Consider the following 72,089-nt stretch of genomic DNA (forward strand, 5'->3'; position numbering starts at 1 on the left):
GGGGAATGGCACAGAGTAGGCATCTCATAAATATTAATGGATGGATGATTAACAAAATTGTTACTAGAAAATTCCAGAAATTCTGCAACTCTTGCTTAATTTCACTTTTATAAGACTATAAGATATAGTTGTCACTGTATTAGTTAAGAATGGAGATTGGCTGCGAATTGTTGAGACCTAATTATAGTGTAACAGTAAAAGCTTATTTTTATCACTTAATGTAATGAGTCCACATCTCACTGGCCATAGTTTGGTGGTTCATTGTTTAGAACCAAGGTCTTTATAATTCCTTCTGCTTTTCCTTGTGGTCTTAAGGTGGTTGCTTCAGTTCCAGCTACCATATCCTTCTTATAAATGGGGAAGGAAAAAGAACAAAAGAGCATGTTTTCCTACCTGGGGCAGCACCCTTTAAAGAGTTTCCTTGAAAAGCTTTTCTTTAAAGACTTCAACTCTCACACCCTGTTGGGTATCCTTACTTGCAAATGAAGAAGATAGAGGGTTTCTCTTCCTCATCTTCCTCTTCTTCTTCTCCAACCTCCTCCTCTTTCTCCATTTCTTCTTCCTTCTTCTTACCTGGGTACATTGTTGCCCCCACCCACCAAAAGCAAGGTTCTGTTATTAAGAAAGAAAGTGGGAGTGTTTTTAAGGGAGGTGTTAGCAGTCTCTGTCATCTTTTCCACTTTGTAGACACAGGAAACTGAGGGCTCAGCCCTGTAGATTGGTTTTACTGTGGCATTTGAGGATTTTGTTTATCACATCACAGTGTCCCCTTTGGAGGACTCTCAGGACAAGGCCCTCACGACAAAACCATCTTGATAGTGATTCTCCAACCAGTTGGGAACTTGTGAAAGCTGTAGATTGTGCAAATAGTTTTGTGTCCCTCTTTACTTATACCTACTGCTAAGAAGCCCCAGAAAGTGGAGAAGTCTGTATGACAACCACTGGGGAATATTCTACTATGGCTTCATTTTTCTTTTCTAGAGGTTTTTGCTATACTACATGGATTTATCCAAGGTACTTGAAACTATTACAAAAACAAGATGGGAATAAATTAACAATAACAAACAAGACATGCACACAGTCAGATACACACACAAATCCCCACAAATATATAAGCTCATGAAATAGAGGCTCTGAGAGTTTATGTAATTACTTATATCATGTTAGAGATAAGTCAATAGTCCACCCCATCTCCCTGACTCCCAAACCAGTCCTTTTTTCTCTTTAGCAGGGCTTCTCAACCCTGGCTGTACCTCACAGTCAGCCAGGAGCCATCAAAAATTTCATGCTAAAGTCAAACTCAGACAAATTATAAATCAAAATCTCTGGGGGTTAAACACAAGAATCAGTATTTTAAAAAATCTCCCCAGATGATTCTAATGTGTATCCAAGGTTGAGGACCACTACTCTTCAGCTTCTCTAAGGAAAAGAAATGAAGCGTGGAGTTCTACAAAGGCAGTACTTTTAAAAAATTATTTTAACCTATTCCAATGGTTTTCTCACCTGCTTTATTTTCTCCTAGTGGAACCACAAATATGCAAAACAGATGAAAGCAGAGCTTTCTTCCTTGTAGATGGGTATTGGGGGGTGTGGTTCTGGATTCCTCATCCCCTGGGCACTCCATTCCTTGCAGATGTTCCCTGAGGTCCCCTGTATAGGACAATGACCAACCTACTTTAATACATCCCATGGAATAGATGTTTTAACAATCCAACAGACATCCTGACCATCAGAGTAACAGGTGCGATTGGGATAAGCCGCAGTCCTATGGGTGACTATGGTGTTGTTTTCTCTTCTTCTGCATATAAGCCTCAAATTTAGATCCCTCAACCTGTGGTTATTCAGAAGACAAGATGCTAAAAAGAGCTACAGGATCAATAACACAAATATATAAATATTGTCAAGGTTATGCTTTTTCTCAGCTCATGGCCTTATACGTGTGTATTTTATCCTCACACCCCCAGGGACGTAGCTAAATATGTGCACCTATAATGCAGAGTGTTCAAACTCAAATGATTACAGAGGCCAGGCAGAAAAGCTAGTATGTGAAGCTACCCTGTTTTAGTGTATCCTATGGACAACTGGAGTGCCTATGTTCTTCTTCAAAGCATTTATATTAAAAAAACATTCTAAGCTCTGTGTTGACAAACAAATAGACAGACACATACACACATATTTTCAGGGCATATGATATTTAAGTGAAGTGCCTAGTGAGGTGGAATTTATGTTATTTTACTTTATATTTTAGCTATATTTCAGAAGCCATCAGTTGTTTTGTTAGGTGGACTCAGATGGTGAATTTAGAACATCATTCTATTTTCAGGGAAGATTTATTCAGTTTTGTGGTTGCAAGATGAGTGTGCACGTATGAATGTGGAACTGAACATTTTGAGCCCTGATCCAAGCTGCCCCCACAGTAGCCACTTGGAAGGCAGAGTTGATCAGATAAGTGTAGGGACAGGCAAATTTGCGTAGATGCCAAGGTGTCTCCTTGAAGACCAGGATGCAACTGGAATCTCCTTGATGGATTGAGATGGTCCCAACTGACTGATAGGCATGAACCCAGAAATCCCCCAAAGGATCAAATTTTCCATAAGGGAAGAGGATGGATGAGTGACAGGGATCATTGCAGCCCAGATGCTCCAGTGTGATCACTGGCTAGACCTTCTATTTCTCCTCTTGCTGCCAGTTGGAGGCAGAACTGGTCCCTTTGGGTGAATTTATCCCTCTGAACTGAACACTGTGGTAGAGGAGAACCCAGACTTACTGCCAACATAGGCATAGGGATATTTCAGAGTTAATTAGGATTGAGATTGTATTTGCACCTCGAAGTTGGAGCATTGCAATAAAGACTCTAAATGATGTGAAGACATACATTCCCAAGGTACTCCCTCTTGTCAGGTTGGATGCCTGGCATTCCAAAAGGTATCACAGGGACTGCAGGGAAGACTATGTTCCAGTTCCTGCAAGGCTCCAAGTTCAGTAGTGTGCAGGAGGGGATGAAGTTGGAGGACAAAGGTGTAGTGATGTGAGGGTAAAGTTTAGCTGGACAGTTCAAACAAACACTCAAATAACCGTAACTCAAAGCAGAATGAAAACTGCCTCCGAGCCACATTTGTGACATGCCATTGACTCTCTCTGGAAGAAGAGAGCCCATGTGGTTGGTTGCAGCTTCCTGGCATCTGGAATGGCCTAAAAGAATTTCATACCAGCAGCATGATGGGGAAGGTTGCAGAGCTAAGGAAACAAAAAGAGATGTGGAGCAGCAATGCTAGTAGTGGACAGTGCAGAAGAAAATCAGCAAGGAGTGACTCTCTGAGTGGCTAATAAATAACACCCAATATTTTCCTTCCTGAGTTTGGAGACAACTGAGTTCACGTAGTGGTTACACAAGTGGGGAGCAAAGAATCAGCTTCATTACTAACAAAGCTGATTGAAGCTGCAGCATGGGTGTCTGTGCCTCAACTGAGTTCCCTAAAACTTGCTTTTCCTGAATTAAATGTCTCCACAGAGTTGAAGGCACAGGTGTCAGTTCCTATCCCTCAGTCGCCATCCTACTCTGCCTCCTCAGGACCAGGTTTCTCACGGAGTGGCAGAGGTGCGTTTTGAAGAAAGACGGTTCCGAAAACCAGAGGATGGACAGGGTTTAAGTCGCACTTGCGTAGTTTCTTTATAGAGTTTTATCAATCCCATGTCTCTCCTTCTTCAGGAGAAGCCATAAGAACAAAGGATAGAGGCCAGCATTTTTACTCTAATTGAAATTTTTTTTCATGGAAATAGAAGGATCAGAGAATAGAGCTTCTCTTCTAATCCTTTACAAACTTCTCACCCCAAAACAAAGGACCAACATTAGTCCTTACTTACTTAATTGTGCTCAAAGAGGTCTGACTCTCTGTCTCTCCTTCTTTATCTGATTTTTACTAATGTAGGCCTTTGCCATTTATCCATGGCCGACCATGGCATCTTCAAAAATCTCCATTGTTTCTTCAATGACAATATTTGAACAGGTGACTTGTTTTCTCTTAAATCACAAGCCTGTTGGTGTTTCTTTGTGTTTAGAAGCACAAAGCAGGTTATCTGCCTTTTTCATCACACACTAAAGTTTTATCTCTCACTTGAGGATCATTTCTCTCAAAGAAACAAAGGTTTTATCACTCGCTAGAGTAACTGTGCACACAAGATGAATAGAGAACAACAAACCCATGTTGAGATGCTGATGTTGGGCAGTTAGCTAGACACTCGATCTGGGAAATACAAATTTGTGTAAGAAGGGCCTTCAGCTATGTGAAACTTCAGTTCAGTCTGTGAATTCCTTGGGATACATGCCATAGCATTTATCTCCCTCTATTATAAATGTGTTCATGTCTCTTGCTCCTAAACCATTCTTGAGTCCCATGTCTGTTTTAAAAAAAAAAAAAAATTAAATAAGTCTGAAATACAATGGCCCATAACAAACATTCAATAAGTATTTGTTGAGTGAATGACTCAAGAGCGATTTATCAGGTCAGCCTAGCATTCATTTTGAGCATGGCTCATACAGTAATTGTTGAACCAGGCCATTTTAAAGAAATATCCATGTGGCAGAGCACACCCTAACTCTAGGCAAGTGTATGTTTACTGCCTGCCTGTAGTACATGGAGTGGACACGTCTAGGAGTTTGTAGACAGTGACAATCCTGTCATCTGTGTTTTCCAGTATAAGTGAAGTTTGCTATGTTGTATTTACTGTCTGCCAACATGACTGGGCTATTGGATTTCTGTGGTGGTTCTGTCACTCAAGACCCCAAACCTCTGGAGTCCTGTGCTATTAATGTTATTATATAGAGAATTAGCAGGGGTTGTGATGGGGGAAAATATGTAATATTATGTTTCTTCTCAAGGTCTTAGTAAAAACTAAATGTGTTCTATTGAGACCTCCACCAAATCCTCTTACTTCGCATCATCAATCTGGCTAGAACTGGGCTCTGAGGCCTAGGGCAGAGGAAGATTGTCTATGACTGAGAGATGCCAGAACCTGAGTAAATAAAACAGGGGTCTGCATTAATTTCTTAGGGTTGCCATAACAGGTTACCATAAACTGAGTGTTTAAAACTACAGGAATTTATTCTTTCATAGTCCTAAATGCCAGAGGTCTGAAAACAAGGTGTTTGCAGGCTTTGTTTCCCTCTGGAGACTCTGAGGGAGAATCTGTTACATGCCTCTCTCCTTGATTTTGCTGGTTGCTGGCAATCTTGGCATTTCTTTGCTTGTAGACACTTCACTCCAATCTTTGTGTGTACCATGACATGGAGGTTCTCCCTGAATTGTCCAAATTTCCCTCTTTTTGTAAGGACACCGGTCATTGGATTAGAGTACACCCTATTCTGGTATGATCTCACCTTTATTTGATTACATCTGCAAAGTTGTATTGCCGAGAAAGGTCACATTCTGAATTCTGGGTAGACACGAATTTTTGGAAGACACTACTCAATCCAGTACAGAGTCTAAAAGAAGTTAGAAGGGAAATTCAACAGAGCCATTGAGTCCAGGGTCAGGGTACTAGACCTGGACAAAGAACCAAAATACCAAAGCCAAGGAGAAGAGAAGAAATACAAGCATCTGCATATTAAGGGGTGGGTAGGAGCTGGGCATAGATCCTGTGATGAACATATTGGGCCCCCTCCACCCATTCTTACTGTGCCTTGCCTTGCTAGCATTGACACAGATGTAAAATTAAGCATATTTTTATTTCCCAGAAAAGTGCACGTACATAAAGTTAAGAGTGAGCAAGGTAGACTTCACTGAAGATGTCATAAAAGATGGCTTTATACCTTGTACCTCCAGTAAAACAATTTAAAATTCATGGCACATGTTTTATATTTTTTCCTTCTAAATTGTTGTCGCTGACAGTTTATTGTTCTTGCCATCTTCTTTTTTCATTCCAGTCTATCTGGAGTTCTCCCTCTGATATGCGTAAAAATTGAGTTCTCCTTCTGGCTCTTACTCAAGATTTGCACGTGCTTATTTATCCAAATGCTCTCTAGAACAAAAGGTCTGCTATTACCATTACTTACCTTTATCAGAAGGCACTCAAGATTAGTGAATGCAAATTCTTGTTTTCCATTGCAACTCTCAACTGGAGAGTTAGCTACTTTGATGGGGATGGCAATAGTTTTCATCATTGTGCCCTCTATAGCACCAAGCATGGTGCTTCCTGCATATTAGGCACTTAATAAATGTTGGTTAATAATGATACTGTTGATGTATACCTGTGTTTTCCTCTTTCCATTGAAAGTTTTTGGGCTGAAGAAACATCAAAAGTTTTCTTTTTGAAGTGCCCAATTTCTGAAGAAGTTGTTAAGTAGCTGGGAGATAATGTTTTAAAAGTCACTTATTCCTCCTCAGGAGCAAGTTTCTAAATATATTTGCATGTGTTCTAAGAGGGAGTCATTCAATCCAAAAATATTTATTAAATGACAACTTTGTGAACATTAGGAGACTCAAAGAACTATGAGCTATAGTTTCTATCTTGAACAGGCTTACATTCTAATTGAGATTATTTTCGTGCATGTGGGAGGAATATAAATCTTGTGGTTTGCTGTGATAGACCCAGTATTCAAATTCTTGCTCTACCACAAAATAATGACTCGACTCTGAACACATTTTAACAGGACTAAGACTGTTTCCTCCTTTATAAGATTGGGATAATAAGAGTACACAATAAGATTGTTGGAAGATAAAGTAAGACAATGTTTCCTATGCACCAACATAATGTGAACTTAAGGAGTGCTAGGTATTATTATGATTACTATTTTATATTAATGTTGATGATAATAGGTGCAGTGAGATTTCTGAAAGATTACATTTTTATCTGAAAAGATCAGGAAAGGTTGCACAGAAGATGGAGTTTTTGAGGTGGTCTTGTAAGAATGGATAGGATTTCCAAAGGCTGAAGTAAAATATTCTTGCAGAGATAATAGGATTATTGAAAAGATCTGGAGAAGACTTGAAGCGGGGTCAGACCAAACTGTGGGAAGAATAGAGTATTGGAGAAAAAGCAGCCATTCTAAAACGTTGAGAGCAAAGTTCTATGGTCACACAATTGCATCTCGCTTGGACTCTGTCTGCCAGGCCAGACTACAGGTGTTAGCGATGTGCTTTACATTCTACAGGTGTAATCACCCAGTAGACACGAGCTGTTAGGAATCAGGAGGCTCAAAACCAGTTGAACTCATCCAGTTAAATAGGCCTAGAGCTTGATATGTTTCCTGTGAGCTGTTGCAAGCACACATTTGACTCCCTTCTAAAAGTTCAGATTAAAAGGAAGCAAACTTCCAAAATTAGAATTGTAATTAAAATTTGACTTTGATCAGTAGCTGCTGAGAGGGTCATTAAGAGCCATGAATGTGCTGACACAGGGGGTTGTTGGGCGGATGAGGTGAGGAGGGAAGCGGGGAGATTGGAAACAAATAAAAAATTGTTAAGAAGCATTATCGAATTGCAAATATCAATTATTATGGGTCTATGGATGAGCGATTATTATATTAAAAACATTCTTGGCAGGCAGCCCATATGGGTGTAGAGAGCTGCGACTCCATCAGAGCTCGGCTTTAATTTGATTTTCGCAAACATGTTTTTAGTTTCTTTTCCTTTGATTGGTTTCAGAGAACACTGGACAACAGCTGGGAAGAAACGGAGTCTAACCCTCCGTGAAACTTGTCGAAAGATGATTTCTGCCTCCTGCGAAGCTTGGAGCACACTGTCACAGGGGGAGAGGCGTGAGGGGGAGGGGAGGGAAAGTGGATGGAGATGGAGGGTTCCCACGCTGGGTCCAGAAAAGACAAGGCTGAGTGCCGTGTTCTCCAGGCCCAAGGGGCAGATGATAAAGCTGAGGGCTTGCTTTTGTTTCCCTTGTAAAGAATAATTTCTCACTGGCATGAATGATGAGGGCCAATGTGGCAAAACAATGCAAGAAAGATAGTAGTTTTAGCTCTCTGTGAGCCAGCTGTGTGTTGTGGTTGCCAAAATGATGCATAAGACCATAGGGTGTAATTACAGAGGCTAGAAGAAAGGGATCACTCCCCTTTGTCTGCACACCTGGCACGACACATTTACTTTTAAGTGCGTGGAATGCCCCCTTGTCTGCCTGATGTGCCCCTATTCCTCTTTCCAAGCCAGCTCAAGGTCACCTCATACCACCTTTCCAGACTCCATGCCCAGCAGGCAGACTTCATCACTGTCATCTTGCGCTGGTCAATTTTACTAGTATATTCAGCATCACTTTTAATGGCCACATTGCTTATGTGGCCATCTGCCCTGGAGGGTAGGGTTGATGTCTGATTAGATTTTGTACCCACAGGGGCTGGCACTCAGTAGGTGCTCAGTGCATATTCATGGAATTAAGTCAAACAGACTAGCTGGGGCTTGTTTAGACATCAAGAAGAAAGGTGAAAGGACCTGCAATCATGTTGAAACCCATCTGGAACCAGGTCATACCACAGTTAGCAAGTTGACTAGTAGCCAGTGTCTTCCTACTGGTGGGGCAGGGCTTATTCCCTCATGGGAAGAGCAACAGGAAGGGTCTACAGAGTGACTGGGAAGAGACACTCCAAGGGAAGCCATGGTGACTCTCTACCTTATCCCAAAGGGAGAGAACAATTGTGTCATGCGAAGAAAGGAATTATGAGTTTTCTTCTTTCCTGGCAGAATATATTCCTATAGTTTCAAAGGACTTCAGGTGGCCAAACACATGATTGAATTTATGCCAGAAATGGAAGCACTTCTTGTGGATCTCAAAAAGTAATGCCAAAAACTGATGCTTCAAGGATGGTGGGGGCCAGAAATACCATATCATAGGCAACAGAAATTAAAGTATTAATGTAAGCCAAATTAGGAAGACTTGAGATTCCTCAGTCACCAAGAGGGAAGGAAAAAATGTGAAGAAGAGTTAAATTTTGTGACTGGGAGATTCCAGCTTCTGCTCACCATATGTCAACTCACTGGTTATTGTATATATTTTTACAGTTCTTTCTGCATAACCTTTACAAACCATTGTACAAAAGTGCTAGAATAAAAATTGAACAAGCATTTACTATCTTATATTTCAGATACAGTCATGCCTTGCTAAATGACAAGGATATGTTCTCTGAAAGGAATCATTAGGCAATTTTATCATTATGCGATTGTCATAGAATTAACTTACACAAACCTAGATGGTTTACTACACATCCAGGCTGTATGGTATAGCTATTGTTCCTAAATTACAAACCTGTACAGCATGTTACTGTACTCAATTTTATAGGCAGTAGTAACACAATGAGAATTATTTGTGTATCTAAACATGCATAAACATGGAGAAAGTACAGTAAAATAAATGGTACAGTAAAACAGTAAAACAATTATAATCTTATGGGGCCACCATCCTATATGCAGTAGGTAGTGGACTGAAACATCATACGGTGCATGACTACATTTTCAGAAACATCTTACAGTGAGGGAGGAAAAGAGGAATGAGTGAGGAAAAGGAACTTTCTGACAGTGGCAACTGTGAAAGGTGTGCTAGTCTCTTAAAAAGTCATATAAAAAAATGAAGAATAATTTTGAAGAAGAATGTGCTAAATTTCCATACATATGAAGGACTACAATAATAAAGGAGGAACATGTCTGTCTACATTTTCCCGGATGAATAAATATAAAATCTGTGGTGTATCAGATAGAACTTTTTGATTGCAATTACTGTAAATTGACTTTGCCTAATTTTAGGCAAAGATTGAGTTTATGACAGTGTTGGGTGCTCATAGATCTCGAAGTTAAAGACTCTGGTCTTTTGGGAAATAAGGATCTTCCAGATACTGCCATTGGGATAAATTTGTTCCAACTGTTTTTCTTTCTTACCTCCTTATACTCAGAATTGAAATCTCTTGGAGATAAATTTGGATCATCATAGCTTGGATCACGTGAGTGCTCCTTGGCTAACAGAGAAGGAGACACCTAGACTAATAGTCCCATTAAGATAGCATACAATGAATGGGGAAGTACAATTCCCCAAAGGAAAACCAAGGTGCCTCCTTCAGAAGAAAAAGGAATGCAATATGCAGAGTTAAAACATTAGTCATCTGCTGTAAATGAATAGACTGTTCCAGAAATTCCCTTTGACTCAAGGCACTCAGATGGGGGTTGAGTGACTATTTGTCAAGCATATTGTAGGGAAGATTCAATAATTGAGTGAGTAATTGGTCTACATAACCTTTTCTCTAACTCTGAAATGTTATGTCTCTGTGATTTTAGGAAAAGAATTCAATCACAGGACTCCCTCTAGGAGGAAAAATGAAACCATCTCTATTATTCCTATTCACAAGTTTATTTGCAAATATCCAGGATCAACCTGTATATACACAAACAAAAATTCACCGATATGCAATGCACAGTGCAAACAGCTTGTAATTAAAGAACCAGACTAATGCAACATTTTTCCACTTACAACTCTTCCCCACTGCTAGCATTCTTTAAGCCTTCTGTTATCAGGCAATTTAGTTATACAACAATAAATACATACACATGTGTGAAGAGATTTAAATACATTTTTCTAAATGTAAATTAAGGATCTTTATACAACTGCTCTGGTTTTGAGCCTAGTTTACATTGGCTAAAAATTTGCAGCTGAAAATAATTCCCTAGAAGGTTATTCCTTCTCATTTGAGAAGTACTAGAAAGGTTATAATAGGATTATTTTAATTTTGAGATATTTGGGTTCTGTTACCTGACAGATATTAATGACAGTTTCTATACTGATTGTGTTATAGAATTATAGAATTCTAAAGGTGGAAGACATGTCAAGATGTCCTCCAGAATGTGTCCTGGGACACTAATAAAATTACTTTAGATACACTGGAGAGACACATAAAATTTGAGGGCTTAGGCTCAGGGAAAGGTAGACAGCATATCAGGCAAATGATCTGACAGAGGTTTCTCTACCATTTCCAAATGTGAGGACCAGTCTTAGATATGTAGCGGGACTCTGAAATATTAGACCTTCACTGACTCAGCTACTGAAATGGTTCTCAACTTACCTGCAAAACTTACCTGAGGGATATTTCAAATGACCTTAGTGACAGCAATCTACTAAGGCAATGGTTCTCAAAGATGGGGAAGGGGAACACTTGGGGACATCAGAATCTTGGGACTGAAGGGGAGTGTGTCATATGTCCTAGGTGACCTCCATCTCTATGTCTTCATTATCTTCAAGTTGAGAGTAAATGGTTTAGGTGGAAAATGATGGATGTTTGAAATGGGGATGGTCCCTGAAACCTGTAAAGTATGGTGACTCTGAGTGTCCCAATGGCTTACTACTAGAGAGTAAAGATTTAATAAGACATCTTCTTCTTCTTTTCAAGTTTTCAGAGTTCGGAGAAATAAATGAGCTAACTTTATAATGTATGTAGCACAAAGACTAGAACACAGAATGCATATGATAAATTGTGTCATTCCTTTATACCCATCATCAACACTATTTCCTTAGGTAGATCTGAATGCATCTCATTGTCAAATGAATTTTGTTCATGTTTAAATTTGTACTTCACTATGATAACCAAGTATTTTAAGTTAAACCTGCATTTCTAATACTAAGATATTGACCATCTAGTCTATGCATTTGGAGCTCTTAGCCATAGAGTTCCATTGCTCTGATTTTCTGGAGAGTTGAAATCCTTTTTCTCTCTGTTGCCTTGATGACTCTAGCAATAGTTGGTTGCCACTTGAAGGAACTGACTGATTGGCTCAAGTATTTTCATGCATCATGACTGTGTGATGCATTTTCATGCATCATGACTGTGTGCTTCTGAAAGGAAAATGTTTTCCTGGAGTGTAGTATAAGTTTAGGAATATTAAAGGCAGTCTGATACTCAGCATAATTATAGTTTAGGTTTGTAGACCAGATATTCTAATCATCTACCCTTCATTGGAGGAGTGTCTGGTTGATTAAAAGATTTGAGGCAGCATCCTACATAAACATCCCAGAGAGCATGCCAGAGAGATCTGGTACTGGAAAACAACTCTCTGAAGCCATAAAGTCAACTCCATCCAAATAAACAGCACCAGAGAGGAAAAGAAGGTTCAGACTTGATACCCATGTCTATGGATGACATTTTGGGGGTCTTTTTTCCCCCACTTCATTACTTTGAGACAATAGCTGGATTTAGAACAGCATTTCCTTCTAGCACCTAAAAACACGTGAATGATGATGTTCAAAGCCCATGGCATTGGCAGGATTATTAAAACTCCTCAAACTGCTAACTGCAACTTCACACCTTTATATCCCACTCAAAAAAGCATATCTTTGTGCAAATGAGTAAGACTGGCATTTTCTATAGGGCAGGGTGCTATAAAGAGTGGGTTTAGGTAGTTCATAGACAGGAATCAAATCACACTGATGCACATAGTCACTTAATCCTATTTCAATTCTCTTTTAATTCTTCAGATTCTTCAAGGAGAAATACTTAGTTTGGTGCCAGTACTTTAAAACACCTCAGCTCTTACTGTCTCTCTTTCGAACAGAGCAAAGACCAACTCTGACTCAGAATTCTCAGCTAGCAATAATATCTAGCTACAATGTAACACCATTGTCTGGTAATATTTTCTTATTTTTAAAGTTATCTTCTATTTTGCCAAATGACACTGGCTTTCCATTTATAGTAGTCATAAAAAGTTTCCTTCTTAAACAAATTAAGTTAAGAATTGAGTTCACTTAAAGAAATAGATTTAATAAAATAATGGTGAAGATATGTCCCATAGTACATAATAATGCAGACATGGTACAGTAATAATACCGATAAAGAGAAAATTATGATAGTACTACTTCTACAATGAAATTTTAGGGAACACTGCTATAGGGATAATCTTGATTTGGTCCTAATTTTTCAAATAATAGATTATTTTCAACTGTCACTACTTTGATGATTATTTGCTTATGATGTATTTCACAAAGATATCATGTTTCACATATATTTCACAGAGTAGTATATTATTCTACTCTGGTTTACAAGTACCAACCTATCTATGTAAACTAATTACCCAGAAAACATATTGAATGTTGAATTATTTCTATTTTAATCTTTTGGAACATGTTGCACATTTATGATCTGTGCCTGTGCTCTTTTTTTTAAACAGTAGCAGCAAATGGTTCTCAAAGGCCTTTGTTGGGGCAATAGCTAATTTTCTACACAATGCTTTCATTGTCTTTTCTATTGTATCTCAGTTTTAGCTGGATATGTGGACGGTCAGTAAATTATACTTTTCATGTAGCGAAGTTGTTGCTCTTGGAATGTGAGCATGCTTCATCCCTTTCCCCATCTGGTCTCTGTTGGCTGGCAACTGGATATAGTAGAAACCCAATTTCAACCATGCATAAGATACAATATGCTTAAGGAAAGGTGGAACAGCAAGATGGTAGGAGCCTGAGTGTTTCAATGAATAAGATGAACAGAAGCAGCTCATGGACGCAGATTGCTTGCACTGTAACTGTTATGTGACAGAGAAATAAAGTCCTTTTCCCTTAAGCCTCCATATTGCTTTAAGTTCCTTTGTTATAGCAGCTTGGCTTTTACCCTAATATGATGCTACTCCAGCACCCAAACCACTCTCTGTTAATACTGAATGTAATTAGTTGATCTAATGAGAAAAGGTGGGAAAGACGGTGTGTCACCTTGTGCCTTTGTAAATAAATTACATTTTATTCCCTCCACGGCAGTACCCCACCCACCTACCACAGCCCCACCCCATGAGACTCAAAATGAGTTTGGGAACGGATTTTCGTGGAGCAACTATTTAAATACACATCATCACAAACTAAAAAATACCAAATCTGTTGCTTTAGTACTTAAGGTTAAGTCAAAAGACTGACTCTAGGCATGTTAAGAAAAAAAAAATAATTTATTAGAAGGATTTAGGAACTTTTATATAACCATGGGGAAAAATGGAAGACTCAGGTTTCACTAAAGAGTTGGACTGGAGCCTGTGGATAGAGTGGGTGTTAGGTCTAGATAGCAAGAACTGTTGGGAATATTTTCCCCAAACATTTGCTTTTTATTTGTGCCCCACTAAAGATTCAGATTCTTGGGAGAGAGAATCAATTTGACCAGTCTTAGTTTCTTATGATTACTCCTTTTCCAGATCAGGGTAGGACAGCTTCATTGTCAGGGCCACCATGCAATGGAGGATGGGTAGTTTTTGAAAGGAAATCGGAAGTTCTACTGCTCTGCACTCAATGGTACACTGGATCCAGCCTGCATTGGCTCACAGAGCTGATGGGAACAACTCTTTTCAATTCTGTATTCTGTGACATCTTCTCCCCGGGCACTTGAATGCAGCCATGTTGGGAGTATTTACACCATGGAAGTGGGCAAATGATAGAAACGAGGCCCTTTTCTTCTATCAGCTGGTTGTTAAACATTTATTAGCACGCCACTGCCTGCACCCCCTTTCCTTGTTTTCAGCTGGTATTTTTCTGTACTACCTCTTATGAATAGGCTGGCTTTGAATCAGACTTAAGGGAAATGGGAGTTTTCCATTGACTTAGGAAAACCTCTGATGAAAGTAAAAATTTTATTTTATAAACATGCCTCCAAACCAACATATTATATTAATTGATTTAAATACTGAATTTCATTCATGTAGAACATGTGTCTAATTAAAATGAGGTTCTTGAGTACTATTTCAGCTTATACAAATCTGAGAAAGAGGTTGCAAAAGGCTTTCTGTTTTGATTGGGGAAAAAAACAGCTCTGCTTTTGTATCTGAGTAGTTCTCATCATACATTCTCTCATCATATGTAGAAGTATTGCCTCAGAGATACCTAGGACTCAGTAGATAATAAGTACAGGTAGAATAAATAACAGAACTACAAGCATTTAAGGGGAAATATAGTATATTATACTTCTCTTGTTTTCTTTCACAGAGTTTAGCACAGTACTGAGAACATGATCTAATAAATATATGGTTGATTTTTAGCTTGAATTAGAGAGTATTTCTCAGGTAGTTTAATAAACTATTATAAAATGAAACAGACAATTTGTTAATTTTAATTTTGATACTATAATGATAAAAAATTTATTTTTTTGACACGATATTCATTTGATTTATATAATAAGTTTGTATTGAGCACCTACAAGTTGCTGTTTTCCAACGGTGTATTGAGACTAGAGGAAATAAGGATATGTTAATATTTCTAATAAAAAATGTGAGGATATGGAGATTTTTTGAGAGTTTAATTCCAATTTCTAATTAGTAAGGACTTAGATTTTTTTATATCCCTCAAATAGAAGAAAACATTCAACTTGCGTCATGTGATCAGTTCAGACTGAAGGTATCTTTCTAAATGCAGAGCCATTGTTTCAATATAATTATTTAATTATTGGGAAAACACATATATGTCACTTACTGTGCTAAACATTGCTCTAAGACGTTTACAAAAGTTACCTCAATTCTATTATCCTGATTTTATAGACATGAAATAAAAGGCACAGAAACAGTAAGTAATTTGTTAAAGATCACACAGATAGGGATGGAGGAGTCCAAGACTGAAACCCAGTGGTGTTGTTTGAGAACTTATGCTCCTAACCCCATGCTGAAATGGCTATAGGAGCCATAACTGGGGAGAAGGAACTGATTGGAGGAGGTGAGAGGTGAGGTGGTAAGGACCATGGCACCTCAACTGAGTGTGAAAAGTGGCCAGCGATGTCTTCAAAACGCGTTCATAAGAATGGTTAAAACGACATTATTCACAATAATCCCAAATTAAAAAAAAATAACTATCAAGGTAAAATGAATTTTAAAAAATGACAGTGGAGTACTATTCAACAATGAAAATGAACTGGCCACTGCTGTCCACAACCAAATAAAAAAGCATCACAAACCTAATATTGAGCAAAAAAACTGAGACATTGATTTTTCTCAATATTAGGTTTGTAACACTGTATATTCCATATGTATAAAGATAAAAAAAAACTACTGTATGAGTTTGGAAGTCATGGGTATGGGTTACCTTTGAGGAAGAAGAAGAGATTAATGACTGGGAAAGGCTAAGGGGAGATTCCTATGAGCTGACAATCTTCTATTTCTTCATCTGAGTCGTAGTCACATGGGTGTGCCCACTTAAATGATGATTCCTCGAGCTCTACAGTAATGATTTTTGTCTCTTTTCTATGTGCACTTTACTTCAATACTAAAGGTAAGAAATATTGACTAGAAGAACAATGGGAAAAATGGTCTATTCAAGGCCAGAAAGTGACATAGGCTGACAAACAAGAGAGCTAGATTTAAGGAAAAAAAACTATTGATGCATGATATGCTTATGAAAACAATCAATTAGTCTTGATTGATTGATTTAGCTATTGAGAGTTGGCAGATTTTTCCAAAACGGACCAGATATAATAAATATTTTAGGCTTTGCAGGCCACATATGGTCTCTGTCACATATTCTTGTTAATATTTTAAAACAACTCTTTAAAAATGTAAAAACCATTCTGAGCTTTCTGGCTATATAAACAGGCCACACAGGCCAAATTTGGCCCAGGGGCAGTGGTTTGTTTGCCCCTCAGCCAGCTTCTGATGATGACAAAATAATTAAAATACAGTCTTTACCCTCCACATGCCATATTTTCATTCATCCAACTTATCTTTGCTGAGTACGTCCTAAGTGCTTTAAGTGGATGAGACAGCTGTAGGAAGCTGTAGGTTACAGAGCAATGTGAGGAGTACCCTAACCAAGGTACCAAAGTGCTAGAGAAAAAAAGAAGAACATGGGACTTTCTCCTTTTGATGTCAAATTTCAATTATTCTTAAAAGTAGTATGGATTTATCAGGTAGAGAAGAAGAAGGGATAGGCTTTCTGTATAAAGGATGTAACATGAGTAAATCTACGCAAGCATGAAAAGACATCATAGTAAGTTATGCATATGTTAAGTGTATTATAGTATGCAACTTTGTGTGACCGGAACATCACATGTGTTCATGTGATGCAAAGCTAGAGCAGCAGCGTTTCTGAGACCTTTTCACATCATGGCACGCATAGAAAATGAAAATACCACATTTATTTGGAGCACTAGGTTAAACAGATAAAGCTACTTGTGAGCAGAAGCCATAGGCCCAGAAACTCGTGCTTCCCTAATCCCTACTAGGTTTCCCTGAGATCTGAGGGCACCACTCTGCTCATGTAAACCCCTTGGAAATCCAATTGAGAAGTTCTGGAGCAACAAGGGAAGCACTGCAGGTACGAGACAGATCAGGAGGAAGTTTTGTGCTGTCCAGAGCTTAGGCTCAAGTCCTGGTTTTGTCACTTACTTGTTGGACGAATTAAGCAAATTAATTTGAAATCCTTTTGCTTCCATGTTCTCCTTTATGTAAAATGCTGATGGTACCTGCAAGGGATCTTGTGAGGCTTAAAATTAATGATATACTCTATATAAAGCTTTTGCTGCAGAGTCAACACTCACTGGACAAATTATTTTTTTCTTCTTCACATCCTCCCTAACTGTACTTAAAAAAAAAAATTCCTTGACAAGAAAACTCACACTCTTTCCAGTCTCTACACCCACTGCCTGAGGATGGTGGTAGGGCTTTTCCAGCATGGAGAGAAGAATGATAAGTGAAAAGAAACCATAACCGTAAAATAATAAGTAAATCTTTTGCTTTAGTGCTGTTACTTCAAATGATGACTTTTTTTTTTTGTTTCAGCATATTATGGGGGTACAGATTTTAAGGTTTCAATAAATGCCCTTTCTCCCCCTCCCCTCACAAGTCTGAGTTTTTTATTTAGAAAGAGAAAGGTCATCAACTCTTGGAACACTTAGATATGGGTTGTATTCTTGGTGTTAGGAGATCTCTCCCTCTCTCTCTTTCTTTTCCTTCTTTCTTTATAAGCCAAGGGTGCAGGGGCTGAGTGGGCTATGCCCCGAGGTGAACCAAGGACTCTGGTTAAACATGGCTATAAAGGAAACTTATCACCTGACTTCAACAGGAACATCTGTGAGTTCATATTGGCCGAGTCCCTAGAGATTCTTTCATTGCTGAACGTGCTACTTCCCAACTGTTCAAGATAGTGGCTCAGAGCTGTGCACATATTTTCAGATGCATTCTGCTGATTGGATTATTTTTAAAGTCTATTTCTTATTTAAAGTATTCCCCTTAATTGCTTCTTTTTGGCCTGATGCTAGGTCTCAGTGAGGTTGTTCCAAGTCTAGGATCATAGAATGCTACCCTCCAAAATCAGAAGTAGCCATACCATCACTGCCCAAATGAGGAAACTGAGGCCCAGGGGAGTGAAAAATTGCTCAAGTCAACAGTTATCTTGTTCTTTCTTTCTACTCTTCCTTCCTCTCTTTTCCCCTTCCTTCTTTCCTTGTTTGTTTAATATTTCTCAGATGCCATACACCGTTTTCAGTGCTAACAATAAAAGAGACGCATGCCCCAGACTGCTGAACTCCTAGTCTAATGCAGCAGCAGTGATGCAACTGATTATGACTCTAGGCATGATAAGTGATTGCATAGAAGGGCACACAGGGTTCCAGGAGAATCCAGAAGGAAGATAACAAAATCAGAATAGAGAGTGAGGGAAATTGACTTAAGTGGTATCTCAAAGGATCCATAGGGTATAAATGGAAGGTGAAGGCAGTGAGGTGTTAGAATAGAGATGAGAGATATGGTCTTCCAGACAGATGGAAGAATACAGTACGTACAATAGCATCAGATGCACATTTCATTTTCCTGAATTCGTGTATTTATAGAGAGAGACAGAGAGTGGGAGAGAGAGGATGAGACAGAAAATCAGAGAGAAAGGGAATACAATCTAAGATCAAGGGTGATTCTGCCTGCTCTGCCAGCTTATGCCTGTATGCTGTGTCTATCTCTCCAGCCCAAGAGAGTCACAGTCTCACACTCATGGAGTGAGAGGGGCAGCCTCACAGTCACCAAGGCCTCTCACAGGCACGTGCAAGCCTCTCACCAAGCCAGAGTGGTCCAGAGGTGCTTTGATGAGATGTGATTTTATAGGCTAAGCATAGAAATGAAACCTCTCTAAGATGCTCTTCTACTTAGACAGGCGCTCTTGCTGCATACTTATTCATAGGGGTTTTTGTGAAGGAGAACTGGTTTCTGGAGTTGGCTTTAGGAAATGCAATCCTTTCTATAGATTCAATGAAGATAAATTTTATGGCTGCCTTGCACCATCATTTCTGATCTTTTTTATTGGAGGTGGTGGTGGTGCTCAAAGAGCAGTGGAGTCAATGAACAAAGTTAACTAAGTGCACAACTTTAACTTTCCTAGCGCTGTGTGGGAGCCCAGAGCCAGTGTGATTCAGAGATACGGCCTCCCCGTAGGTCATGCCCAGGGCTTGCATTATCTTTAAGCAGCACATCCTCCAGAACATCTTATTGATGATATTTAATTACATTGAAATGAACAATATTTTTCCTCTGATCCTGGGCTGATTTTACAGCTGGGAGATATGCTAGGGCAGCTTTGGCTTTTCTGTCTTTCCATTTCTGTGGTCTAGTGCACCCTTTTATCTCTGTTAACGCTGCCTTTCCCAGGTGACTATTTTTTTCCACCTGCCTGTACTCTGAATAGCCCCCTCCCCTTTTCAGCAATAATTAGCTGCCCCAAGCCACAAAATTGATCCATTTTCATATGAGTGTTTCTGATGATGCAGACAGTGCAGGTTTTTCTCCACAGAGTTTCATTTACTGATACCCTGGCCATAACTTCATTAGGTTCTGGAACACAGAGATTGTCAAATGAGCACTATCTGATAGCTCAAACAATACAATAGTTTTAGCAGACTCTAATCTCATCATGGTATACTTGAGTGCTCTGGGTTTTGCTGATGAAAATCTTTGCAGAAGTGAAATGGAGTATTCAATTCTCAGGTTCAGGAATTGTTATTATTTCCCAATGAAAATAATGGGGATTGTAGATAGGATTTACCAAACTTGAACTGTATTGATGGGTTTTTGTTTTGTTTGAGCAGAAACAGGTGTTTGGGGGAATTAAACATTTCTGTTGTGAACTGTAATACAATAGCATGGAGAATGAAATGTTTAAAAACTGAGTATAGGGCATGATGATGAAACTGAATTGGATTGTGGAAATTCTTTCAGAGGTCAAAGTCTTATGCTATTTAAAGTATTCTAAGAGTAAATTGGAAGTATACTCTTTTGGATTTTTTTGTTCTTGGGAAATCGTAACGAAATGCATTCCTCGAATAATACTTCATTGTATTGACAACCCAACTATTGATTTATTAGAGCAGAAAGTAGAAGCATTACATCAAATAATTTCCCTATTTCTTTCTTTCTCTCTTTATCAAGCCAGAGAGGAGATTACTCTCTGGCTTCCTAGGGGAAAAAAAAACTCCCCAAAACAATCAAAATATGTCAAAATAATAGTAACAACTACAACAATAGCAACAAATAAAATATCTCATTGGATCATTTCAGGCAAGTTTCAACATATTGGACAATTAAAAATTCCATAATTATCTCTATATATGATCCCATGATACACATCTTTTTTTCCCTCTATACTCTCTTGGCTCATTTATTCACTCATTGAATATGTATTTATAGACATCCTAGATACCAGATATTATTATGATAGGGACTGGGGAAATAATGGCAGGCCAACCCTGCCAGTCTACCCTATGGATAGATACTATAATCCACTGGAGGCTGACAATTTATACATCACACAAATAGAAGTATAAAATTATAATCATGACAAGGGTGAAGAAGGAGAAGTATATGATGCCAGGAGAGCTTATAGAAGTGAGGTTTGACTTAACTTGGAGACTAGAAAAGGTTTTTCTGAAGAAGCCACTATGGAGCTGAGATCTCAAGGAACCGTAGGTATTTGTATTTAAGGCCAAGAGAAGATAGTGAAAATAAGTGTTTCCCAAATGGAAGATACCACATGTGCAATCATCCACAGTGGGAAAGGAAATGGCATGACAGTGCAACCCAGCACTTTTAGGAGACAGACTCACCTTCTTTGGACAAGAGTTTGGGTTTCTGTGGTTATTTCTTCTTTCTTTTGAAAGTGGTGACACTCTTTGTACTTCAAAGTTTTAAAGGTGAAATTTTTTACCCAGAGAGCTCCATCACTAAAGGAGAAGAAGAAAAGTCCAGGAAATCTTTCCTGATGCCCACCCTCTGGTTGCCCTTTAATAGCCTACTCAGCATGGATGAAGGGGCAGTAGGCTAAAAAGGTCCTGCCTGAAGGTGAGTTATGAGATGGTGAGTGAGAGGCTTATGTGCCCAGTTGCAATTTGCTAGTTGGCAGTAACGGCAGCAGAAACAGTCTTAGGCTTACACTCAAAAGAGTGGGCTTTGTAGGGCGAGACTCTTAACTTCTCTGAGTCTCAATTTTCTTTATGGAAAATGGCTGTGAGGTTCAAATGAGATAACAATGACAGGCAATAATTTTATTTAAATATATAAAGAACCATTTTGTTGTTATTCCTCCTTCAGAAGTTCTTGGCAGGTTCAGCTCACTTTTCAAATAGCATCTCAGAAGCAAAATTGGTATCAGTGAGTAGAATACATTTTTTAATGTATGTTTTAAAATAGTTTAATGACACACTATCTCCTTGAGGTTGGCATCAATCACTTGTGCTAGAGTACATCACACTTCTGTATTTAATAGTGAAACAGATCATTTGAGTGGTTCTACTCACCAGCTTGATTCTATTTAAAGTCTTAGTTCAATTCAGTCAGCCACATGTGGACACAGCTGGTTTTCACCAAAACAAAGTTGGATCACTCACTGAGATGATTCAGGTCCTCAAAGTATTTCATCTGAAATATCAGACACATGAAGCAAAGGGTAATTTATGCTTTCAATAAAAAATTAGTGAGGATTCCAAAAAAAAACAAAAACAAAAAAACCCTGAATTCTCATCCTGACTCTGTTATTTATTGGCCAGATGAACTTAGGCAAATCACCTAGATTCTTTAAGTCTATTCTCTCTTTTGTATCAATAAAAATAGGCATAGTATTTACCTTGCAGGGTTTCCATGAAGATAAATGGACATACACGTGAAATATATTTGTGAGAATCTCTCTTACATATTAAGCACTAAATAATTGTTAATGCCTTTTGTTTTTATTTCGTTTTCACTTAAGTTCATATAAGTATATTTGGTCTATATGAGATTTTGTACTTCAACTGTCCTCATCTAACTGACTTCTTAAGTGGAATGAAGAACCACCAAATTCTGCACTGTTCAAAGCCAATAACCATTCATAACATATAAAATGCTTGAATTTCCTCAACACTCTGCGAGTGAAATATATCTCCATTACTTGCAATTATTTCACTTGTAATAATTAGGTATCAATCTTATGACTCATGATATTGCCTTATATTGAATTATAAGGAAGAAAAATGCTTAGGAAGGTGAGGGGAAAATGAGTGTGAGATATTAAAAAGTTCCCTATTCATTTCTGAAATAAATTTAGTGTGCTTGTTTTTGAAAGAATCACTGCTTCAGGGGAGAATAGAGAAAATCTATTAAAGGGGAAAAAAGTTTCTAAAGAAGTTGAGAGGTTCTTTTTATTTTCTTAAACAAATTCTTACTGCCAAGCATTGGGTCTTGAAAAACACGGTTAGCCAGCTATAAAGTTGTAATGGAAAATAGTAAAAGCAATGAAATGTACAATTAAGGATCACACACCTCAGATATCTTCTAGTTCATTAGTCATCCTCCTATCTCGGCCCAGGGGATTTCTCAATCTCTGCACTTTACACCTAGGTGAAAATACAGTGAAACTGATGATAAGGTTCACTCTTTTTTATAGTGTTTCTTTGCACAAAGCAATGATCTCTTAAAGATGAAGTTTAATGCTCCCTCAGGAAATGTTGTCCACTTTAGACTGGTTTTTTTCCTCTTTGGTAGCACTCTCTTTTTCTCAGTGAATGTTGTTATCTACGTCAGTAGTCATGGGGATTTTACTGGATTCACCAGCAGAGGGAGTACAAACCAAGTTGTGTGAAATTTTGAAGAAGAGATTGTTCTAGAATTTTTGAGGATGCTATACACATCACCGGCTGAATTCAGGGAATTGAGGGAATTGGTGACCAAATGTAGATGGAAACATTCCTCGATCCTTACAATGTATACTTACTGGGAAGGCCAAAATAGAGTAAGAGAAAAATCTGTTCTTCTCTCAAAGAGTTTATAGCTTTTAAAGAGGATCTATGTAAACACATTAACTATAACGCCCTGTTCTTGGTATAATTACAGGGATATGGACGAAATGTGGGGACTATTAACCTGTCCACAATGGTCGGGAAGGTCAAGTGTTCAATGTGGGTCCCAGAGTGATGAGAAGTCACCCTTCTTTCCACAGGGTTCCTGGAAAGCCCCAAAAGTGGGATCATGAATTCCATAAACTAGGAGTAGAATATTTGGCAGAGACCCTAGGGATTTCTAACCACCAAATGGCTCTGTGACCTTAACCAGCCACTTAATTACTAAAGCCTTCAATTATTCCACTATAAAGGAAATGAAATTGGTGGCTAGTAGTCTAAGTTCCCTTCCATGAGGGATGCGTGGAAACATAGCAAGGAGAGATGAGGATAAAGGGCCATGAGATTCTGGCTTGTAATTTAACTGGTGGAGTTACCTCCACCATGTCCTTTGGTTTCCTCCCCCAGTCACTTCCAGCATAGTGATCCTCTGGAACCAATATCTGCCTTATCGATGGCTTTAGGTGTTAAGACTCTTCTTTTTAAATCTATTATAAATTAAAAATTTCCATTCAAATGCTAATAATCCCAGTTGGGACAGATTCATTCTGGTTTAGGGGATCTCCCTTTGTGTTTTCACAGTTACCTACATTTACCTCTAGTGTGTGTGTGTAATATATGTGAGTGTGTGTGTCTGTGTGTGTAAAAAACTGTGTATATTGCGATGGGTTAGTTGTCTAATCAACTTTTTGAAGAGAGGAGGGAATCTTAATTTCTTTACTCCCAGAACTTAACATAGAACTAGGCACATATTATAGTAAATGCTTAATAAATGTTTGTTGGATGAGTGAATCAATCAATGAGTGAATGAATTCACATTTTGTTGAAAGTTTGATGGCTATAGACAATCTCCAGTTTCACCCAGGTTATGATAATATTAAAAGTAAGCATGCTGGGAAAGTTAAAGTTCAGGCATACTTGTGATTTTTATTTCAAGTGCAAATAGCCCTCATTTTGTAGAATTCTGTAGAAAAATTTAGTATCTGAAAGCCTTCCTCCTGAAATTGATTTGTCCTCCAAATCTGTATCTGTGTCAAAATGCCACAAAAGAAGTTCAGCAGAAAAGGCAGTGGAAATTAGCCAAGGTGGACAAGGAGAAAGAATCAAAGCAAGTATTTCAGAATGACTAGAATATTTTAGGTCTAATGACCTTATAAATTCCTTGTAAGATTAGATTAATTGATTCTTAGTTGGAGAGGCAAATCTTACCATTTTCATTAAGATCCTTTCTCCTTGCCTATCTTGAATAATTTTCAATGCTTTTTTCCACTTCTAATCCTTTCTAACTTGCACCATATTTTAAGACTAGGGGCCCATGGTTATTGACTTGCAGCAAAATTCACTCTGGCTGTTGTATCTGTGCTTATACAAATAACTTTAGCATTAATGATAAAGATAACTGATATGTTTTAGTGCTTGGCTAAGTGATTTCACTTATGTTATCACATTGAAATTCTGCATTCTTTCAAAGAAGATATTATTGCTCCTATTTATTAAAGATTAAAACAATAGAGGGTGGTTACCTTGCTCAAGTTTTTGCAGTTGGTGTCAGTTAGAATTCATATCAAGATCTGAATAGGTTTAATAGCTGTATACTTTTACTTATTTCATGTAGTCTCGTGATATTAAGCTCTTGATAGATAGAATAGTTTTGATCTAATAATCAGAAAATCCAATGAAGTAAAAAGACGATTGTAAATGGTCAGTACATAGAAAAATCAATTAGTTGCTTGTATTTTGGGCTTCTGAAAATCTTGTGAGGTACATATTATGATCTCCAGATGCTAGGCTTTCCCATAAGAAAATTAGAGATTCAAAGAATTTAGGAATTTGTTTATTCAGAAAATATTTATTGAGTACCTACTGTGAGCCAACTTTTTAGAGCTTGGGGACATAACAGAACAAAACAAAATCCTTACTTAAAAGGACCTTGGGATATTTTGGTAAACAGCACAGACAAAAATCCATGTCTTCAGGGAACTATCATTCCCAGTATTATCTCAATTACAAGTTAGGTGGAAGCAAATTTTCCCAAATGACATGGATAATTGCCTCCATACTCCATTTCATTGCTCCTGTGGACTTGACCGCCTTAAACACCCATTGGGACCCCATGTAAACATTCCTTTGAAAAAAGAATTAAAGTTGGAGAATTGAGTACAAAGAAGAATATTTTAAATTATTTTTTTGGTCTCTGCTCTGTTTCTCAATGGAATGTACATAGAAAAAAATAGAATTTCTGCTTTGGCGAAATGGTAATGAGCTTTTATGCTCCAGAATTATAGGAGAATTAATTTATTGACAAAAATTGTGCCTCAACAATTTGTGAATTATTTAGTGAACTGAAGATGTATATTTGCTTCATTAACTTACCCAAACTGCACAGGTGTGAACAATGCCACCAGAGATCATCCATGTGCACAATCTGAGCCCCTGTGGACATGGTAGATCAGTAACTCACCAAGATACTCCATGACTTCCTTGATTAGGGAAACAGCTTTTTTCAAAGAAAATCAGCCACCTACATATCCTATATTTATGAGCTAATTGCTTCTTCTCCTTTATATGCGTCTAGGTGCCAGCGGATGAATTATTCCAAGGAAGAGTGCAATTTTTTATTTTTATCTCTGAACCTAAGAATGGCCTCCATTATCACGCAGCTTCCTTTGGTAGACAGGATTGTTGAATAGCCCTAGTTACTGGGACTGACAGCATATTTTAGGCATATAACACATTAGCTGCAATGCAACCTTTGTGATTCCTGGGACTTTGACATTTGCGGTGAGGTCTTGGACACTCTGACATGTAGTAATAGCTCATTTTTTTCAGGTGTGAATTCAAATCAGCTGTCACTGGAGGCAAATGTGTAGGGTAATTGAAGCATTTATGGCTGCGCTTCACAGATCCAGTGCAAACACATCATCAAAGGACCTTACTAAAATCCACATTCCAACTCAGGGAGGGGCCTGAGATTGCATATTTTCCCTGGGTGTGCTGGTGATGTTGGTCCTTAAAGCCCACTTTAGGTGGTGAGGATTAGTATGCGAGCGAGCCTCCTGGACCAGCCATTAATCACGGCTGGAGGCAGCTTTGTTGTTTTCCTTTTATTGTTTGCACGCCCAGTAATTTTAATTAAGGTTTTAAAGAAGCAACTTAAAATTTATAGTTGTAATTGAATGCATTTTATGAAGAAAATATATGCTACAGTGGTGTTCACAATTTGGGATTAAGAAGCTTCCACTTGAGATATGAACCTCATAGATGTCGGGGGGTTATTGTGTACATTTGGGGAACTCCTTCACATGCATTATCTTACTTGGACCTAAACACCTCTGCGAGGCAAGACTGCCCAATATTGCTAACACACTTTTACAGATAATTAAAGTGAGAATATAGCAGAAAGTAACTCTCCCACCAACACCGTCACCAAGCTCGAGGTCATATGCAGAGCATTGCAACAAAGCAGGGGTCTGAACCCAAGAAGCCTAGCTCTTAATGTGGTTGCAGATCCGTCAAACAAAATGATTTTCGCTGTATCCTTTTCTAAAACCCTGGAGATTCATCACTTTGCTTCACCTAATCTATGTTCAACCCCAAATCATTATGTAGGCTTACAATACACTTAGTATTGTCAATGCCATTACCATGATCACTCACAACAAGCAATGGCAGTGCTTCTCAGAAGCACTTATTAAGTTTTAGCAATATTTTGTGTTTGTACACTGGGTATACACAGAAATATAGAGATCAAGGCCTGCCCCCAAAATACCACTCAAATGATTTTGGTAACAACATAAGAGAGGAGATTTGAAATATCAGATATAAATACCAAGTTAAAAGAATTAATGCAGTTCTGTTACATGCTTAGTACCTGATAAACACTCAGAAAATGCTACTATCAGACAAACATCTTCACAGATGCTCTAGAACATTGAAGCATATAGTGGTCAAGAAAAGCTCAACAAATAATCAGAATTTTGAATGGCCCTTGGGAAGGAGTAAGATCACAGATGTAGGCTCTGGAATCTGGCTGCCTGGATTGGAAATATAGCCCAATCACTTTCATGCTACGTAAATGTGGGTTAAGGCTCACTTAACTCTGAGCCTTACTCAGACAAGTAACTCTGAGCCTTAGTTTTCTCATCAGCAAACTGGGGAGAATGTAATTGGTTTTATCTTAGGTATTGTTGAGAGAACCAAATAAAACATAAAACACTTACTATACTTTCTAATATATGGTAAGTACTCTGGAACTAAAGCTAATTTTATTGAGTGTTTACTATGTTCTATGCACTACTTACATGTGTCAATTGATTTTTTCTTCATGGCAACCCTATGAGGTAGTACAACATTATTCCCATTTGAAAGATGAAACTATTGAGGTGCAAGGAGGTTAGAAAACTTGCCTTACCTTCGCACAATTTGGAATTGTGAAAGCTGCATTAAAACCCAGGCATCTGGCTCCAAATCTATATTCTTTAATAAACTAAATCAACTGTAAAAAGTCAGTACCGTACTAGTACTAGTACTAGTACTAGTACTAGTTTTTGTCATTGTTATTGTTATTATTATTACATGCCATTAAAACTTTAGGAAAGCTGACAAAGGGGGTGCATTCTAACATAAGGAAAGACAGAAAGGAGGAAATCCATCTGGCCTGGTGGACAGCCCGTGGGCCAGTTTGATCAAAGTAAAGGGCTTGTGAGTGATGGGGTAAGTTAGGAAACCCAGTTGGAAGGCAAGGTTGAGGGTAGATCATAGAAAATCCCTAATATCACATTAATAAGATAGGGCTGTGTTCTCAGGAAAGTGAGGGGACTTCAAATATTTTTGTTAAAGAGAATAATCAACTTGCATCACTCTTTAAAATAAAGTAGGAGCAGGGAGAGTCAAGAGGAGCAGTTAAATGTAGATATGTGAAAGTTGGTACATTCATTTATTCATTAATTTAATAATCACCCAGCCATGTGTCCCACCAACTATCATACACATGAAAAGCACAGATAAGAAGGTTCTCTTCTGTCTTCAGGACAACAGATACGATGGCATAGCCACAAACACATAATCTGTACACTAAGATATATACACAAACATAAAATGTGGCTTTAAAGTAATGAGGCTAATTGCACAAGCCTCTTGAGTAATCTATCTTATTACTTTATAGCCTTAGTTCATATATAAGAAATCTATCACAAAATAAAAGCTGAGGAATCAATCACATTCTTTAAAAGTTGTTCTTCTATGTGACTTAGTGGGTATGTGATGGAAGGAACTTTTATAGTGGGGAAATTCCTATCAGTCACAGCTTTTATAATGGCCTATTGATGATATACATCGCCCCATAATTGCAGAGCTAAAACTGGCTTTTACTTCCTTAAACCATCATTGTATTGAACCATGTAACCAGAAAAGCACAATGTGGTGATCTTTCTCTACACTAATCCTCCCCTGAGCGCTTAATGACTTGTCTGTTCATCTTGGAGATAATAAACCTAGCATTGAAGCAATAGCTGTCTTGGTGACTTTGCATAAATCATTATTTGTAAAAGTGAAGGAAAACCTATAGATAGGAGCCGAAGACTGGGATTGCTCATCTTTCAAGAATTAGCTCTGATAATTGCTGTGACTGCATTAGAAATGAACTGAACAAATAGATGCAAACCAAAAAGTAAATATTACCTTTCAAAGTGATCAATATAACAACTTCCAACACAGGAAGGGCAATTATTAAATATCCTAGCAAAGTTTGTCTAAGCAAGACAACATTATAATGAAGTGCTTGCTGGGAGGAGAATGGGAAACAGGCAAAGACCTAAAGAGACATGGAGAGTTTACTCTTCCACAGCTAGAAATCAAGGTGATGTGTTGGAAGAAAGTGTACATGGCAAATGGTTATTAATATTGTACAATATACAATTTTAAATATAGTTATTTCCAATAATTTAAAAAGATGGCTTCAATTAAAATAATTTTCTCAAGGCAGAAAACCTGTTGGTTTCCCAAATGATATCTGTACTACCCTGTTTTTTCAGCTTCTTCCTTTCCACCTTAAGTCACTGTTGAATCACTCTAGTTCTCAGCATCCTCCTGAGCTAAGAGAACACAAGCATTTTATTGAAGTGCACAGCAATAGAATTTCTCCCCAAACGCAGATTCACAGGAAAACAAGGCAAAGAGAAATTGAAGAGAGAAGTAGGACATGACACTATATTTAGTCCAGTTGCCTGATTTCCATTAGCCTTATCCTAATTTCTTTTAGGCTCTTGTCCCAGGGGCTGATTTTATTGTTCAAAAAGCAGACAGGCCTACAGGTTGGTAGCTCAGCAGCAGAAAATACTCTCAGATTAACCAAAAGGAAGCCAGGTTAGTAACTACTAACTCCAGAAAAAGAAGAGTGAACACATAGCTGAGTTTGAAGCAGATAGAGTTCCATATTGATGGGTTAGCAAATGGTTCAGATTCTGAACAGGGAGTTCTTTTTCTTTCTTTTTCATGCCATCATGTCTCCTCTTTATACCCTGTTATATATTCTTCTTCATGTCTTCTCCCCTACTTTGCTTCCTTTCTCTCTCTTTTCCTTTATTCTTTCTTCATCCTTCCTTTTATTCCTCCTACCTGGATTGTCACAGTGGCCTTCTAACTGATTTTCCTGATCCCACACTGACCCCTATGATCTGTTCACAGTGCTGTAGCCAGAGAGATCTTTCTATAACACAGCTTGGGTCACCTCCCTCCTCTGTTCAACACCCTTCCCTGGCTTCTCATTTCATCAATATCAAAGCTAAAGCCCTTCCCAAGGTCTACAACATCCTACATGATCCATCCCTTTATTCAGTTGCCATGCTCATCTTTTCCTACTCTCACCTGGACGAGACAGGCTTACTCCTCAGTATCTGAATGACTGACCTTCACCTCCTACAAGTCTTTGCTTAAGTAGTGCCTTATCCATGACCACTGACCACCCTGTTTAATAATGAAATCAACCTGCTCTTCTTTTCTTGACCTTGGCATTCTTGATTTCCTTTACCCTGTTATTTCTAACATATTACATGATTTACTTAATTATTATGTTTATTTTTGTCTTTTCCTACTAGAATGTAAGGTCCATTGGAAGTAGGCCTTTTCTTTTTCTGTGATTTAGTCCACGAGCCTAGAACAGAACCTGAAAAAAGCTGGCATCTAATATATGCATTTGTCAAGTAAATGAAAGTAAGCTATTTTCTAAGACGGAAATGGGCAAAGTGATAGAACATAATACAACTGGTAAGTATGATGATGGAGGTCAATGAAAGTTACCCTAAATCAATAGTTCCATTCTCTATCGGCAGGGGATAGGGGCAAACTTGAGAGAACATTCAGAGAAAAGCTAACATAAGTATAAAATTTGGAAGCATGGTTAGAACTTGAATAGACAGGTAGACTAGAATATAAGGAAGAGAAAGCGAATTCCAAGTAGAGAACTGATATTTAAGAGAATGAGCCGCTGTGTGCATATGTTGGGGAACGAAGTCCAAGCAAGTTGCTTAGCTGTGCTCCAGGGAATCTACAGGAGAAAGGTTGGAAGTGAAGTCATGTGGATAGAGCGAGAGAGGAGCCACATGACGGTGGACCTTACTTGAAAATCTGAAGAGATTAGCCATTTCTGGTAGATAATAATAATTCACTGAGGGACTTTAAGCAGGGGAAGAATGATCGGATGTGGATTTCCTAATATAGTGATGGCCTTGGATGGTTATGGGAGATGGGTGCCTCCAGAGGTTAAAGACCCATGTGCAAGACACTGATGGAAACCAGTATCCAATTAAGGCAGTGGAATCAGAGAGAAGAAGGGACATGTCTGAGAAAGACTTATAGATTTCACACAACTCAGTGCCTGATAACATGTGGAGTACAGGAAAGAGGGACACATCTAAGATAATTTTGACATTTTTAGTCTGAGGGTCCAGTTGGGTTGTGGTACTCTTCACTGCAAACAGAAGGTTCAAAGATAAGCAGGCTTGAGGCAATAATGCTTTATAAAGAAATGTTGAATCTGTGCTATTACAGAACTTTCAAGAGACATTATGAGGTACTTAAAAATAAATAAATTATGTGGGTGGAACTTAAGATAGAGGTTTAGGAGACCAGTGATTGAGATTTAGGCAGTGATAGTTAAACCAAGTAATTGTTAGTGTCATGGTCCAGCCAGAATTTGCAGAGTGATAAGAGAGCCAAGGTTGGTGCCCTGGGAAAAGTTACTATTTCATTATCTGACAGAGAAAATACTGCCTATGAATAGGATGTTGAATAAATGGTCAAAGATTCAGAAGGATAGTAGTGGATGGAAGGAGTGGCCACAATGATTAGGCACTGTAAAGTGGTCATGGGAGGTAAAAAAGGGGCACCCAATGATTTGCCCAATTAACTAAGACAAATTTTAGAGGAGCAGTACAGATAGAAGCCAAGCTAAAGTGTACTTAGATGTCTTAGGAATGGAATGGGTAGAAGATTGTAGTTACAGATGAGTCTTCAAGAAACCATCTGTGAAAGAAATCATAGAAATAAGGCAGTGATTGAAATTGAACATAAGGTGAAGAAAAGGTTATTTGTCACATAAGAGAGATTTGTTCAGCAGATAGATTCAGTATTAAGGAAGAATTTGAAATTATACAATAGAGAGGATAAATGTAACAGGGAATGATAAGTGTTGGGATGCAGATGATTGGTAGAAGCATTAGCCTCCAAGAAGGAAAAGAATACTTGTTCTTTGTAATTTAGAAGAGGATGGTGGTGTTCACAAATAAATGCGTAGGGAAGACTGGGGTTTTAAAAAATCATTAAGTAACTTTTCCTCTCTTATTCCTGAGTTCAGAATCATAAGAAGAATAACACAATGAAGCAAAGAGATGAAATGCAAAATGATAGCTTTGTAACTGATGACTGGAGAATGTAGCTATGAGGTATGAGCAAATAGACTTGCTAACACTCTAGCCCAGAGTTGGGCAGACATATAGAGACTGGACTGCTGGGCACCTCCCCCCATAGCATGGGCCCCTTCCTGCAGGGCCAAGAACTGAAGTCAATGTGCACCCTCTCCAGACAGAAAGATCTCAAAGACAGAAGTGCACATTCCCAGATTTTCAATCATACTATCCAATCAGATAGCTAGCTTCTGGAAATATGCATCCAGTGATACAAGAAACATACTACTAAGTGAAGTATCCCAAGAATGGAAAAACACCACATATACTCACCAGCAAACTGGTAGTAACTGAGTAGCACCTAAGTGGACACATAAGTACTACAGTAATATGGTATTGAGCAGGTAGGAGGGGGAGAGGGTGGGTATATACATACATAATGAGTGAGATGTGCACCATCTGGGGGATGTCATACATAACGTCTGGGGTATATACATACATAATGAGTGAGATGTGCACCATCTGGGGGATGGTCATGCTGGAGACTCAGACTTGTGGGGGGATGGGAGGAAAAGGCATTTATTGAATCCTTAAAATTGTACCCCCATAATACGCTGAAAAAAAAAAAACATAATACCAAACAAAAAAAAAAAAGAAATTCCTTTTCCAACAGGAAAGTTGGTAAGATTGAGAAAATTCCACTTCTATTTATTATTTGAAGTGAAAAGTAAAGTTCCTTTTATATTTGAAGGAGTTTTGAAAAAGGGTAAGAGTGCTGGGATGCATAGTAAATATCTGTAATGGCCACCGTGAGGAAGAATTATTGAAAGGAATTGAAGTTCTGCTGAGGACAGAGAACATACACTTACGGTTGTGTGGTTTTCTCCAGAAGGACACAGCAAGTATTGTGATGAAAGAATGGTGGAAATAATACATCATGAGGTCTAGACTTTTGTTTCAGTTATCTATTGCTACATAACAAAAAACCCTTAAACTTACTGCCTTAAGGCCACAATGATTTGTTGTTTCTCATGGCTGGGAATTCAGGCGAGGATCAGCTGGATGGTTCTTCTGCTCCAAATGGTGTCACTAGGGTTACTCACCTGGCTGCATTCAGTTGGATTTAGATTGTGCTGGAAGGTCTAAGAGAAATTAATTCTCTTGTCTGGCACCTCAATACTTCTTCATGTGGTCTCAGTCTTGTTTCTGTCTTCCTCCCTCTTTCCTTTCCCTCTCCCTCTCTCTTTCTTGACACATTGTGTTTCACCACTTAATAGTCTAGCCTTAGCTTCTTTATAATGTAGAGGCTGGCTTCCCTAGAGAACAACCTCCCATCTGCACATTCCATTAATTACAAGGCCAGCCCAGATTCAATGAAAATGATTGAAATAGGCTCCACCTCCTAACAGGAAGCACCAGCTTACATATACAGGAGGGAGGATGACTGGGGCACCCATCTCCAGAGACAATCCACCACATCTGGGCAAGGGGAGGAAAATAAATGCAGCCAGGGTCCAGGTAAGGCAATGAGAAAACCTCATATTTCATTTGCCTGTAAGAGAGGTTCATGGCTCGAGTTCATTTTATGGGTGAAGTTCTTCTAATCCTACAAGGAAGGGCATTTTTCACCACACATTTTCTAACAAAAGTTTGAAGGCTTAGGAAAAAAACAAAAACAAAAACGTCATGTAGGCTTTCTTATTTGAAATTGCATTTTGATGTTTGGACTCAGCTCACTCTGAGAAATAAAAGTAGTTTGGACATGAAAGTGTCACACTAAATTAGGTTCTGCTTGGTCTTTTGGGGGATGACAAAATTAGGATTTGCCATGAAAACATATAAGAATTTGAATTTCATCAGTAAGGCTGCTGTTCAGGAAATATATGAATTTGGTATAGTATCTCTGGGGTTTCACTCCCTGTTTAGCAACACTCAGGTCTGTTTTGAACCGAGGATTATTTGTTATCTAAGACTTGTCATTCATGGCCTCATATCCTTTCAGGAAGTCCTTTCCTTGGGATTTCTTTACCAGAGACAACTTTTCCACTTTGGCTCTCCATATAGTTTCTCTACCTGTCCCTAAGGCTTTGGATTCCGGAGTGAATGTGAGTTTCCATCTCCACCTCTGTTCTTGTTCAGGGGAAACACATTTTTTTTTCATTTCTTTTGATTTTAGACCAATTATCTTTTTGGCCTATGGAAAATTGAACTACATATTCTTGGAGCTTCCCTTCACCACTTCCCTGAGGCTGTGCCACTGTCTTGGAATCGTTACAAAGTGCTGATGCATTGGTTTTGCTGAGAAGTGCTTGGTCTCAGCCTATTTAAGGAATCTTTGGTAAGATGGTGAGCTTTGGGCCTTTTCATGTAGCCTTGCTAGGATGCTAGTTGGTCATTTACTGAATTTTTGCCCCATGATCAGGTGTTATAAAGAAGGAGGGTGCAGGTATCCTTAGCATGCAGAACCATGCAACCTAATTTTTTTCATACCAATTTTCTCCTAGCCAGGGAAATCTCTTTTAGTTCTTAGGTATCCCTCTTACTTCAAACATTACCATTCTTAATGAGCTTAGGCTTTTGACTATAATAAGGCAGGAAGTCTTATCACAAAACTTTCTTTGTTTGAGCCCGTTGCCTACTTGAATGGGGCAAAGGACATGGGAAAGACAAAGAGAAAATATAAATTAATAATGCAAAAGTCTTCCTGCTACATTTTCCTGTCACTCCCAATCAAAGATGATTTGTCTATATGTCTAGACCACTAGCTAGTCTGTGAAACAGTTCCATCAAAGTGAATACGATCATTCAAAGGAGCAAGGGAAGCCCTTTGAGCTACTATAACCCTCATCCCTGACATGTGTGTTCATTTCAATAATGGGCTTCTGGAGAAAATGCCTAATTTCAGTCATCCAAACAAATTACTTCAGTGATATGCATTTCAACATAGGTAGAATCAAAGAGAAAGGATGAAGCAGATGAGGGTAGCAGGACAGGGCAGGTTTATCCAGTTATAATTCTTAAGGAGAGGGTTATTCACTTATTGTAGAATGGGGTGTGTCAATGTAAGCACATTGACACAAATAATAAAAATGCTGACATTTCAACATCACTTTACAATATCTGAAGCACTTTTCCATCCATAATTTCATTTAAACCTGGGTTCTAAACTCATAGAATGTTGCCATTGCAAGAAATTTCGTTATCTTGTCTTCCCTTCCAATACAGGAATCTCATTTAATGAGCAGGTGTAGTTACTTGTTTTTGAACAATTCAGGGAACAGGGAACTCACTACTTCATGATGCCAAGTATTTTAAATATACAGCTCGAGTTCAAAAGAATTTTTGCTTTCAACAGAGATGATAGCTATATCATACTTAAATTCCAGTCATTGGCCTCAGTGTAGAGCTTAAAGAAAAACAGAGCTAGCCTTTAGAATTAGGTATATATGGATCAAAATATCAATCAGCCCCTTTCTATGTATGATCTTCAGTAAGTGGCACAAATTCTCCAAATATCATTGGCTCATCTATAAAATTCCAATAGTCATATTAACTACAGAGTTTGTTTTGAGTATTAAAAGAAGTGGTGAACCATGAGCCTTATGGATAATAGCTCACTTAATCCTCACCCAATATAGGGGATTTTAGAATGAGCATTGCCCATTGCTTCATGTTGTATCATGCCAGCTTTCTACTCAGGCTGTAAGCCACTGCTTTTGCTGTGAGTGTGTCTGATTCGGGCAGCCTTGTCCCGACTCACAAACTGAACTGTTTCCAACCTGCTAAAACCTTGCAACCAGATAATCTCACACCTTACATTTTAGGGCCACTCCAAAATCAATATGCCCTGAATGAGGGCCTAGCCAAAGTCAGCGTGTAGCTCAGGTCTGAGTTTTGTGGATGTTATTTTTCTTGCTTGGGGATCTTTTTCATTTACTTCTGAGTTCTATTAAGTTCTAAATTATTGATCTTATTGAATGCTTGTTACTTTCCTTTACAACCTGTTCCTCCTTCTGCATACAACATCACCATGCATCATATCACTATCTTTCCAGTTACTTGTGCCAGAAGCTGGGGGTCACACTCGCGTTCACCCTCAGCCTAAATGCTACATTCAATCAGGCATTACGTTCTGTCCATCATCCTACCTCCAACATATATCTCAAACCGGTCCTCTTTTCTCTATAGCCTGTGCTGCGTAGGTTTAGATTTATACCATCCCTCCTTGGAACTACTGCAGAGGTTCCCAAATAGATGATATCAAGTTAACTAGATAACTTATAAAATTATATTACAACCCAGCCTCTCTTCAAAAAAAAAAGTGGGGTCTATGTAATATATTTAGGAATATCTCTATACTTCTGTCTGTCTCTCATTCAATTATTAAAGTAGTACGTTTCATGTTACTTAGAAAATTCAGTTATGTGGAACTTCTTGTTTCTTAACTGTGCTGAGCAAAAAGAGAACTAATATAGTGCATTTATTCAAAATTGATTTTTGCAAAAGATTGTTCCCATATGTAGATTGTGCTTGTGACTCATGGAGTCTCTCTTTTTGTTCTGGCTGCTTTGAAAAGCCAAGCAAAAGTTCTTTCAAGCCCAGCAGTTAATTGTCACAGAGATGCCTGTTTGATGACTCCATATTTATTTTAAGAGGAACTGCATCCCGTTGGGCCTGCCAGGATGAGTTAGCTGCGAAATGCATTCCTAAATAGCTAAATGATTCAGCGCAGGATCCCATATATGAAATTGACTTTGTAATGCGGCTGCATGTCTCTCTGTTGGAAAGTCTATCTATTTCATTTCTGGGCTTTATTTTATAATTCAATATTGCATATGAATAGGTAATGGAGGGAAGCTTTCCTGCCTCACAAAATCCATGTTACAACCAGTATGTCATTAAAACTTCGTCTGGTAACTTGGAAGCTTCCTTTGACAAGAAGGACTCAGTTACATGGGGTAAATGTATCCGAAAATATTCAGAATTACACACTGCAGTTTGCAAATAACAACTAGGATGCTGTTGAACCGAGAAACCCCCAAGGGGGTACTTACCTCCTTTGCATCAATAAAGTACAACAGCTTCTTATCAGAGGCTGACTTTTGCTTACAGCTAGAAATCTGGCTAAACCCAGTTTCTAACCACTTAGAGACTTCAAATAATTCCCAAATTATACCTTCCTTCAGAGGGAATATGCCTTAAATCAAGTGTTTAATGTTAGGAAAATAATAATTCACACACTTGTGCACCTTAGCAGCCTGTTTTAATTTAGAAACAAAGAGAACAGAGAACAGCACAGATTGTGCCTTGGTCCCAGCCTCCCTACTTCCCCCAAAAGTGCTCAGGAAATATGCTTCTTCTTGAAGAATGAGGACTCCATCAGCACTCAGCCCCACAGTGGCTCAACTGGGCATTTTGCTCAACAGCGTACTGAGGCTAAAATCGCGGTGTTTTTCTGAGACAGCAGGAGGCCTAGTGATGCAAAGTTGCTTGTTTAAGGTAAAGAGTCGAGGCAATACCTTGGTTTCCGACAAATACTCCAGGTGAGTGCGATGGTTAATTTTAAGTGTCAACTGAAGTGGAGAACACTGACTATTATTAGTGTGTTTCATTCAATTTCTACCCAAGCACCCAAGGACTATCCATGGACTGTGTGTTTACACCAATGGCTCACTGTATTCTGTGGACCACCTGATAATTCTGAGGGGAAAACAATCTTTGTATTGACAAAATGTGTGAAGTGGCTGGGATGAGAGGTGCAGCATGCTGCCAGGGGTGGCCTGTCTCAGTGACAGTTCTGGGAGAGAATAATGTCTAGCACTTTAGATGTTCAGGTGCCCAGGTATATATTAACCCACTTTCTCGCCTATGTGTCCAGAATGGTACTGTGTACTATCTTTGGGAAAACTGAGAAAATAGTCGTTCAAATTATTTTTTGCATTCTGTGGTTTTGACCAGGAACTCCAGTGAGAAAGGCTGGTTAATAATCATTAAACTCAATTTCTAATTTTGTTATGGCACAAATTTATAAAATTTTGAGAAAGCCAATTAGTTGCATTTAGTATCATTTGCTTTACCTGCAAAATACCTAAGAAGAGCTGGCTGATTTCCAAGATCTCTTAATGTTCAAAGAATCTAAGGTGAATGGGGTGGGTTGGAGTATACAGTGGGGTTATTTATATTGATGATGTACTCAGGAGTTTTGTACCTTCACAGTTTAAAATTTTTGTGCACATTTTTATGCTGGACTATTTTTTTCCCTAGATCAAAAGCGAGGGAAAGAAAGTATCATAAAATCTAGTCCAGTCTTGCAGCCAACATTTCAATTTCTTCCAAAATATTTTTACTAAATAACCATATATTCCATACTTGAATGCCTCTAGTTACAGAATACTCACAATCAGCAAATTTATTCATCCCATTTTTGAAGCATTCTAACTGTTCTGCACTATGTAATATGTTATTTTCCCAGTCCTTTAATATGACTGTAAAATGAGGTTGCACTCTTTTTATACAAAAATAATCTACACAAAGATGGCCCAGTGAAACTGGAAACTTGCCCAGCTTGGTGCCTGCACCCCACTCTCCTGACACTGTCTCATATATACTCCAGACAACCCCTCTGGAACCTTCAATGCTGACAGACTCATCCTGCCTTGGTGCAAGTTACCATGCTTTTGGGAGAGAGGCAAGTTAATGCCTGGATTCTGTACAAGAAGCATAGGACCAGGGGAAAGGGGAAGTATGGTGCCCCAGGACCATATCATGGAGGGACTGCTTGAGAACAGTTAATCCAATCTGTCATGTCTGTCCACCATCAGCTCGGTGGCATTCTTCCACCCCATGAAGACCATGGAACAGTTATGGTAATGGAGATGGGAAGGTACAGGTGTTATGAGTGTGAGGCACAGGGGCTGGGGACATCCCTTGCTGTTTCTCATGGACTTCTCAGTAAGGTTAAGGGGAGTAGTGATCAAATTGTAGTCAGAGCTGTCTGATAGGGAATGGCTGACCCAGCAGTCATCTAATTTACCTGCAACTTGAGAAAGCTTCACCAGTGTGTGTTCCTTAACAATAAAGACTCTAGAGGTGGCTCTGAAGAACATTTATGCTCCTCTCTCTCAGGTACTTCAAAGGGCCAAAGTTTCTGAGTGTTGGGGTTGTTGTTTTCTCTCCACTGCTGCAAAATCAGTGTGGCTGTTCTGAAAACTGTAGCTTTGGTTTCCCCCAGTAGTCCCCTATTTACATCTGGACATTTTGTTTGGAACAGTCTATTGCAAAAGGGTTAAAGGCACTTTTATTAAACATACAGACACCAATTATATACTCCACTTTGGCTCACATGGGCCACGATGGAGGGGCTCATGAGTTGTGCAGTCATTATCCTATGATCTAAGGCCACATCAATCCAACAAGAGAATGAACTGGAATTAACTCTGAATACATTAGGTGCCTTTTTGGTTGGGTACCATGAAGGTACATCAACTAAATCATGCTGGAGTTGCTGTTGAGGGAAAAAATAAAACAAGCATCAAGCTTAGGAATGTTCAGGGTGAATACCTGAATTCTCAAAGCAGGTCTGCATGATCTCCACCACTTTCTTCCTGAAAATTACCCAAGAGGAGACTATGAGGAGATAATCCATTTTTGTGGAGAGGCTACATCTAGTGATCAAACTGTCTTGGTAAGATGTGTGTATTTGGAAATATTGTGAGAGGTAGAGTCAGAAAGCTGTGTGAATTGGTTTTTGAGGAGGCTGTTCCAACTATCAACAATATTAGATGCATTTAGATGGTAGGGAACATGAAAGGTTCATCTGATGCCTTGACTATCAGCCTGTTGTTGAGTGGCTTTTGTGGTAAAAGATGCACGATTGTCAGATTGCAAATGGTCCAGAAAGCTGAAAACATGAGACAGATAGATTTACAAGTCATAGTGCTGTGGCAAAAGTTGGCTGATTGGGCTAGCATAGCTACTCATAACCTGAAGATGTGTCCACAATGCTGAGCCAGAGAGGGGTTAAAAGTCTGACATACTCCATCTACAGAGAACGGGTGGAGGCCACACCTTGTGCAAGGTGATCTTCCTCACTGCAAGACAAACTGCTCAACTTTTGGCAGAATTTACAGGACTGGTGTGCAGTGGTGGCCTCTGCCTCAGGAACAAGGGGTCCTTTACCTTGTGCCCAGTTTGTGATGGTATATGTGTTGTCATGTCCAGTACTATGATGGATCCAAGCAGCACTAGTGGCAATCTGGCCAGTGCAGGCTGATTTAGCAACCTGATTCCAGTTGGTCTTATCAGAGAACTGCCCCTGACTATCGGCACCTACATGAGTGCTTTGATTGGCAGCTGCTATTTGTCTCCACAGTTTGTGGCAACAGCAAGGGCTGGCTTTAACCTGCCAATATGTAGTTTCGCAATGTTGTTACAATGGTAGACCTGAGCCTGCCCACCAGGTTGATCCTCCTCAAGCCTCAGAGGAGAGTTAACAACCAAGACACTTTTCAAGAAGTATAGGGGGTTTTATTTATTTATTCACGAACACTTACTGTGTGTCTACTATTGCTAGACATGGTACTTTGTGCTGGGGATTTAGCAGGAAACAAAATACATAGAAATCACTTAAAGAATATAGGATCCAGGTAAGTAAATTATGAGATATATTGGAAAGTGCAAATACTGTAAAAAATATGGAGGAGGAGGAGGGCAGGGGGAGGGAAGAAAGAAAAAGGGAGGGAGTGGGAAAAGGGGGGAGAAGGGGAGAGAGAGGGAGAGAACAGGATGAGGAGGAGAAAGAGAAGGAAAAGAAGCCAGAGATGCGGAAGAGGAGGAGGAGGAGGGAACATGAGAACAGGGTTCAGGTGTGTGGATGGGGTGTGGGTGTGATGTGATGGAAGCAGGGTGCAGGGTTTGGTTGTGAGGTCTGGGCAGAAGGTGAGAACTGAGTCAAGAGTTGAAGAAGGTTCGGTAGTTAGGAAAACTGACTCCCGTGGGAAGAGCATTTTGTTTATACCATGTGCCCCACTTAGAATAGTGCCCAAAGTGCAGTAGCTCAACAAAACTCGCTGAATAAATGGAGATGCAGGGGTCGTCTGACAAGTCCAGTTCCTTGTTCACAGATGGCTGGGAAGGTTCCATGTTTGATCTTTGTTCAATCTCCAGCATTCTTGGGAACAAATTGAGGAGTATGTACACGTAAATCCAATGATAAATACTTTCTAGTTGCAATCAGAGCCTCTAAGGGTTCAATCTGGAATATTTAACTGGTTTAGCTTTCCTTAGGAGCAGCCAGCAGGTTCCTGTCTTACACCTGCATGACTAAATGGACTCACGACAGCGATCTCTCTCTGGACAAAGGGCGGATTTATTCCAAAGATGAATCCCATTTTCTAACTTACAACGCAGAAATTCCTAGCAAAGCCAAATTTACAATTTTCAAAAATGTTACGACTGTGACTCCATCTAGTATCCTATTACATGAAGTAAATGTGTGTTTCCTGTATTTTACCATTGTCCCAATCCTACTTTTGGGGGCCATAATAAATGAGTAGGACCTCTCTTTTATGTATTGATGCCAAAATATTTGAGTCAGACTGCTGTCTTTCCTGAGTTTTCTCTTCTCATGGGTAAATAACTTCATTTTTTAATAATGATATTATTTAAGGCATTAGAATTTCTTCACCATCATAAGATGTCCTCTGAAAATATTCTATTATGCCTTAAATTGTGGTACTTAGAGTTGAATGAACATACTGGGTGTGTTATGAGTATCACAGAGAAAAGAATATTGCCATCTCATTTGTTCAAGATATATTTTCATTAATGCAGCTTAAGATCACATTAGTTCTTTTGGGGGTAATTTTATCGCCTCATAGGTAATCATGGAACCCATTGCCAGCTAAAGCAACTGTTATTTTCACCTGTGCTCTGCTAAGCTAAATTGTCCCTGTGTTCTACTTGTGCAAGTTGTTTATTAGGGGACTCCAATAGTAACTTTGCACTTTTTCCTGTTAAATTTTAACTTACATGATTTAATACAGTGCTTCAGTCTGTCAAACTATGTTCAATTTTGGGTTTTGTCATCCAATATATTTATTATTTCTCACCATAAACAATGTATTTATTATTTTTCAGGACAGTTTAATGTCCCTGTTATAGTTGATGAGTCTGTCTTTCTAATTATTATCCAAGGTAGTGAGTTTAAAACTTACATGAACAGAAAACTTTTTGAAGTAAACTGTTACACAATATCCTAACATATAAAGATGGCATTTGTCAGTCTAATTGTATTTTGCAAGTTAAATTATTAATATTTATTCATTATGAAGTCCTTCATATTAGCTAAATGAAGCAGTTATTGTTGAACATAAAATTTTCAAATCAGTGTTTATGGATGACAGCTGAAATCAGATCAATCTCGTCATCTAATTTACTTGAATATTTGGTTTATGTTGCACAGTATTGAGATTATTGTGACTGAAATGGAAGTAGTTGCAATAGTCTCTTTGGTTTATTGAGTTTTAACTCCATTGTCCTTGCAATCTCAAGGTATCTTCTGTGTGAAATAAATCAAATGTTTAAGAGACAAGTAGTAGAATTTTTTTTATTTAAAATAAAAGGATTCATGATATTTTAACAGCTGTTCTCTTTCATTTATTCAACAACTATGTCTTGAGCATTTAGTATATGACCAGTACCATTTTAGGACCAGCACTATTTTTATGTATAAGATAAAAAAGTAACTTAGCTCTTAGAATCTACATTCTCATGATACGAGGTAGAAAATAAGCACATGCACATATACATATGTCTGTGCATATGCATATAAATGAACACATTTGCAGTGTGTGTGTGTGTGTGTGTGTATTAAAACCAAAACCTGCATCTGTACATCTGAATAGGGCTGGAGAAAAATATACAATTTATGAATTCTTCTCGCTTTATATTCATGTCCACTAACTTGAAGAGGACTCTTATTACTACCTGTGTTTATACTACATTTTGCCAATCCACTCTTCTACTTTTCTAGAAGACTATTTTACACCCTCTTTTCTCTTCTCAATCACTAACAGTTTTCCCATCCTTGCTTTTAGCCAATGACTGTTCTTCCTGGCTTACTGAGAAAATAGAAGCTATCAGAATAGAGTGTCCGTAGGGCACCACTACCACATAGGCTCACCTTCCAACATCTGCTTTGAGTACATCCTGCCTATTTTCATAGATGAAATAGCCATGCTTCTATTTAATGCCAGCCAATCTACTTGTTCCCTAGATTCCATCTTTTTTTGCCTATTCAAACACCTGGCTTCAGTAATTCTCCTTTATTTCTCCCTACATTTACTTTAATTGGATTAATTTCTCCCATCAATCCTACTCTTGATATCGCTTTCTCAAACAGCTACTACGTCATTTCTTTGCTGTCTTTTGAAACAGCATTTTCTCTTGCACCAGAGCTGCTAGGGGGCTGACAAACATATTTTCTATACTCAAAATCTCTAGTTCTTCTCCTCTAGATTTTTAATTACTTGACATGCTAATATTTTTCTAATGACTTGGATTTTTATATAAAATATAATCCAAACAAAAACTTTCCAAAAATATAAATTGGTAGCTTAACAAATTCTTATAAGGAAACACCCATGAAAACCACCAAGAATAACAAACTAGATATTGCCAGAATCTTAAAAGCCTTTCATGTGCTTCTTCTGAATTACTACTCCTGTCTCTTTCAATAGATAATTATTCTCTTATTTTTATATCAATTTGTTTTATATATATATATATATATCTCATATACATATCATATACCAGTTATGAATCTCTAACTGATTTAGTTTTGTCTGTTTCTGGACTTTGTATAAATGAAATTATGTAGTCTTTGTGTTTATGTATTATTTGTGTCTGGCTTCTTTTACTCCAAATAATGTTTGAGAGATTACCTATATCTTGTGTATAGTAGTAGGTTTTTTTATTTTCATTGTTGTGCATTGTATAAATATATCACAGTTTATATTTTATTATTGATGGGATTTGGTTTGCTTTAACATTTTATTTTGAATAATGCTGTTGTGGACATCCTTGTATATATCCATTGATTTTTGTTTATATACAGTTCAGTGAGATATATAACTGGAAGTGAAATTGCTAAGTCATAGTGGTATATATTTTCAATTTTAATAATATCACACTACTTTCCAAAGTGTGTTAATTTATAGTCTCACCATAAATACCTAAGAGTTTTAGTTGTTCAATGTTCTTGAAAAACATTTGGTATTTTTAGCCTTTTTAAATTTTTGTCATTCTGGTAGGCCTGTAGTAGTCATCCATGTGTTTTAAATTTACATTTCTATTATGACTATGAAGGATGAACACATTTTCATATGGCAATTGGCTATATGGATAACCTCTTTTGTGAAATATCTGTTCAAATCTTTTACCCATTATTTTTCTATTTGGTTGTCATATTTCTTACTGATTTGTGGAATTTTTTTGGTATATTCTGGATTTTAGTCTTCTGTCAGTTATATATGAAAAAAAGTCTCTTCCCATTCCATCTTTTCTTTTTTGATTTCTTAATGGTGATTTTGATGAACAAAATATAGCCAAATTTATTAATATTTCCTTTACAAATAGGGCTCTTATGTCCTATTAAACTCAATCAGTTCAATGTCATGAAGTTATTCTCCTATATTATTTTCTAAAAGTGTTATTTATTTGCATTTTATATTTAGGTCTTTACTTATCCAAAAATTTATTTTTTCCCATGGCATGAGGCATGGGTTAGTGTATATTTTTTCCCAGGCAGGTGTCCAAGTATCTTTTCCCAGATATCTACCTGGCTAACGTCCTGGCTTGCTTCAAGTCTTTGTTCTCATTTCATTTCAGTAATGCCTTCCCTGATCACCCTAATCTAACTTGATCCTACACCCACCCTGCAAACACAGCTCTAGTTCATTGCACTCTATTCCCTTACAAGGAAATATATGATTTCCTGTTTATTATCTTTCTGTATTAAAATATAAGCTCAATGAAAGCAGAAATCTCTGTCCATTTTGCTTGTCAATATATTTCAAGTACCTAGATGATTCCTGGGCCAGAAAATATGATTAATTGATATTTACTCAATTATATGAGTGAATAAATGAACAAAAATGGCAGAAAACATGTTAAAGCACTCTTTACACTTACTTTTTCATCTAACTGCAATTTATTGTATTGGTGGTATCTAATGTGTGAAATTTTGAAATATGGTACATTAGAGTGTGTGTGCTCTTTTCATTATAGCTTCTAAAATAATTATTTTAAATAAATAAATTTTAATAAAATATTTTAGAAATTCTTAAGCTACTCTGTAGACATCTAGGTTTCCGTGAGGTATCCATTTATTGAACAGATATTTAAAACACCACTTAATGTATAAAATTATTGAATTTGCACAGACATTTTCAAGGATATACTATATATGTTTTCTCTAACTGGTGCTTACATTGGGCACATTTTTAAAAGATGAAACAAAACACAAAAATCCACTTCATCTAAGCCCCCCAAATCAGGTAGCTGTGTCCAGATTTTTTATTTCTTAATTGCTACCACATTAAAAATTTTTAAAAAATGTTTTAGGAATATGTATTTTAGTAAATTGTGCATTAAGTGCATGAAGCCTGGAAACAGATGGCAAGGCTTAATAGCTATATGACCTTTGGTAAGTCGTTCAACTTCCCTGTTGTTTATTCTCTTTATCTGAAAAGTGGGGTTAAACAATTTCTCAGTGTTATTATGAAGCCCAAATGAGTCAATGTAAGTAAACTGCTTTTAACTCTGTCAGATGCCTGGTAAGTTGTTATTTTTATTTCCGGTAAAAAGAAACCTTAAACTTTAAAAAGAAGAAAGAAAAAAACAATCATTATTAGATTTAGAAAACCTGGGTATTGTCAATTCTTTTTCTCAGTGTTTTGATTGTTAAATGTCATTTCTGTTGGAAAGAGAGAGAGAGGGAGAGAGAGAGAATAGCTACATGTGATTATCCAGAGCTGAAAGCCAACACAAGTTAGATAGCAGCCATGAGTGGGATGCCCAGTTTTGAAGAGGAGCTTAAAACATAAGTCAGTGTCTGGACACATTTGTTAAATTGTTCTCAGCATTTTCATGTAGATCCTATTATTTCTACAAATTCCTTCATAATATTGCACTTTTTGTCGCGATGAACGCAACCTCTCTTATCTCAGAAGTGGGGTTTTCCAGCTGTTGGACTGAGGAAGCTCTATTCTTACCAGTTTCATATGGAAGCAGTGATAAGAAAGACAACACTGTGGTATTTTAACTAGCTGCTCCGATGAAAAGCCTCCATTGTCAGGTAGTGTAACACCAATTGTTAATTTTAATCAAAGGGAATCTAATAGCTTAATGAAATCATTGGCATTAGATGTTCCTAGTCCTCCAGCAAATTGCTGACCATGTTATAGAAATTTATTTTTTGCACATTAAAATAATTATACTGTAGAACCCAGCAAACTTATTTATCAAATTTTTTGTTTTGTATTAATGCGATTCTTAGTTCCTATTTTCTTATGCTCTCCGTAGCAACACTGTAGGTAAGAAAAATACCATGTTTTAACCTCTCAGTTTGATGTAAACCTTTGGCAAAACTCTTTAGTCCTCCTGTTTTCTGCATTCTTCTTTCTTGAGGGGACAACACATATTTTTGATTCCTAATATTTAGATATTTCTGAAGATTCTTGAGAAAACCATGTTCCACTTGAAATATTAGTTATAGAAAGTTATTGGTTATTGTTTGATCACTGCGTCAGCTCTCTTCTTTTTGGGGATATCACCCCTAGGATAGTTTCTATAACCCTAAAATGTGAACTGCTTGCTAATGAGCAGAAACCTTCCATTAGTCAAATGATAGGAGATTTTCAAATTCGACTGTAAGCATTAAAGACCTTAAGATGTAATCTTAATTTTTAAGATCTTAATTTAAACTAATATTTATGTTCATCTGCTCTTAGATGCATCATGCACAATTTTTGGTTACAGGAAATGGTAAGCAGCTGACCATCTTCGTGGTTATTTTTTGAACTAAGCAATTTAGCCTTTGTTAATAGTGTATAGTATATTGGTCTCTTAGTTAATTATTGATGCATTTTGAGTGACAATTATATGGAAGGGAATGTGTTTGCCTTATTTGTGTTATTATTATCTTTCCAATAAAATTGGAAGGTCTTTGTAACCTGGAAAATGCCATTTATTATTTTTATATCTCTCCTTCTAAAAACTGCATGTTTATGAAATACCTGATGATCGTATTAGCTATTTATTGACATATACAACTTACCTCAAAACTTAACAGCTTAAAACAAGCATAATTGGCTGGGTGCGGTGACTCGTGCCTGTAATCCTAGCATTCTGGGAGGCTGAGGGGGGAGGATTGCTTAAGCTCAGGAGTTCAAGACTAGCCTGAGCAAGAGCGAGACCCCGTCTCTACTATACATAGAAAGAAATTAGCCAAACAACTAAAAATAGAAAAAATTAGCCAGGCATGGTGGTGCATGCCTGTAGTCCCAGCTACCTGGAGGCTGAGGCAGAAGGATTGCTTGAGCCCAGGAGTTTGAGGTTGCTGTGGGCTAGGCTGATGCCACAGCACTCTAGCAGGGCAACAGAGTAAGACCCTGTCTCAAAAACAAACAAACAAAAATAACAAGCATAATAACAAGAGGGTTAGGGATTCAGGAACAGCATGGCTGATGGTTCTGGCTCAGGTTTCTCACAGGTTGCAGTCAAAAGTAGGCTGGGGTTTCAGTCATGTGAGGCTTGACTGGGACTGGAGAACTGGCTTCCGAGGTGGGTCACTCATATGACTAACAAGTTGACACTGGCTGTTGGTGGGAGGCCTCGGTTCTTCTCCATGTAAGACAGTCCACAGAAATGTTTAATTATTCATGGCATGGGGCTGTCTCCCCCCAGAGGCAAATATCCAAGAAACTAAGGTGTGAGCTTCAGTGCTTCTTATGAGATGGTCTTAGAAATTACACACTGTATTTCTGCAATTGCTCATAACTAGTCCTGATTCAATTTTGGATGAAACTATTAACATATATGGACATAAGTACCAGGAAGTGAGAACCACAGGGGGTCTCCTGGAAGGCTGGCTTCCATACCTGTTGACTGAGTTGTCTCCAAGGCTCAGATGTCAACATTTGTAATTGCTAACTCTTATCTAACATCCTTACCCTAAAATTGGTTCAGAGGAAGACATCAGAAAAACCAATTATTTTTAAATAAGTGACTTAAGGTTTTATAGCACTCAACCATTCTTCTTGTCTGTAAGAAAAAATGCAACGTATATTGGCTTAAACAGAGAAGGAAATAAAAAAGTTGTTGGATTACATAATGGGAAAGACAAGGAATACAGTGGACTTAATCTAGGTACTCAACAATGTCATGAAGGACCTATGGCTTTTTTTGTCACCTTGTTATACCTTCATCCTGAAATGGATTCCTTTTATGGTGGCAGAATGGCTGCCAAATACTCCTGGGAATTTCATTTGTATCCATGTTCATTAGTTGAACAGTAGTTTTCTGGCTGGACTATGTCTGTGGCCAAGAGGAATGGACTATTGTGAATGTGGAGGTCAGTTAAGACCCTCCCCAAAGAGCAAGGCTGCTATAAGATGGGAAAAGGTGAGAAAATATGTTGAAAGGAATCACAATGTCTCCTACAAGGACAGATATTCATGCTTATTAAAATTAATAGCTCTGATTAAGCTAACCAGATACCAAAATGGGAATATCTTATACTACTTTTTTCTCCTTTCTCTCTTTTCTAACAAACCAATGCAAGTTTTTCAAAATCTGGATATCTTTCCTAAATAACTCCTAGAGAGTACATTGTTCTGTTTAATCACTTTATTAACATTCAGAAATAACTGTACATTTGCAATGCTCATATCTCACATTAAAAATAAGTCACTACTTAAATATATTTTCAATTATTTGAGGTTTACATATTTGGGTAGCAATGATTCTGATCACTTGTCAATAAGCAAAAATGTCTGACAGAATCAACACTGGGGCCATAAGTATAACTAATTCATTTATCTTTCTTTATCAATAGACTGTAAGCTCCTTGAAGTTCTGTACTTTATCTTTTAATTGTTCTTAGTATGTGCTGTGTGCCCAGAACATAAAAGAAAATCAATAAAAAATTGCGGAGTAGATGGGTGAAATTCAACATTATCATTAATATTATTATGGCACCCAGTCTAGTACATGGTATTTGTGGTAGTCAATAAATGATGCCCATCTGCTTTAGAGAATTACATACACATCACATTAAAGCTAGCAATTGCAATTTCAATCTGCATCATTTTCCAAATATTTTATTTCCTAGGCCATATGTGGATCTCTGTCCATAGCTTGCAGATTTCTCTGACTTCAAATCCCATGTGTTAGGATAAAACTGACCTGGGTTCAAATCTCTACTTTGCTTAGTAGCTGTATGAACCTTGGCAAATTTGATAACCTCTAAAACTTGCAGTTTTCTCTAGAATAGAGAATAATTATAGTATCAACTTCACAGAAGTGTAGAAGGGTTAAATAAAATAATGCATATAAATTCTGAAGAGCAGTTCCTCACACATGGTAAACTTAATTATCAGCTATTATTATTCACACATGGAGATTTGCCACCATTTCACATAAAAGACAAGCAGATTTCACATCGCAGTTCAAAGTTATTTGAAATTCAGGATTGTATTGGGAAACCTTCTTGACATTATTAAGATTTTACCGGTAGGGGATTGGGTACTACAGAGCAGAAGGGTGAGATATAACATAAAATATTAGTAAAGAGCAAACACTTTCAATTTAAATAGATATGGTTTGGTTATTTTTGCCACTTCCTACCTGTGTGACCTTGAGCAACTTAATTTATCTCTTGTGTTAGTTATCTATTGTTGTATGACAACTTACTGCAAATTTAGTGGTTTAAAGCAACATTCATTTATTGTCTTAAGTTTGTGTGGTTCATGCATTGGGACATGTTTTAACCAGGTCCTCTGCCTAGTGTCTCACAAGGCTGCAACTAAGGTTTAACTCAGGGCTAGGTTCTTATGAGAGGCTCAACTGGGAAAGGATCCGTTTCCAACCTCCTTCAAGTTGTTGGCAAAATTAATTTCCATGTGGTTGTAGCATTTATGGCAACTTGCTTCTTCAAAGCCACCAGTAGAGAGAGTGAGTATGTGAGCAAGATAGAGTCTTATATGGTGTATTGTAATCATGGAAATAATTCTGCACATTTGACATATTCTGTTGGTTAGACACAAGTCATGGGTCCCACTCACACTGAAGAGGAGGAGATTATACAGGATATGGACATGAGGAAGGAGGGAACATGAGGGTGACCTTAAAGTCTCCACACTCCGTAAGCTTCCATTTCTTCTTCTATATAATGAGTTTAAACAGTGCCAACCACATGCACTAATCCATACAAATTGCTTGACATTCTGTTTGGCACTTGATGACAGCTTACATATCAGTACCATCTATTAGTTGCTTATTTGGTGAAGGTAAAAATGAATTACTAGCCAAAGTGAGCTACTGAAAATCAGGACTACTTGAACGTAATATATCTTCATTGTCCCTAGTGCAAGCTCCTAAAACCATGGTATCTGTCCTTTCCATTATGCGACACTTGCCAACACTGTTGGTATTTTTGATGCCCTAAAGCCCCTTTTTCACACTTCAGTGGCATAGGCTTGATTTTTATTTCCTCACAATCAGATTTTCTGTGCTAATAATTATATTGATAAATTAATTTTTGATAATGTAATAAAGCCAGGGAAAATCCTTCTCCTGCCCTTTGTTCTTTGCTCCAGCCCTTCCTCCCAAACAAGAAGCATATTTTAATAATTGACTTATAATAAAACAAACATTTTTCAGATAGAATTTGACAATTCACAAAGAGCTCTAGAATACAGATTATAAAGCTGAGCCTTTGAGAGATTAAGTAGTCCTCTCTCTGTATTCTGAATATTGGGTTTATGCAACCATGCTCTTCTAATACTCATTTGTGTCAAATTGAATTTTAACTGATGTTTACTGCAACATAGGTTCCTACATTTATTGTAACATTTAAAGAAATTAGTCCAGTGAGAACTCTGGACCAAGGGGGGAAAATACCAGGAGGCTTCACTTATAACAGGTGGTCAGGAGATTATTTACAGACAAACTTTCGGGCTAATCTAAATCATGCTAAGTAGGTAGAATGATTACATTGATCCCCAAGGCCAGCTTGGTTTGGGTTATAAAGTAGGCCAATAATCTTATTCATGAACGTGAGTAATCTACATTGAGATTTCTTTAAAAACCATGCTAAAAATATAATGAAATAGTAGACTATACCATTATACCATAGTCAACTGCAAACAACCATAAAACTGAACAAAATATATGAATCACTGGATTTGGGGCTTTGAACAACAGACAATGCAAAACAATAATCCCCGAACAAGGGGATTTTATAAGGGGAGTCCCATAATTTCTCTGGTTTTCTGCCTGGGACAGATCCCTGATTCTAGTAGAGGAGAGAGAACCAAGAAAAGAACAATAGTTGCTCCTGAGCTAAAGAAACTAAGGTCTAAATACAGGAATCCCTGAAGTGCTAAAATCTGAAAGACGTAGGATTGGGAACAAAGAGGTTTCTCATAGTAAGAAAGAATCTATGGGGGCAAGGGCTCCCCGTGAGTTTCTGATTGAGTCCTATTTGCACATACAAAGAATAAAAGTGCCTAGTTTTACTAGAGAGCAGTTGCTATGGGTTTGATAGCAGAACAGAGATACAAGAGTTTAAATAGTGCCACGGAACACTACAGTCCTGGCCCAGCTAGAGTAGAAAGATCTCATTAACACTTTTGGAATTTAACTGAGATACCAGAGGTAAAGCCCCTCAGGAATGACTTCCCCTCAAGAGTAAGGTCCACACTTTGGAGTTAGGTGTTAGGTGTATTCTGGATCAGCCTTATCAAAGCCACCAAAACAAAGCCCTGACAATATCTTTAGAATCGAGAATTTGGAAGTAGCATCTAATCAGGAAACATGCTAATTAACACTTATTCTAGAGTAAAATGGTTTAAAAATGTAGTGTTAGGAATAAAAATCAAGCTACAGACTGGGAAAATAATCACAATATATAATTCTATCAATGAACTGATATCCAGGATATAAAAAAAAAAAAAAACCTTTGACAATTTATTAATAAGAAGCTACCAAATCAACTAAAAATGAGTAAAAGGATCTGAATGAACCCCTGAGCCCTTCACAAAAGAAGGTTATACAAATAGCCAATAAACTCATGAAAAGTCATACAACATTATTAGACATCAGAAAAATACAAATTAAACCATTATGAGAAAACATTCCACACTTATTAAAATGGCTAAAATTTAAAAGAATAATATTAACTGTTGCCATAATGTAAAGCAGGTGGAATTCTCAGACCACATAGATGAGATAGGAAAATACTACTGGAAAATAGTTTTTCAACTTTTATAACACAAAGTATAAAGTTACCTTGTGACCTAGCAATTTCACCCTTAGGCATTTATTTTCCAAAGCATATGTCACAGCAAGACTCGTACACCTATGTTCACAGTAGTTTTATTCACAGTTGTCAAAATTGGAAACTAATATTCATCAATAGGTAAATCTATAAACAAGTTGTGATTTATGAATACAGTGGAATACTGCCCAGAAGTACACAGGAACAGATTACAGATACAACAAATCTGAGAAGTGACATGCCACCACCTCTATCCTAGTATATTGGTCACATAGATTGACTTGGTTATGTGTGAGGAAACTGCACAAAGATATGAAGGTTGTGAATACTAGGAGGTTGGGATCATTTTGGAGGTTGGCTGCTATACATATTTTTAAGAGGTAATTGTCTGGTGGACTTCAGTGGTGAATTGGAATATAGGGTGCCTGTAGTTGCATAGGCAGGAAACTTTACTCGTATGTGGCAGAAATAAAACTGTTATCCAAAATAAATTGTAAAAGAACATCTGCAGCAATGAGACTGCAAATAATGTCGGATAAAACTCTTTCAGAAGGACTTAGTTTTGGAAGCAAGACTAGGAAATACATGGTCCTCTTGTGTCCAGAGGTATCCAATTGGCTTGGCTCCTTGCTGTCTGTCTGTTGATGTTGATAGATAATTTGCAAATTGTGTTGTCAACACAACATTTAATCTGCTCTGAGCAGCTCATAAACAACACTTTGATTAATTCTTTCAGTCCGTATCTTCTGGACAAGATTTACAGAGCTCTGCTTATTTGGATGAAAAATAGAGAGAGACAAGCTGTCAGTATAAGAGGACAGGAGAATGGGGAGATTTGCTTTTCCTTTTTTTTGGTTGAAGTTAAGAAGTACTTTTTAATAAGGATTTCAAATGTTTGGTTGTAGAAGCAAAGGACATCTAAGTGAAACTCAACAGCAGGCATGAACCCAGGCTCAGTGTCAAAGTGGAGTAAGTCGGGACATATCAGTAAATCAGAGGCAGATTGGCAGTGGAATATTGTACAGGGAAGAGTAAGTCAAGCCTAAGGCAGGAGATGACTTTCTGAATTAGCCAATTAGTTCCAGAAACCTGTTGGGCAATGACAACTCAGAGAGCTTGCCATCCATGCTGTCTATTGAATACTGAAGTGTTGAATCAAATTATATTCCACAAGCACATTTTGAAAAAAGGAGTAGAATAAAAAAGAGGCTATCAGTAACGTGAAGTATAATGGTAAATATATATTATTATTACTGAATGAGAGAGAGAAAGAGATGGTGCTGTTGATTCTGTTGTTGTTTTTTTATTGTATTAATATTATTACATACTATTCCCCCACCCCCAGGTCCACAATCTGTTTAGTTGAGCAGTTTCTATTAATTTTTTCTTTGAAATAATTTTCCATTGAAGCATGGATTTAATCAGCACCTCTCTACCTTTGTTGGTTTATCCTAGCCAAGACAAGTGAATAGAGTTCTAAAACACCGTTTGTGGAATACTCTTATATCACTTCAAAGTGTGGTAAGCATCCAGGAGCTTAGGCATAAAAACCTGGAAATGAATGTCATTTGAAATAAGGTTCTTTCATAGTAATTATGACACAAGATGTACAAGACAGTCTGTGGCTGATAGGGAAAAAAAGATCCAAGAAAATAGCTATCTAATAATTTCAGAACTATTAGAAATGTAAATAACCCAACACTACAATTCCTCCTTGTATTTGTCCCCTTTTATGCCTGTCTCCTCTCAAAGGGATAAATATGATTTTTACGAGGTGCATTTTGGAATGCACACATTTCCAGTGATCATGCCAAGCATTTCTTTTGTTGTTCACATCTGCATCTTTCGATATGATGAAGAGTCAACAAGAAAGTTAATTTGGTTTTGTTCTTTTGACAAATAAAGTTCACTTTGGGACACCCTTGGGAAAAATAACTAAACAAACAAACAAAAAATTACATCCAAAAAACCAAAACAAAGCTGAATTTTCTATTAGAGACCGTTAGAAGTGGTAAATTCTATGTGAGGCCCTTGGAAATATTAACCCAGATTTAGAAATTAGTAATTATATTGACCTTGACATCTGTCCTCATTACCTTTTTCCCAGCTCACACAATTAGTTTAGCTGAGAATGTCATCAAAACCCCGCGTTTTAGATCTATTTCTAGTAAGGAACTCCTTCAAATCATTGCCCCATGAAAATTACAATATTAAGGACACAAAGGTATACTTGTATCTAATTGCAGTAATTGTGTTGAGAAAGAATTCACATAAATCTCCTTTAGGGGCTTCATTGTGTTTGATGGACTTCATGTACTCTCTTAAAACTGAAATGATTTCAAAGCATTGTTCTACAAAAGATTATCGGTAATTATTGTATATGAAAAGAGAAAGGGCAAAAGAGAACAATTTGAGAGGTTCACATTGTGAAACAAACTTCAGGCTTTTAACTTGAGGCTGGCAGAGGCTGACTAAAACCCCCGTGATTCTGGAACTCTCTGCTTCCTGAGCTCACTCCCACTCCCACCCCTTGGACCACAATTTGTTGGAAGCATTGTTGTTGTATGAGCAATATGCTGACAGAGTCTAAATGTAACACTATCCTTCTGAAAAATGAGGGAACCACGATGCTCATACAAAGAAGAAAATACCTAGTGATTTTCAATCTTCTGAAAATAGCAATAGTCTATTGGGTTTATTTCATGATTATAAAAGCCTAATAATCTATGATAGCTGAAAGCAAATGTGATTTATTAGGGTCTCTCACAGACAGAAGATAAACCCATAATGTGCAGGCAAACATTTTTTTTAAAGGAGTGTGCTAAAAAGAAAATAGTCAACAGCTTGCTTACTCTGTAGCTCCAGAAAATGATGATTTGAGGCTCTGAAATATCAGGGTTGATGAATGGTAGAAGCAAAATTATAACTGTTGTTCCATGGTGAGATAAACTTTCACCTCCGTGAAGAAAATATAGATTACTGAAACTGATTGCAAGCAATCAGCACTGTATATTCTTCTTCTCTAACTGAGCAATGTTTGAATTTGTGCCTTTCAGACAAACGCATTAATAACATTTAGCCACTAGGTATTTGTGGAAGAAATTAGAAATTGTTTTTAATTTGTTGGTTTGGTGAAGCGATAATATATTGAGCCATATGGGAGGGGGCAAAAACCCCAACCTATTGGTATACTATTTCTATTTGCATATGTAAACATATGAATGCAAATAGAGGCATGTTATTTTTACAAACTCTCCCACACAAAGGAAAGGGTTAATAGACAGGCAGATTAAAAAAAATGCATGACTATGTTGTGAAATATGAATTTAACACATAACTCATTGGAAGGTTCCAATGAGTTATGGGCCTCATTTACTGCATATTACAGACGTTTTTTTCCATATTCCTTTTCAACAAGGCATATGGTTTAAATTAGTTTCATCTTGGATTTTCTAGGATCTTTCATGGACTGTTTTCTGCAACAAACTGTATTACTCTTGCTCTTTTAATTCTATAGTAAGATGCTATTAAGTGCAGTTCTTTGATTAGCATATGAGGCAGTGCCTCAGGAACATATTCTGTAATAGCCATAAGCAGAATAAGAGTTTGAATTAAGAATTTATACTCAGCTGATGAACTTAAAGAAGCTTCAAATTCTTTACAGCTGAAGGTGAATGGGTAGAAGGTCAGCGTCCATTGGGGGTAGAGGAAGGGGCAGTTTGAGACGAAAGCAAGCAGACCCACCTTCAGCTAAATCAGAAAAGGAGCCTCTGTGATAGGTAGCAACATCCTGAAGGGTTAAGAATATTAAAGGACCCCATTTCCCATAACTTAGCTCATAAATCATATTTTCAGGTACTTTACATGATTTATGAGAGGCTGGCTGTCTGCATGATCAGTAAGTTGCATTAAAATGGCAATTGGTGCTTCCAAAACAGAGCCTTCTGATAAGAATCCAAATCTCAGAGAAGGCAAATCTCAGCAGACAAGTCGTCTGAAAATTGGGGTATAAAGGAAGCATCGATAGCTCACTCTCCACGTCTAAAGTTCAGGATATAAAATCAAAATATTGAGTGTGAAAAACACCAGGATAAAATCACGATGCTTGCGTTTTTGTTTCTTTCCTTACTGTGACCTTGATTAAGTCATCTATATTCTTTGAGCCTCAGTTATTTCTTCAGTAAAGTAAAGGATTCAGGGCCCACTTATCCCTGAATTATATAGTATGCAGTGCATATGTATGAGTGACAAATTCCTTTTATGAGTATATAGTTATATCTTGTTTATTATCCATATGCATATTACATATTATGCACTAGGTAATACATATTGTGCATTGGAAACCTGATCACTGTTCGGCACTATCAGCATAGGAGTTGTTACCTAATTTCACCTGTTATTCTGCAAATTGTCAATGCTGACTCCTAAAAGTATTAGATTTATGAATGGGATTATAAAGTATAATCAAGCATTCTATTCAATATTATAGTTGGATAAAATATTATAGTCTGCTCTTTTCTTTTAGAAGTAAAAGCATATAGGACATTGCTACTTGACATTGATAGTGGGCAAATGAAAGATCAAAAGGGAAGTTTGTAAACGGTGTCTTGTCACTTTATGTTAGCCGAAATGAATTCCATTTCAAGGGTGAATTAAAATTCATAGCTTTGTTATTAGAACTTTATTTGAATGCAACTCATCCATATTTGGATTTTATAATGGAGGACTGGTACATCTTCTGAAGCTTTCTTAACAGGACCAAATTTAGCATATATTAATCTCTTTGCAAAAGACATTTTATCCCATTAGGTTATCTGGAAGTTGAGTTTTCAAACACACCAGCCATGAGTAAGACTCAACAGGTCACTGAGAAGCCAAGAAAGAGAAGGGTTTTGAGTTCAGAAATATTTGACACATTGGATCAGTGTAGAATTATGAAGCCTGAACTTTTCTTTATCAATAAGAATTTAGAGACAGGCCTTTCTCTAATAAACTGTTCATAGTCCTTGTAGTAAAGCAAGCTGCTGACTTCTAGTTTCTATGCTTGTGAGCTAGACCCATGGCCTCTACCTCAAGCTCTCAATCAGCTGCTTTTGAGATCAACATTCCTCCAGATTTGGTCATTTGGGCCCCTGTTCCTTTCTGGCGAGTGGTATCCTGTGGCTTGCCTCCCCACTGCTCTTGGCGTCAGTAACTTTTCCTCATGAATCCTCACTGTGCCTTTGAACCAAGGACCCTCTCGGCTGTGATGTTAATTGTGCCCCTGTCTTTGGCTCAAACACACTCGGCGTCATTTTCTTCCCTTGGAGCCTGGCTGGCACATTTGTGACTCACATTTGAGTTTTCTACATGGAACCAGAAGCTTTTACAACAAAAAAAACCCTATATATATATATATATATATATATATATATATGTGTGTATATATATATATATATACACACACATATAAAAACACGTATATACACACACATACATTTGTCTTCCTAAGTAGAATATTAGAGTGGAGCACTATTTTTATGGAGTTAATATGAATAAACAGAACTTTGAATTTGTTTTTGTCCAATTTGAATTTGTTGTGATGTACATTTTTACACTGGATTAAAGCATTCAGAATGAGAGGGGCAAGAAACACTAAGTACATTTTTTGGATGTGTTCTCTCAGCCTCTGATGTAGTTTTGAGAATACTTTGCAAAAAGGTTATTTTTGATTATTTTCTTTCTCTCCCAGTAAAATTGAGACTCTGTGAGGTCACAAATGTTATTTTGTTCACTGTTGTATTTCCAGAGGCTTGAACAGGGACTGGCACATAATAAGCATTCAATAAATACATCTGAATGAATAACCAATGTAGATGTCGAAGAGTTCTTTTTAATATTTGGTTAGCTTCAGTAACTTGCAAATAAGGCTGTATAGACATAATATCTAGGCCATCAGGGATGGTAAATCATAAGGGTGGGGTAGGGCCCAAGAATTTAGGTATACACATATACATACATGCATACATATATGTGAATGTGTATAACAGATTTCATGATTTTTAACAAGAATTTAATTGTCTTAGTATTTGAAATATACTAACGTTCTGTAGTATAGCTTCTTGGAAGGTGAATTGCTGGTTATAAGGCAATGCATTTCATATATGCGCAAAATAAGTCAAATTTCCCTCCAAAAACTGCACACTAATAAGAATGTTTATTATCAAAACTCTAACCAACATTGGATATTAACAATTTTTGTATCATATTTTTCTAATTAATTTAGAGTTAGCCAATTTTTTCTGTTTTCAATTATGTATATTTCTCAATGTATGAATTTTTTATCCAAATACTTTGCTCATTTTTCCATTGAATTATTTGGCTTTGTTTATTATAAAAATTTATTCTCTAAAATTACTTCAAAATTATTTATTTGTTTATACTTTGCCCACTGAATTTGAAGCATAGAAAGTTTAACAATAGAACATTCATATATGTACATGAGTTTGTTTCTAGACCATCTATAGTTTTCCTACTATCTATTTCTCTATCCCCATACCAATACCATGTCGTTTTAATTTCTGTAGGTATATATAATATATCTCCTTAACTGGTAGAGCAAGTTCCCATCATTGTTCTAGCTTTATAAAATTTCCCTGGCAATTCTTACATATTTTCTCTTCTAGAAATAGTTAAAATTACCTTATCAAGTTCTATGAAAAAATATTATTGTGATTTTATAGGTATTTAACCCACATTACAGTTTAGTATGGGAGAAACGAATCTCTTTACAATATTGTGTCTTCCATTCCAGGACCATGGCATACTTTGCATTTATTCAGATATTCTTTGATGGCCCATTTAGTACTTAAAGATATAGTGGCAGTTGAATCCATCTTGCATTTTGACTTATTAGAATAAAGAGTGTCCACATCCTCAGCCTGCTATTTGCAAACTGCTGGGAAAAAGCAATCTGGAACATTTATATCCCATAATGTAGTAAAAAAGCATAAACACATTAAAATATAAACCAGGGGTTTCTTTAAAATACAGTCTTAAACGATTTCAAATTATAATTCACCAAAAAGTTTTTTGTCTTATGTTTTGATGGTATGAAGCATAGTTAAATTTTAATCTACATTTTAATAGCCATTAGTTCTCTAAACAAAACCCAATATATGTCATTTTTGAATTTATTTGTTGACAATTCATGGCTTTTATTACATAATTAATTTAAAGTAAATGAAAGAGTATGCATCACTTGTTAAATGGGAAAAGTAAAAATTTGTCTTTATATAGTATGAATATTATTAACGATTATATCAGCATCTTTATTATAATATGATATTTAATAATAAATGAATCCCAAACCACTTTTATCTTAAATCACTTGTTATACCCACACAAAATGATAAAATGAGGCGAAATAATAAGAAGGGACTCTGGAAGTTCTATGTGACAGGAATGGTTGTTTTGAAAGTAAAGCAAAATTAGGATTGTATTTCAGGATACGTTTCTGAGAATCTGCTTCCCATCCTCCAATTAGGAGTTGAGTGTCCAGTGCTCTTCCTTTCTGTTCCTATTACTTCTTTGCTTTTAATTCAAGGTCCCCAACCATGACCAGTCTGTTGAGACACTGGATGGGGAGAAGTTGAGGCACATGGAAGTCACATACATGCTCTTCCTTTAAGGACCATTGCTATTTTTCTTTCAGAGCTTAAAGCTACCGTGCTAAACATAGCAATTACTTTGGCTCCTTTGCTTTCCTATCTAGTGACTTAATTTGAGTAAAAGTATTAATATTTTATCAGGAAATCAGCATTTTTCATTTAAATATGCACTTTAAAAGCTTTATTGTACCCTAACATCTGATTTATAATATCTGGAGGCACAGATATTTTCTGTTAGAATGCTGTTCCCGTTCTTTCACAAAAGTCAACTGGCCGAGGGATCTCAATATATGGAAATTTCTTTTAGAGGTATTTGGTGTCACTGTTTGTTGCTGCTTAGAGAGTTCAAAAACTGTCTGAAAAACCACCTGTCCTCCTGAAACCTTCTTTATCATTCTGTGTTAGGTCACAAAACAATCCTACCTTGGGCCCTTCAGGTTTCACACAGAAATTTTACCATGTAGCTTTATTTTATTTATTTTATTTTTTTTTTATTATATTATTTTATATCTCACAAGAATTTGAGTTCTTTTTCGAAGAAAAGTTAGAGAAAGCCTGCAGGAGGATGGGCTGAAATAATTTGATAGGTTAATTATTTTCCTTCCATTATTCTCCCTTTTCTCCCCCTAGCATTCTTGCACTTGAAAGCCTAGGAAGAAGAATGTGGCAAATCAAAAAAAGTAGAAGTCTGCAACACTTCTTGGTTTGGGGTTCTAAAAGACTAAGTGCATTAAAATAAATAAACAGACTGTTGACCCTCAACTAGAAAATGATTTCTTGACACTGTGAGAAAGGGAGAGTTTCATGGGTACTGTCCATGAAACCCATGGAAGTGCTGTCCTGAGAACGTGGCATAAGTTGGAAATTCTCAGGAGCTGATATCTTAGGCCGAGACTTCCAGCCATTCCAACCGCTTGAGTCCCAAAGTAGAAGAGAAGGGGAGCAATCATGCTCAAAGACTACATGAGCACAGCCAATAAGCATTTAATCCATAGCTACTGTTGGCCAATGGCTGAAGACTGTGGTGGCCTTTCCCCCACTGGCCACCACAGTTGACCCTAGGAACTCAGCAGAGATCTGAGGAAGCCCCAAGAAAAACTAATGTTACTCCCATAAGAGTCCTTGTCTTGCCTCTCCTCCTCTTCACTCCTCTCCCTCAATACTCTCTTTCTCTTTTCCCATCTCTATTGCAGAATCCTCCCCTACATCTCCTCATTGTAAGTGATGGAGATGACTAAATGAACCTCGGCTCCAAATTTTTGGGAGACATAATTTGATAGAACAGGAGGCCATTCTCAGAGTCTAGCATTTATGAGTGCTCATGTTTTTCTCCTCATTACAATTATAAATTTTCATGTGAACAGAGTAGCAACCATCCAGCTCTGCATCCTTCTTGACATGGCCAAATTGCTGGATTTAGCTGCACATATTTATCCAAGGCTTTCAAATGAGGATCCATATTACATGAAAGTGTAACTTTTGTATCAGAACACATACCCTTGTTAAACACATAGAAGCTCACATGAAAGAAACATACAAAGCAATCACAGTTATATATTTTGTCCATATTCTTTGATTTCTCTTCCTTTTCCAAATTTTCTTTGATTTAGTATTTTATGGCATGATTTACCTTTTTCTTTTTTTTCTTTCTTCTTCAAAATTAATCCCCAAACATATTTTCCCCTGGTTCTTTTCTTTAAAACTATGGTTTTTTCCATGCAAAAATTCACTTTGAAAAATTTCTGCAATGTATTATTCCAACAGTGTGACATAATGATGTTTGGTGTATATTCCTCACTGCTCCTCTGCCTTCTCACATTCTTCACCAGGCACAGGAGGCCAGGGTAGCCTTATTTGCTAAATCACTGCCTTGTTAATCTCTTTCTTTTACCCCAAAATTTCCCCTTAACAATTTTAAATGGATCCTAAGTTTTCCACTTCCATCTAATTTGCATTTTTCTTGGTTGTGTGCTGTTGAACAGCTGCTGTTTTTTCCCCAGAAGGTGGTGGGGGATGGTTTCCATGGAGATGATGATGACTCTGCTCAGATGTGGACACCTCCAGTATTCCCGCTGTATTTGTAATTCCTAGCATCCATTCCATGTGGAGCTCCTAAGTAGTTTCATTGCCTTGTGGCAATAAGCCCCTTAGAATTCTGACTCCAGAACTATTTCCTTGGCCCTGGTTTGTGGCCACTAATTTATTTAATTGACATCAAGATGTATTTATTTATCATTGAGTTCTTACATGGTTATGTGCTACAGAAAGCAATTAAAACAGGTGCAATGCGTGTTATAGCTAGTATATCTTGATACAGTGCTTAAGTCATAGTGGACATAAAACAAATGCTTATTAATTGTTGTTGTGGAAATATGAAGAACACTTAAATCTATTATGTTGTTACAGAAAAAAGGCTAAATTAGAATCAGTTCAGGAGAAATATAAGCAAATTCATTAGTTACATCCTATTTTAGTAAGTATTGTAAGTATTACAAAAGGCTAATTTTAGAAATGATCATGAAAAATAATCTTAAGTGACACAGATAGAATTATAGGATAAGGTTGAGTCATGAGAGAGCATGTTGTTTTTGAAGTACTGGTTATTTATTATTATTTTTTCCCAACCACTCATTGATCAGTCAAGTACTAGTTAATTAGAGAATGAAAAAAATGTAGGAAGTAAAGAATAAATAAAATTAAGGCCCATAATACAATCATTCGCTTACTCTATTCTTTATTTATTCAACAAATGTTTATTGGGGGCCTACTATGTGCCAGACATTGGCACAACAAATAAAATTGTGGGCAAATGTAGTGTCTTCCTTACAGAACTTAGACTCTAATGTAGGATACAAATATTAAGTTAATAAAAACTCAGAAATACATAATTACAGGCAGTAACATAATCTCTAAAAGTAAGGTACAGAGTGGTATAAAAGCATTTAACAAGAAGGCCGAATCCAGACTAACGTGCATGTGGCCAAAAGAAATCTAAAAACTGAATAGGAGCTAGCTGGCCAAGGGTCAGGTTGGGGTTTTAAGCAGAGTTAGCATGCCAAGCAGTGCTTACCAATGGCTAATACATGTTGTTCAATTAGCATATTTGAGTCACACATCTAAGCACTTTACCATGAGCCAGGTTCTATTATTACTTCCATATATGAAGAAATTGGAAGAAGTTGAATCAGAGGTGAGAGAGAGTTGAATCCAGGATTAGAAGCCAGGTAGTCTGAACCCAGAGCATACATACCTGATAACTACTCTTTATTCTCTTATGTAGGGATCAGAGGCAGTAATAGAATCTTTTGTTCAAATAATCTAGGGATTTTAAATGACTACAAATATAAGAACTGGACCTAACCAAAACATCTTATAATATTTGCTATTTGTTAGGTAGGCATAAAATGGGCTAAGTCTATTTATGCCTATGGACAAATGCTTATTAAAGACATCATGAGGCTGGAGGAAGATATGAAGGAACCTCACTAGAACTCTTCAGAAAGTGTTGATCTCACACTATAAGTTTCAAATGTCCTATGGCGTGTTCTCTTTCTGCCCTTTCTTAATAATTTAAACAGGTAGAATAATATATTTTAGTGATGGTCCTCTATATGCAGAATGTGCAGTCAGAAATATAACTGATTTTATGTTTTGTCACTAGGAAAATGTCTTTTAAGTCATCAAAAGTCAAAAAACACTAATAATTGTTTTGTTTTTTCCCTAGAAGTCAGGATGATAGAATGAGATGTTGTGGTTTAAATTTGGGCTCACCCATGCTCAGGAGTTCCCAATTAATAGTTCTGAAGAAATGAGATAGCTAAATGCAATAAAGTCTAATGTGGTTATTACCTACATATCACTGAGTTTTTGGCACAAAACAAAACAAAGCAAAACAAACAAGCAAACAATGAATAAAACAGAAATTGAGTTTATCCAGGCATGTGGAGGTAGAATGATATTTACACAGATATCACTGGAAAGAGTCAGTCTGGAAAACTCAAGTCCTCCCATCCTTTTTCTGCTCCCACAGTTGATGTTTTGGGCCATTGTGTCCTAAGTGTCTGGATGTCTGCCGATAGATACTTCCTACTCATTTGGCCCAAGAATAGACATAGCCTAATGTTGCTATTGGTCTCTTTTTGATACACTAATAGTTTAATTGCATTTTAAAATGATTTTTAATGTCCAGAGTCTCCCTAAGTGAATCTTCAAAATCTAGAAAATAAACACAGGTCTATATTATAGCAGTGGAGTGCTTCCCTTGATAACACTGCTATGTCAGAGGGCTGCTGGGAAGTCTGATCGTTTAATGTTTGTAAAGTTCTTAAAAACATTAGCTACCGACCAACAGAAACAAATAGTGACAACTATTTTTAAACACATTATCTCCTTTTGAATATGGTTCCAAATATATAATTTGGTATGCTTTTATACTTAAAAATATGAAGAAAATAATGTAAATTGACATTTGGTAAACTGCTGATAGCTTGCCTTACATTTTGTACAATATAGAGCTTTTACACATTATAAACATTTTAAATATTAATTTGAACCTCACAATAACCTGTGAAAAAAAGGCAAGATTGGTAATACTAATTTATTTATCAGTGGGGAAATGAAGTTCATAATAAGAGAAGGAGTTGTATAAAGGACACAGCTACAAAGTTGGAGGTCTTAGTATTCTTTCTACCACAAAGCAAAAAGTTACATATAATCTGGAAAATTCTGCATTGGATCAATTTTTTTTAAGTATCAACTTGACCACCATTAAGAATAATCTGGAAATAAGTAATCGAATTTCCAGCCTATGTACCAAATTGAGAGCCATGCCTTTTGGGTAACAAGTAAATACAAAGCTACTTACATAAGTACTACTTACATAAATACTACTTACAAAACTACTTACATAATTGGTGAGCTCTGTTTGGTGGAGCTCTGTTTTATTGGTTGTAAAGAACAGAAATCTAATTCAAACTAACTTAAGCAGAAAGAGGCTAATTAAAAATAAGGAAAATGTAATCCTCTGGCTAGTTGATATAATTGGAGATATTTGGGATATGGAATTGGAACACCTGGGCTTGGTTTCAGGCTTTGCAATTTACTAAGCATGTGCTTTTCAGAAACCTTGAGCCTTAGTTTTTTCATCCATCAAATGGCCTAACATGTAAAACTTATTAGAATCCAGTGGAGCAACGTATGTAGAAGTGCTTTGCAAAGGTTAGTTGCCTCTGCTCTAGTTGTTATTAATTTGCATATCAGCCCAGGTCCTGCGAGAAAATAGATGGTGCATTCAAGAAGAGAAACACCCCGTGACATGTCTGAAGTGACGAAAGGAAAGAAGAGCTGCCAGAATTCAGTGAGGACTAGAGCTCTGGGAAGGGCTGCCAGAGAGAGTCTGTGGCTTTCTGGGGAGGAATATAGACCCTGGCAAAGCACAGGTAAGCCAAAAGGATGAAGTGATAAAGACCGGACCTCTCTTTATCCTTTCCCTTGGATCTCCTTATGGTGCTTTCCATTGGCCAAACCTAACTGGAATCTGGAGAATAATTATTCTTTACCAGGCCTCCTCCTAAGTCAAAGAGTTGGGTAGACAGAGGGTCTGGAGAGAGAAGTGAAGACTATCTTATATGGCTCCCCTCTCACTTTAATTAGTTTTATCTTATTCAAGAGCATTGATTGCTTCAGTATTTCATTTAGTTTAGTTACTAGTTCACTAGAATTCAGGGATTGCTAAAATACATTTAAATATGGGCTCCGTAAGGAATGTTACTTACTTTAAATTTTGTTTTATTTTATGATCTATAAATGAGAACTTAAAGAGTATCCTAAACATCCTGCAATGTCATATGAAGTTCTGTCTCAGATTGTGAAGACATGTCTCATTTTACTTGTGAAAGCAATGCAAAGCAGCTACGTAATTTTCTATAGCAATATTTTTAGTTGCATTTTAAATTGAGTATTTCAAATAAGGATTTAATTTAGTTTAATGAGGGAGTTATTATATGTTAATTAAATATCAACTGATTATTATGAATATCTATTGGGGCATAACAACCTTTTTTATTAAGATGAATATCTCTTAAACAGTTGAAGCTTAGTAAATACGCCACTAATAATTAGTTTTAAACTAACATTCAATGGAAAGAATACATCTAAATGGACTACCTTGAAAATAATATGGTTATTACTTGTTAAATATCAATAGATTATTGAGAATATGGTTATTGAGTCTCAACTCATATATCTTAATAAACTGCTAGTTGCACCTAAATAAACCATCATAAGTAAGCTAGTATTTAATTAGCAGAAATATTTATAGTATCACATTTACATTAGCATATTTATAATCAAATAAATAATATAATAACTCTTTTATTAAATCTAAATTAAATCCTTGCCAGAGGCATTTAAAGAGCAATGAAACTACATTGGCTATGTGGTCTTTAACATTTAATTCATTACATGATTTTTAAACTTTACTAATATATTAAATGATAAATTAATATACTATACGTATTCTAGGGATGTTATGAAATTGCACATAATATATTTAGGACTTAAAATATTTAGATTAAACTGGACAAGAAGATTCTCTAATTCTTCTTTCTTTTGCTCCACTAAAACCAAGCACAAATATGGGATAGGAGTAAAATATGTCATTAAATTGGCTATATTTATTGTTGCTAAAGAGATTTCACCAACAAGAGTGTTGGCAGCGTTTGCACTGTGGTACATGAAGTGTCCACAAAAGCTTCTGTAAGCAGGTGTTTGGATGCCAAGTTGCACCCATAAGAAGAGAAGCCCCGAGGGGCCTTCATACAGTTAGCTCTATGTTCATAAAAATAACCCTGCTTATCACTCCACAGATGAATCAGCAGTTGTTTTGCACAGTTAAAAATGGAGCATAATTTCCTTTCAAGAGTGAGGAATAAAATCCAAACTAATTTTATTTCAATATTGAAATGTCATAATTGAGTTTCTTTTTCACACAAAGCAGCCAAGAAGAGAGCATTTGAGTAGAGGTCCATCTCTTCTGAAGAGCCTGGTTAACTCTTCCTGGTCCTTGCTCCAGGTGGAGGGCTTACTTTAATAAAACTTGTGCATTTCATTTTCTGCTGGAAAGAAGCATCTTTGAATTCTGAAGACATTCATTTCAATATCAACACTAGGAAAGAATTATGTGAGAAAACTAACAATGTGACATAATTTGTGGCTATGTGTTTACCTTGGCCAAAGAAATAGAAAGGCTACTGATAATAAGTGAACCCAAAGCATGAGTGAAGAATTACACACTCTCTTTAGTGCTGGTGAAAACTCTAGCTGCCCATGATTCTTCTCTGTGGGGTGTTGTCAAAAGGAGACATGGATGTTGTTGATGGGAATAGCGGTTTACATTTAGGGAGTGCTGGGCAGACTTAGTGTCTGCCAGGCAATACTCTAATTGTCTTTATGTCGATTATCTTATTTAATGCCTAGGTCTTCTTAGGTAGGATATTAAGGATATCTCTTACTTCCTCTGAATAATAGGTGAGGAAATCAGTGCCTATCAGAAGATCCTTTGCAAATCATTATGACTTTCCCAACTTTGCATTCAAGTTATGTTACAAGGACAAAATGTAGGGAGAGGCAGGAGGATGAATAAGACAAGTGTTGTACTGAAAACATGCTGTTTCGATTCCTCCTCTCAATTCTGTAGCTAACTAGCTGTATCACTGTCCAGGTTCTTCATATAAGAAATAAGGGGTTTAGATCTCAGGATCTCAAAATCCCTTTTAGCGCTAGGCTTTCATTCTCGTAGATGTTAGCACTTCTGTTGATCACATTTATTACAAGAATTTGGAATATAAAAAACCTTTTTATTTAATGTTAGCCTGTATGTTGTTATTGTTCTGATGGAAGCTGGTTATATTAGTCTTAATATTAAAACTTAATGTTTATGCATGTCTTGAAAGGCGAAATAAAGATGATAATTATTGAATCTGTACACTGACTGTCTCAGAGGGGTTTAATTACTTTTCATTCCATAAATAGCAAAAGGAAAACTATTAGTAAAAAGAAGATTCAGTATGTAGCAATCATGTTACTCTATTACTAGAGTAGTACTCATTACTAGTGATAGAGTAATTACTCTATCACTCAGTAATGTAGCAATCATGTTACTCTACTTTTATGATGTCATATTTCCCTCTAAGATATATTGATAGAATATTTCAAAATTTAGCTTCTGCAGAAAAAGGGATTTTAATTCTTTGGTCTAGCATTTTATATATTAAGTTTTCCACTTAATTTTTTCCCTGCTAATGACTTGCTAAACTGGGTTCTTAAAGAACGTTGGGGGACCATGGGTGCTTTTCTAGGTAGATAAACCATGTGGATCAAATTTCCTAACATCAGGGTTGGCTTCCTTATGTAGAAAAGCAAGATGACTCAGTAAATATTAATGGAAAACCTCAAGATCTTCAGTACTCAGAAACTGGAAGTTTTTGTTCCAGACTATATGGCTAAGAAGATTAGTGAGGAAAGAGAGAGTTTAGACGGAGTCTTATTGAGAAACAGAGAAAGTAGGCTAGAATCAAAATTCCTAGATTGAAATTTGATTTTGCATTTTTATTTCTTTCCATATCTCTGTTGTATAAATTCTTTAAGGGACTCTTTCACTACCACTGTATTTTGAATTATGATTTCACCTACTGGTACACAAACAATACCACCAATTTGGGTATCTTATTCAGAAGTCAGTAATTAGATTAGCTAATTACATATACATTAATTACACTAGTGCTTTCCTTGGGCTACTTCTCTTTCTAGTAATCATCAGGTATAGTTCTTCAAAATTACAAATCATGGATGTGGTTGATTTTGTCATTGATATCCAATTTTATAGCATGGTACACTTTTAAAGTTTAGATGAGCTTTGCCAGAGCCATTGAACAAAGAAATCTGAGCCATAATATCACTTTTAAAACATATCCTATGTTAATAGTGCAGCTGCTATCTCAGTTATAAAAAAAAATCATGTAAGATTAACCTGCCATTCTTAAAAAATAAATTGCTTGGCTTGAGTTTGTTTGTAGCTATCATGGTTTAAATGTACATGTGATTTTCACATATGTCATTTTGTAGGGTGCACATTTGTTTTTGTGGATTGCATGGAATCTGATGGAACAATTGTATAACATAAAAATAAGTGTAAAAACCATTCTCTCATCGAACTCCCTAAGAAAAACAGGATGTTGCATTTTCTCAGAGGTCAGTCAACAACTATATACACATTTCAAGTGCAAAAGTGCTTGATCACAACTCATATTGCCTGTATTCCAAATATGTGATATTAAATGACTTGATCAAACAGGTTGTCTGGCAAAAAGCAGATAAACATCTCTTTAAGTGGTGAAGATGAACCTACTTTGAAAACATTTAGAAATCAACTCACAAGATCAAGGTTATTCCAATGTAGCTTGAGTATAGGAAACAGATAAACAGACTCGAGGAAGGGAGATGAGAAAGCTCTTGGAGTGATTGAGAGGAAAATTAAAACGCCCAAAGTAAAGTACAATCTTGTGTTATTTGACTTTGCCTTTGTTACAAAGGCCTTTTCTTAAAACGATTGTGTCCAGATTTCCTTATTTTTTCCTAACATGCTCTTTCTAAGGTGTGTGTGTGTGTGTGTGTGTGTGTGTGTGTGTGTGTGTGTGTCCTTTTACTCATAGCTTTTGTATTTCTCCTGAGGCTATCAATTATTCTACACTTCTCTTTCTTTTCTGGAGTGAGAACACACTTTGATTAACCTCTCTTAACCCATTTAGATCTTGTCTCTTCTATGTGTTACTATGATTTAATTCTTCTTGTCTCTGTCCAGTTGGATTATGGATATGTTCCTCCATTTGATAGAAGCCAGTCTGTCCATTTTACATCTATGAATCATTCACATGCAAGGTTGAGAAGAGATTTATAAGATCTTAATGCAATAATTCAAAAGGTACATTGCTATCAGATATTTGATTTTCAAAAGAATAGCAAACGAGTTCACCTCATTTTGTAAAAAAAAAAAAAAAACAAACAAGATAAATGTAGGTTTAATGATGACTTTAAAATGTTTTGTTGTTACCGTCACAAGTATTTTAAGGTTAGTTCAACGAGAAAGAATTTCGCTATCTTATATGTACATCGATATTTGACCTTAATTATACAATTTGCCAAATGTATGGGATTTGTTTGCTCTTCACTGATAAATGGGATTGGCCCTGGACTCAGTGCCTCTGTGTCTTTTCTTTCTAATACATTCCCGCTGTATCCACAGAGCAGGAATTCAGGGGCTGAAGCAGGCAGAATATAAATAGTTCAATCCCCCTAACGTGGTGAAGCTGAGAATTCAGCCACTCATCCAAACAGTCCTAAGCTCCAGCGACCCCTACAAAGATGCCATGCACTCCCAATTCGGCATGCTGCTTCGCTGAAAATGGTCACAAACCAGTTCTTCATTTCCTCCATATCCATGGCCAGACTTAGCCAAAGTCACCATCTCTCACTTAAGCTATAGTCATACTATTATTTTTTTTCACGTTTTTTTGTTGTCTGATTTATTATTTGAGTGTTAGCTTTGACACTGATAGGACCTGTTTTATTTTTGTTTTCCACTGTGTTCTCACTGCTTATAACAATGCTACCACTTCAGACTTCTAACTTGATCATTCTGACTTTTCCAAACTTTCACTTCCTTAAATACTAAAGCTGTATCTTGGTAGCTTTGCTCCTCTTTCTTTCTACAACTCTCTTTGTCCTCTTTCTATCTTCTGTTTGTCAACTTTTACCCATCCTTCAGGTTTTAGCTTAGAGCTAATGTTCCTTATGCTATTACTGAGCTCTGTGTTCCTTCAATGTTTACCCATAGCAACTCCACTCCTCTGTATTGTAATGCTTAGTGTATTTCTCTCTCATATTTCAATGTATGTTTCTGGAGGTTAGAGACCACCTCTTATTCCCTGGTATGTTCCTAGGCCCTAGTAGACGATCAATAAATACCTATAGAAGCCTGAATAAATATCTTCAGATTCACTTTCATGCTACTCACCAGGTTGGCCCAGTGTATTGAGCCAAGTTTTTGTCTTGATTCCTGCTCCTAGGTTTGGGCTGTTCTGTTTTGTACTTACCAGTCTTCCTTTTAGAGACTTCATTCCATAACCAGCAGAAAGATTAGGCTCCTGTTCCCTGAGGATAGATCTTTAGGATAAGGAAAATGTGCCTGCTTGACCTCTGTGTGCTATCTACTTAATCAGAAATCCCTGTGGCCAACTCTTTTTGGAATTGTGCCTGAGGCTATATGACTGTTATTCTTCCTAAGCAGATCTTGGGGCTGTAACTCAACTGTCATAGAGCTCCCTCAAGTCCCAGGTAACTCACATAGCAGAATGGAATCCTTATAGGTGATATGACTCAATGGTTCTCCAACATGGCTTTACATTTGAATTACCATGGGGAACATTTGAAGTGCACAAATTCTGGCTCTACTGAAAACCTACAGAATTAAGATTTTCCAAAGGTATAACCCAAGAATTTCAAGTTTTAAAAATGTTCCCTCTTGATTTTGATATGCAGCCAGTTTAAAAACCATGGATTATTATTTTCATTTTCTGTCTAAAGTACCACTCCTATGAATCTGGAACTTGGGAAATAATAATATAATTACATTTCCCCATAATGTAAGG

This window comes from Microcebus murinus, chromosome 3 (genome assembly GCF_040939455.1).
Source record: "Microcebus murinus isolate Inina chromosome 3, M.murinus_Inina_mat1.0, whole genome shotgun sequence".
Classification (NCBI taxonomy): Eukaryota; Metazoa; Chordata; class Mammalia; order Primates; family Cheirogaleidae; genus Microcebus; species Microcebus murinus.